Here is a 72,089-nt window from a genome sequence, read left to right as displayed (position 1 = left end):
TCGTGCAAATAACAAGTGATAAAATCCAACTCATCCAGTAACAAATTCGCACTGCCCAGAGCCGCCAAAAAAGTTATGCAGATACACGAACACAAGACTTGGAATTTCAAGTAAGGGATCATGTGTTCCTTAAGATCTCACCAACAAGAGGAGTTATCAAATTTGGAAAGTAAGAAAAGTTAAACCCACGCTATATCGGGCCATTTGAGATACTAGAAAGGATTGGTCCTATGGCATATCGACTTGCACTACCACCTGCACTGTCTAATGTCCACAATGTATTTCATGTTTCAATACTTTGGCGGTATCTCCGAGATCCAGAACATGTTGTCAATTATGAGAACCTAGAAGTGCAAGAAAATCTCTCTTACGAAGAACAACCAGTGCAGATTCTCGATCGTCATGATTAGGTTCTCAAAAACAAGACTATACCCCTTGTAAAAGTCTTGTGGCGAAATCATCGTATCAAAGAAGCTACGTGGGAAACGAAAAATCAAATGCAAGCCAAATACCCACACCTCTTCGAAAACTAAGATACGTCAAGTTTGAGGACAAACTTCTATTTAAAAGGGGAGAAATGTGACATCTTAAATATTTAATTAATATTACAACCAATCATGATAATAATAATAATAACAAATAGCAGGTGCGATAGTAAAATAAATAAATAATTTTATGTTGGTATATGATAAAGTATTATTTAATTTGGGATTAGTTTGTTTATATAATTATGTTAAAGAACTGGGCCAAAGTTGTCACACCCCCAACTCGCCCCTAAAAGTTTGGGCATGACCTATTCAGAAGCGGACATTTAACCTACTATACGGGGCCTGAACGGAAGCATTAAACATAAAAAAAAAAAAAAAAACAGAAAACAATCTCCATTGAGCTATCACTACCATGCCAGGATCGCAAACATCATAATAGGAAAATAATATACAGAAATATGCATCGGAGCATCAGTTATATATACATACGTATATACAGGCCCAGCCCTAGGATTGGGCGTATAACAAAAGTATTATTTACATTTCAATCGTAGTCGGCAATTAGAGTACAACCCAAAAGCCCAACCAATCTTCACTAAAATGCTCGGGCTTCCCTAAGTGCCTGGTTAACCTTAGGTTGACAAAAGGGACATGGTATCAGGGTTAGGTTTGGCCTCCCGGTTGATTATCTATAGAAACAGACAAAATATAGAATGAGCTACGCTCAGTGAATAATAGTATTTAAACAGTTCAATGCACAACTCAAATTATAATACATAACAACGCGCATGTAACTACAGAGTTCATATGGTCAATTTGATGCCGTATTACTTTTAGAACGGCCTTGGACCCAGATATACCAGAACGACCATCGGTCCAGAAATAACAGAACGGCCATCGGCCCAGAAATAACAGAACGGAATAGTTCTAGAGTGATCCAGATGTACACAAATTCCTTTAACGTTTACTTTCACACCAATTCCCAACCAATGTACATGTTAATGTAGTGACTTACAGAAGACAGAACGTTAATAGCAATAAGCATTAACGGTAAATAAATATACGTTGATTGCACTATTACTCACTGTGTTGTGGTGGAGCGTTAGTTCCTCCCGGAGTGTGCCCAGTCCACATACATAATTCACAAGTTAGTTCTTTTTCCTTATTAAACCATTTCCGGACTCGTTTTACTTTGAACGAATTTACAATTATCAAAAAGCCATCAAATACATATTTCGACAATATTAGAGGGTTAAGCACGTAAAATGGAGCAACCCGAGTTTTTCAGTTAGGGTTGCACGTGCGGCTGTGAGCCCCGCACATGTGGCAAAGGGTCCTGCACGTGCCTTTTAGACAGTAGCCAAACCCTCAAAATCCTCATTTCCCGCATGTGCGGCCATGACTCCCGCACGTGCGGCTGGGGTTCCCGCACGTGCGGTGATTTGCTCAAAAACTAACCGAAATTTCACACAAAATCTCACATTTTCGTAAGTTTTTATAGGGTTCCAAAGGGGTTCAACAAGTATGTTAATACAATTGCAACCATAAATCAACCTAGATATAAACTGAATTCTTGATCTAGAAACTTATAAACACAATTCAATTCATTAGGTTGTCAATTTCTCAACCATATAAACATTTATGCACACATGGTCATGTCCATATATTTTGTTTCAAGCATGACAAGAAGAAATGAATGAAATTCCTTTACATGGTTCAAATTAATCCAAACTACAACATGAAGAAAGACATTTATTCAATTCTTTGGGTGCCATAAGCACACACACCAACACAAGCCTTGATTTGCATAAATATTCAAGGAATTCCCTCATCTAAAAGCAAGAAAAAAGCCAATTAAAGTATTCTCCATACCTTGAACTTTACAATCTTTACAACCCTTTCACTTCCCCAATTCCTCCCTTGAAGGACTCTTCTCTCAATTTCTTCTCTCAGGATATTTTCTTAATTTGAAGCTTCTAAGTCAAAGTTGGGACATAAGTATATATATATATATAGGTGAGTAAAGACAAAACTTAAACAGTTTAATTATCCCAAATCAAATTTCTACAAAAATGCTTATTATTACCTAAAAATTATATTGATCTCAAATATACAGTCAATTTCAGATTATTAAGCCTCTAAGGCTCTTAATTTCTGATTCAAACGTTTTAATTACCACAGATGCTTTTCCTATCAAACAGATATAACCATGAAATTTTTCATTAAGCATATGTCAGAAGCACATACGAGGGTCGGGTCATTACACTCTCCCCCCCCTTAAAGAAGTTTGGTCCCTCAAACTTGTTTTACCTCAAGATGGAAACAGATGTGGATATTGGTGTCGTATAGCCTCTTCTTTTTCCCAAATAGCTTCGGTTCTGTAATGTTCTTGCCATTCCACTTTTACCATTGGAATTTCCCGATTGCATAACTGTTTCACTTACCGATCCAGAATTCGAATTGGTTTTTCTTCATATGCTAACTTATCATCCAAAACGATTTGATGGTAATCGATGATATGAGATGGATCCGAAAGATATCCTCGAAGCATGGAGACATGAAACACGTTATGCACCTAACTCATACTTCGCGGAAGGGCAACTCGGTAAGCTATCAGACCTACTCTTTCCAAAATTTGGAAGGGACCAACATATCGGGGTGTTAATTTACCCCTTCTTCCGAACCTTGGGTGTCCTTTCATTTAGGTGACTTTCACGAACACATGGCTACCCACTTCAAATGCCAAATCCCTTCGTCGGTTATCTGCATAACTCTTCTGCCTACTTTGGGCAGTTTTCAGTCTTTCCCGAATAACCTTAACCTTTTTGGTTGTTAACTGAACAATTTCAGGCCCTAGCAATGATCTATCCCCAACTTCGGCCCAACACACGAGGGAGCGGCACAGTCTTCCATATAGGGCCTCATAAGGTGCCATCTCAATACTTGAATGGTAGCTATTGTTGTATGCAAACTCTACCAACGGTAGATGGGTTTCCCAACTTTCGTGAAAATCCAGCACACACAGTCGGAGCATATCTTCTAGAGTTTGTATCGTTCTCTCGGATTGATCGTCGGTCTGAGGGTGAAAAGTTGTGCTGAACTTAAGTTCTGTACCCATTGCTTCCTGCAGACTTTGCCAAAATCTTGAAACAAACTTGGGATCCCTATCCAACACAATTAAAACCAGGACACCATGAAGCCTTACAATTTCATTCATATAAAGTACTGCGAGTTTATCTGCATTATAGTGAGTCTTCACTGGTAGAAAGTGAGCGGACTTAGTTAATCGGTCTACAATGACCCATATAGAATTCATACCCCGAGGAGTTCGTGGTAACCCCACAACAAAATCCATGGTCAAATGTTCCCACTTCCATTCCGGGATTGGAAAGGGTTGCAACAGTCCTGCTGGTCTCTGATGCTCCGCCTTTACTTGTTGACATTGCAAACACTTAGAAATGAATTTCACGATCTCCTTTTTCATACTTGGCCACCAAAAGTTTTGTTTCAAATCCCGGTACATTTTAGTACTTCCTGGATGCATTGAAAACCGTGAGGCATGTGCTTCTTCCATTAGTTTTCGCTTAAGTTCCAACACATTAGGGACACATACTCTGTTTTGAAATTTAAACACTGAATCCACTAGGCTAAACCCCGGTTTTGGTTTTGTCTCTAACTCATTACATATCTTCCTTAGTGTTTCATCTTCCATTTGATGTAGCTTAATCGCTTCAAGAAGGTCGGTTGGGCCATTACTGCTGCTATTACGACTCATTGTCCCTGTATCACAAGATCCACATTCATTTTATCCAATTCAATTACCAACTCTTTTCGCTCCGTAAAGAGGTTTGCCAAATTTCCCATATTTTTCCGACTAAGTGCATCTGCAACTGTGTTGGCTTTACCAGGATGGTAATGGATTTGCAAATCATAATCTTTAATAAGTTCCAACCACCGTCGCTGCCGCATATTCAATTCCTTCTGGGTGAAAATGTATTTGAGACTCTTATGGTCGGTGTAGACGTCACAAGTAGTGCCATACAGATAGTGTCGCCATATTTTCAAAGCAAAAACTACTGCGGCTAACTCAAGATTGTGTGTGGGACAATTCTTCTCATGGGGTTTAAGCTGTCGCGAGGCATAAGCGATAACTCTTCCATTTTGCATAAGTACACAACCAAGTTCTTTATGCGAAGCATCACTGTAGATTACCAACCCTTCGGTACCGGATGGTAAGGCCAGAACTGGTGCTGTAGTCAACTTCGTTTTCAACTCTTGAAAGGCAAACACCCGCTCTTCTGACCATTCAAATGCAACTCCCTTTCAAGTCAATTGTGTAAGCGGCACAACGATTTTGGAAAAATCTTGAACAAACCTCCTGTAATAACCGGCTAATCCCATAAAACTACATACCTCAGTCACATTGGTAGGAGTTGGCCGATTCACGATCACCTCAATTTTGTGTGGATCAACAGAGACTCATTCCTTTGTTATAACATGCCCTAAAAATGCCACCTTTTGGAGCCAGAATTCACATTTCTTCAGCTTTGCATACAATTTCTTTTCTCGGAGGGTTTGAAGAATTAAGCGAAGATGGTTCTTGTGAGCTTCTACATTCTCTGAGTAAATGAGGATGTCATTAATAAAGACCACCACAAACTCGTCCAGATAAGGCTTAAAGACACGGTTCATCAGATCCATAAATGCTGTTGGTGCGTTAGTGACTCCAAAGGGCATAACCAGAAATTCATAATGGCCGTATCGAGTCCGAAAAGCTGTCTTCTCAACATCATCAGCTTTAACCTTCAGTTGGTGGTATCCAGGCCGTAAATCAATTTTTGAGAAGACTTGTGCCCCTTGTAGCTGGTCAAACAAATCATCGATCCGTAGTTGGTCAATCTGATGTCGTATTACTTTCAAAACGGCCTTGGGCCCAGATATACTAGAAGAAATAATAGAATGGCCATTGGCCCAGAAATAACAGAACAGAATAGTTCCAGAGTGATCCAGATGTACACAAATTCCTTTAACGTTTACATTCACACCAATTCCCAACCAATGTACATGTTCATGTAGTGACTTACAGAAGACAGAACGTTAATTGCAATAAGCATTAACGGTAAATAAATATACGTTGATTGCACTATTACTCACTGTGTTGTGGTGGAGCGTTAGTTCCTCCCGGAGTGTGCCCTGTCTACATACATAATTCACAAGTGAGTTCTTTTTCCTTATTAAACCATTTCCGGACTCGTTTTACTTCGAACGAATTTATAATTATAAAAAAGGCATCCAATACATATTTCGACAACATCAGAGGGTAAGCACGTAAAACGGAGCAACCCGAGTTTTTCAGTTTGGGCCGCACGTGCGGCTGTGAGCCCCGCACGTGCGGCAAAAGGTCCCGCACGTGCGGCAAAAGGTCCCGCACGTGCGGTAGTGATGCCCCCACACGTGCCTTTTAGACAGTAGCCAAACCCTCAAAATCCTAATTTCCCGCACGTGCGGCCATGACTCCTGCACGTGTGGCTGGGGTTCCCGCACGTGCGGCCATGACCCCCGCACGTGCAGCGATTTGCTCAAAAACTGACCGAAATTTCACACAAAATCTCACATTTTGGTAAGTTTTTATAGGGTTCCAAAAGGGTTCAACAAGTATGTTAATACAATTGCAACCATAAATCAACCTAGATATAAACTGAATTCTTGATCTAGAAACTTATAAACACAATTCAATTCATGAGGTTGTCAATTTCTCACCCATATAAACATTTATGCACACATGGTCATGTCCATATATTTTGTTTCAAGCATGACAAGAAGAAATGAATGAAATTCCTTTACATGGTTCAAATTAATCCAAACTACAACATGAAGAAAGACATTTATTCAATTCTTTGGGTGCCATAAGCACACACACATACACACACCAATACAAGCCTTGATTTGCATAAATATTCAAGGAATTCCCTCATCCAAAAGCAAGAAAGAAGTCAATTGAAGTAATCTCCATACCTTGAACTTTACAATCTCTACAACCCTTTCACTTCCCCAATTCCTCCCTTGAAGGACTCTTTTCTCAATTTCTTCTCTCAGGATATTTTCTTAATTTGAAGCTTCTAAGTCAAAGTTGGGACATAAGTATATATATATATATAGGTGAGTAAAGACAAAACTTAAACAGTTTAATCATCCCAAATCAAATTTCTACAAAAATACTTATTATTACCTAAAAATTATACTGATCTCAAATATACAGTCAATTTCAAATTATTAAGCCTCTAAGGCTCTTAATTTCTGATTCAAACGTTTTAATTGCCACAAATGCTTTTCCTATCAAGCAGATATAATCATGAAATTTTTCATTAAGCATATGTCAGAAGCACATACGAGAGTCGGGTCATTACAAAAGTATAATTAACGCAAATATTAATTAGATAAGCATCAATCTATGGAGATTTATGATCAAAATCTAGGGGGATTTGGGCTATGGACACGTGTTGGCCTGATGACACTATTGCCCCTCTATAAATAGGGAGGGGTTGCACAAGATCAGTGCGAAATAAGAGAGGAAAAAAACACGCAAGATACTGGAGATAGGAAACTAATAGTAAGAAGGTTTGTGATAGTGGAAAGTAAAGGCTAAGGGTCAATATTAAGGTGAGTTATATTATACCTTGAGTCACCATAATATATTTTACGTATGTTTTGAATTATCATAAGTTCTTTTATACAATTTATGCTTTATAACTTATATTTATATTTCAATTATGTTAATTATTTTCTAAACTCCATTTGCATAAATTGAAACTCATGGATATGTTTGTTTAAGTTTTAGAAATTATTTGACAATGATGTTGTAAACAATTATTTTCTATAAGTATCACCACGAGAGTCCCATGCCTTGGGAGACTTAAATAACCATTGGCCTCTGTTTGGCCACTTTGTGATCCTCTGTTTGTCATGATAGCATTTTGTTACGACCCAAACCCGGTACCCGGAGGTTTGGCTTGCTACAAGATAATAACTGAAGTCATAACAAATCAATAGTGCAGCAAAGTAAAATAAAAGGGTACCCAAAACTTTATTCAATAATAACATAACATATACATTGGAGTTTTCTATTTAGTTTCATTGCCCGAGCCTAGATTATGATTATAAAGTGCCTTGTGCCTACTCCATGCGCTGGTCTTGACATATCACCTGAAAGTAGTAAACAACTATAAGAACATGCAGAATGAGAAATATTATACCGAGAGCATGAGGGTATAAAAATTACCATGGATAATTATTGGACTAAACAGAGTTTGATATTAAAATACAGAATATAAAATACGAAAATCATTTTGAATAACAAACATATAATACATAGATCATATAAGCAAAATAATCATAATCACGGTATATAACAGAACAGAACAGAGGTCACTAGAGCGACAATCAGAACAGAGGTCAATAGATCCATGACAAACAGAAGATCACAAAGTGGCCAAACAGAGGCCAATGGTTATTTAAGTCCTGTAAGGCATGGGACTTCCGTGGTGGTACTTACAGAAAATAATTGTTTACAATATCATTGTTAAATAATTTTTAAAATTTAAACAAACATATCCATGGGTTTTATATAAGCAATTAGAGTTTAGAAAATAATTAACGTAATTGAAATATAAATATAAGTTATAAAACATAAGTTATATAAAATAAATTATGGTAATTCAAACATACGTAAAATATATTATGGTGAATCAAGGTATAATATAACTCATCTTACTATTGAGTCTTACAATTTCCTTTCTATTTCCGTTGGTTTTTCAGCCCTTCCCATGCTTTCTTTTATGTTAATTCCCTTTTGATTACAAAAAATTAACTTCATTCTACTATTTTGATAAATGAAAATGCATCTATAGGGCTTTATTATTTTATTATTCAATGACTGGCCCTCAGTAAAAAAAAAAAAGCAAAAGAAAGAAAAGGAAAGAAAAAAAAAATAATGTATCAGTGTCAAATTCTTGTACAGGTTCCACTACCTGAGATTACGGGTTTTCCTTACATCTCGTCACCTGAAAGGGTAACAGCTATAAGCACATAGCAGAGTGAGAAATATTATACCAAGAGTATAGGGGATACAAAATAACCATGGATAGTTATTTAAGGTAAAACATTAATATAACTTAATTCGAATAACAAATTATTTAAATGACAGAAACTGAAATTCAGAAATTATGTGTGACACCCGAACGTTTTAAATTTAACATTACAATAAATAGAACTCAGAAATTAAAAAAAAATAAAATAATAATAAAAATAAAAATAATAAAAATAAATAAATGTATAATTTAGGAAATTGGAAATTTTATTGTTAAGGAAATACGTTGTGAAACACCACACATTAAATATTTTAATAAGTGGTAAATGAGGTTTTATAGTTGGGAAGTGAGGTTTTTAGATATGAACCTAACTTATAGTCATATGTAATTTTAGGAGTCATCGTGAATTACCAAAGAAGGTAATAACTTTTAAATTAGTAAAGTGGTCAAAATAAGTCAATGGTCAAAGTAAAAAAAAAATAAAATCAAACAAGTTAATAAATAGATAGATAAGGGCGGACCAGAGTGAATCAGGATGATCAACAAGACTTACACGCGTCAAATATACGGAACTCTCCGTAACTTGCTACCCACGAATTTCTTTCTTATAAATAAAGAAGATTGGCATGTCTAAGGCAACAAATAGAAAGCAGAAAAGAGGACAGCACGGGTGAGAATCTTGAGTGGTGGAAAGGAAGAATAAATGAATTAATTTAAGGTGAGTTATGTTATACCTTGAGCTAGTATAAAATGTTTTAAATATGTCTTGAGTTACCATAATATAGTTTACGTATGTTTTGACTCACCATAATTTATTTTATAAAAGTTATGTTTTATTGGTATATTAATAAAAGTTATGTTTTATAAAGGTTTCAGTTACGTGGATTATTTTCTGAACCCTATTTGTGAAAGTGAAACTCATGGATATGCTTGTGTATATTTTAAAGAATATTTGACTATAACCTTATAAACAATTATGTTTTGTAAGTACCACCACGGGAGTCCCACGCCTTGGGGGACTTAAACAACTATTGGCCCCTGTTTGACCACTTTGTGCTCCCTGTTTGTCATGGATCCATTGACCCCTGTAGTGATTGTCACTTGGTGACCCCTGTTCTGTTCCGTTATGTACCGTGGTTATAGTTAATTATTTCAGTTCCTGGCACTTAATTAATTTGTGTATTCAACTCAAATTATGTTAATGTTTTAGCTTAAATAAATATCCATGGCTATTTTATGCCCCTACATTCACAGTACAATATTTCTCACTCTGCTATGTGCTTATGGCTGTTACCCCTTTCAGGTGACGAGGTTTAGCGGGATTAAGATGGAAAATGAATCGCTGTGTTGTTTTGTTTTTAAGATTTCTATCTTTTTATTATCAGACTCTTGTAATATAATGAAATTTAAATGACTATATTTTGTTTCCTTTTAAATAAACAGTTGGTACCCAATTATTTTAATTATCCGCTTGTGTTGCGACTACATAAGTATCTGAATTATTTTATTTTTATCTTGTTACGACATCGAGCCTTTGGGTACCAGGTTTGGGTCGTGACAAAAGTGGTATCAGAGCAATGGTTTGTTATAAAATATATATATATATATATATATATATATAATATATATATATATATATAGTATAAGTTTTAAATCTTTTTATAATTTTCATTATTTGCAATTCACATTATAAAAATATATATATATATATATATATATTAAACTTGCATTATTTGGTAGTATGTGCAATGTCTAATGCAAATAAACCATGTTATATATATGTCTAGGCTAAGTTTTCTTGTGTTGTAGGAAATGGCGAACCTACTGGAGTTATTTTGGTACGAGCCCCCAGAAGCTCATCTCCTCCCAAACCAATTAGAGGGCTGGGGTGACTCAGAGAGCCTTGTCAGGCAAGCCCATCCAACACTTGACCATCTCATGGGAAGATCCATTTATTTACAGGCTGCCCCCGATGAGGATTTCCTTTTCTGGAGACTTAGCCAAGGTAGCACTCGTGAAAGGTACATAGGACCGACCCACATTGTTGGTCTTGCTCCGGACCTAGAACCGCCACATTTCCTAGTCGCACCTCTACCCGTAGGCTTTGCAGAGAGAAGGGGACCCGTATACCCTAGTAACCACCTTTGCACTACAACACCTCCCCCACAGCACATTGCCTATACCCCAGCTGTGGACTTTACCGGCAGTGCATCATACTTGGAGGTGCCGATATGGATTGCTGGACGGGAATTTTGGGGTTATGATCACGGTACTCCTGTTTACATAGTCCAGGTAGTATGGAGCTGCTTCGGAGTAGAGCTCAGTGGGTGGGAGTTTGAGTCCATCATGCAAAGTGAGTTTCCAGGGTTATTTCATGGGCCAGTGTTCCGAAGCCAGTTCTCCTGGTGGCCTAACGGTCCATTCTAGACATCTGACCAGAAGACCCTTTTTGTGAGCTGACCATGATTAGTCTGATCCTTATATTTTTTGTATCAGTAGGATTAGACATTAATTTGTGACCGCCAGACTAACGCCCTATGTATGGTAACAATGATGTATATATATGGTATTAATATGGTGATATTAATGTGATAGTAAAACTAATATGTTATATATGAATATGGTGATGTTAATGTGATAGTAAAACTAAAATGTTATATATGACGTTGTATCAAAATTATATCAATATGATGTCACGCTTATATCATTTTACCTTATAGTTATGGCCAACGAAGGAAATGAAACCTGATCATCAGTCAGCGGTACCATCCCAATGGAACAAATTATGGAAAGAGCAGTCACCAACTTTTTGCAGGCCTTGCAAACCAGCATAACCAATGGGACATTAGAAAGACGAGAAAAATCGACTACGATTAAACAATTTCAAGATCTGAAACCCACCACGTTTATTGGCAGTCCAAACCCATTAGTGGCAGGGGCTTGGGCCAGGGACATGGAGAAAATCTTTCGCGCACTACCTTGCACAGAAAAACAGAAGGTGACTTTTGCCACCTTCACCTTCAAAGATGATGCATAGGAATGGTGGCTTTTTACCCTGGAGAAGGAAGATATTGTGACTTGGGCGAGATTTTTAGAGGTATTCTATGAAAAATACTTTCCAGATTCACTATTATATCTTCGTACAGTGTCATTTCAATGCTTGCTTGGTAGTTGTTGTTATAGGGAAATTCCACTAAAGGGAGGTGCTCATCCCAGTTACCTTTGAGGTCCAACACACATACACGTAGCATGTCTTCTAAAGTCTGATTGCTCTTTCGGATTGTCCATCAGTTTGTGGGTGATAAGCAATGCTAAACTTCAGCGCTGTTCCCAAAGCTTCTTGTAATTTGTTCCAGAAGTGAGACAAAAATCGTGGGTCTCGGTCAGACACGACTGAGACTGGGATACTGTGCAAACGAATGATTTCCTTGATGTATAGAGTGGCGAACTTAGTAAGGGAGCACGTGATTTTGATTGGCAGAAAATGCGCCGACTTCGTTAAACGGTCTACTATAACCCATATTGCATCATTCTTTGAAACTGACTGAGACAAACCGACCACGAAGTCCATAGTGCCGTGTTCCCATTTCCACTTAGAAATAGGGAGTGGTTACAGCATCCCTGCAGGTTTCTGATGTTCTGCTTTAACACGCTAACAATGCAGGCATTTAGAGACATGGCTTGCTATGTTTCATTTTATTCCTGCCCACCAATAATGTTCCTTCAGATCATGATACATCTTTATATTGCCAGAGTGGATTGCAAACCTCGAGCTATGAGCTTCTATCAATATCTTGTTCTTGAGTTCCAGAATATCGGGTACGTAGATTCGATCCCAAAATTTTAGTATCCCATTGCTTATAGTGAAGTCAGGATCGGGGGTACTTCTTTGCTCCTTATACTTTTTCTTTAACAGTTTATCTTCACATTAGCGTAGTTTAATTTCTTCAATCAAAGTGGGTTCCACGGTTATATTGGCGAGTAGTCCATGAATCTTGCGAGAAACGAGAGCACATGCCAAACTTTTAGTCGTCTTTTGGCTCAGTGCCTCTGCCACCACGTTAGCTTTGCTTGGATGGTGATGGATCTCTACATCATAGTCTTTTATAAATTCTAGCCACCATCGTTGCCTCATATTCAGTTTCTTCTGTGTAAACAGATATTTAAGACTTTTGTGATCAATGTAAATCTCGTAGGTTGCGTCGTAGAGATAATGGCACCAGATCTTGAGAGAAAAATCACTGGAGGCAATTCTAGATCATGAGTTGGGCAGTTCTTCTCGTGAGTCTTTAGTTGTTATGAGGCATAAGCAATGACTTTTCCATTTTGCATAAGAACACAACCTAAACCATTATATGAGGCATCACTATAACTGACGAACCCATCTGTTCCCGCAAGGAGTGCTAGTATAGGAGCTGACACAAGTCTGCTTTTAAATCTTTGAAGCAACGCTCCTGTTTGTCAGTCCATTCAAGGGGTGTGTTCTTCTGAGTTAGCTGAGTCAAGGGTGATGCTATCTTTGAGAAATCTTACACGAAGCGTCGGTAATAGCCAGCTAGACCCAAGAAACTTCGTATTTCTGACACATTAGTAGGTCGTGGCCAGTCTACAATTGCTGCAACTTTTTGGAGGTCAACCGAGATGCCATCTTTGTTAATGACGTGACTGAGGAAGTGTACACTAGTGATCCAGAATTTACATTTTTTCAACTTGGCGTATAGTTTGTGATCACGTAGTGCTTGCAGAACTATTCGCACGTATCGCTTATGGTCCTCCAGTGACTTGGAGTATATGAGAATGTTGTCAATGAAGACAATAACATACTCGTCAAGATAGGGTTTGAACACTCGGTTCATGAGGTCCATGAAGGCCGCTGGAGCATTTGTGACGCCAAATGGCATGACGAGAAACTCATAATGCCCGTAATGGTTTCTGAAAGCAGTCTTTTCAATGCTTTTCGTTTTGACTTTTAGTTGATGGTAGCTAGAACACAAGTCAATTTTCAAGAATACCTAGGCGCCTTGGAGGTGATCAAACAAGTCATCAATTTATGGCAGAAGGTACCGATTCTTAATGGTGACCTTGTTTAGCTCCCAGTAATCAATGCGTAACCTCATCGGGCAATCATTTTTCTTCACGAACAATACTGGAGCTCTCCAGGGTGAGGTACTAGGTCGAATGAAGCCTTTGTCCAGTAGTTCCTAGAGTTAAGTCTTCAGTTCTTTCAATTTCATTATTAGCATGCGGTAAGGGGCTTTTGATATTGGTTGGGTACCAGGTTGAGTTTCAATGGTGAATTCGATTTCCTGGTCAACCGTAGTACCGGTTAGATCTTCAGGAAAGACATCCGAAAATTCTCGAACCACGGGAATTGCATCAACGGTGGGGGCCTCTTTTTGTGTATCGATCACATAACAAATATAACTACAACAACTCTTTCTTAGAAGTCGTTGGGCGATCATAGAGGATATAAAACAAGGAGTGGTGGAAATTTCGATTCTATTAAAGACAAGCGCAGGTTGGTTTGGTAACCTGAGGGACACCTTTTTGGCTTTACAAGCAATAGAAGCATGGTTGACAGCCAGACAATCCATCTCTACGATCACATCAAAGTTCCCAATGCGGAGGGGAATCAAGTCTACATATAAGGTTTTTTCTTTTAAGGATATAATACATGATCTGTACACATCAGTACTATAGGCAGAATTACCAGAAAGAAAAGACACAAACAATATACATCCCTTGGTCAAAAAGTATACCTGACACAACATTTTCGGTAACTTCTGGTTTTCCAAGTACCAAGGAAAAAGCCCTTGCTTGGCGTTTTTGGTCCTTTCTCTCTCTTTTAGGTCCTGTAGGTTTTCTGACTGGGCCAGAGGGGCTGGCTGTAGGATTGGTCAGCTTTGGACAATCCCTCAGCAAGTAGCCAACTTGACTGCATTTAAAGCACACTCCCTTGTCGCGATGGTATTGTCCCAATGAGCCCTTCCACACGTAGGGCAAGTTAGAATGGTGCTACCTCTGGAGTTAGTAAAACCTTGATTGCCTGAGCTGGTTGTGTTCGTATTCATCCTCTTGGGAGACGTAATACCGGATCTTCTATTGTCTTTTTTCAAAAATCGTTTCTTTTGGCTTGGTTCCCCGGAGCGTAAGGCTTTAATTTCTTTTTTTTACAATGTATGCTCGGTTTACCACTTCCACATAGGTTGGTAGTTTCAAAACCTCAAGCTTATATTTGATTTCAGCATCTAATCCTGCTTCGAATTTCCTTGCTTTTCGAGCTTCGGTGGGGATGACGTATGTCACAAACCGAGCGAGTTGGGTAAACTTGCTCCCGTATTCAGCCACCGTCATGGTTCCTTGCTTTAGATGTAGGAATTTCGGCGCCTTTTGTTCCCGCAATGAATCTGGGAAGTATTTTGCATAAAACACTTCCAAGAATCTTGCCCAAGTTATGATTTCTTATTTCTCCAGGGTGAGAAGCCACCATTCCTGCACATTATCTTTAAAAGTGAAAGTGGCAAAAGTTACCTTCTGTCTTTCGGTGCAGGGTAAAATGCGAAAAATCTTTTCCATGTCTGAAACCCAAGCGTTTGCTATCATTGGGTCTAGACCACCGGTAAATATGGTCGATTTTTTATCCTGGAATTGTTTTATTGTAATCGGGTCTTCTCGTCTCTCTGGTATCCCATTATTGATATTGGTCTATAAGGCTTGCAAAAAGCTAGTAACCACTCTTTCCATGATTATTTCCATCGATTCAGGGCCATTGATCGATGACTCGCTTTCATTACTATTACTGGCCATTCTACAAAGTAATAAACGAGGCATTATATTCATAACGCAGCATATACATATAAGCATATATAGCGCAATATATATAAAATACCAACTTTACTATTTTTACAATTAAGATTACATCCTTGTCCAAAAGTCAAAATATGTTAGTGTCTTATCCCTTTGGTCCACAAAGAAAACCACAAAAAAGAGATCATAACTCATCATGGTTAGTGTACAAAAGAATTTTCTTCTACAAAATTTGGAGTGGTGGGTGAAACAATCATAGGAAGTAGTGTTGCATAAAAAGCTCAAATTTTTATCCTAACTGTACCACATCAAAACAAATCCATGCAGCTTGGATGGTGTAAACGGGAATGGACTGTGTGTAGCCCCAAAATGCTCGACCGACGATCCATCCCGGTTGCTCAATGTATGATAAGTCATTACTAAAATCGACATTTTCAATATTAATAATTTCCAACGAGTTAGGGACATTGGTGAAGGACCGATAATGTAGTGCGGACGGTCATACCCTGAGGCAAGGTCGAAAACGCGAGTGGGTTCGAGATATTGTCTGCACATGTAAGCACAACTATTCCTCCACAATAAGTATGGTACGTCAGTAGGATCGGTTTATACGTATATTGGCTGACCCATCAATTGGGCAAGGCCTGGATGTAGTCTCCTAACTATATCCTCTAAGTCACCCCATCCTTCCGGTAAGGCGAAGGCAGGGTGCTCTGCTAAAATATCCTCCAAATTGATGACCCCAATATCCTCCCAAAATGCTTTATCAAGGTTAAATTCGGGCATTCTTACATCACCAGAATAAACGTGAGATTTTATATAAAAGGACTTAAATGAAACATTGCTCTGATACTACTTTTGTCACGGCCCAACCCCAGGGGCTTAGAGCTGAAATCGCAACTTACTAATTAATTCTAATCTTAACAAATTAAATGGCGCAAGTGGAGGTAGAGTAGAGGAAAGAAAATAATGGAACATAAAATTAACTTCATTCTATTATTTTGATAAAAGAAAATACATCTAAAGGGCTTTTATTATTTTATTATTCAGTAACTGACACCTTTGTCACGACCCAACCCCAGGGGTTTAGGGCTGAAATCGCAACTTACTAATTGATTCTAATCTTAACAAATTAAATGGCACAGGTGGAAGCAGAGTGGAGGAAACAAAATAATGGAATAGAAAATTAACTTCATTCTACTATTTTGATAAAAGAAAATATATGCATAGAGCTGTTATTATTTTATTATTCAGTAACTGGCCCTCAGTAAAAAAAAAAATTTAAAAAAATAAAAAAAGGAAGAAAAGGAAAGAAAAACAAAATAACAAATCAGTATCAAATTCTTGTGCAAGTTTCACTACATGAGGTTACGGGTCTTCCTTACATCTCGTCACCTAAAAAGGTAATAGCTATAAGCACACAGCAGAGTGAGAAATATTATGCAAGAGTATAGGAGACACAAAATAACCATGAATAGTTATTTAAGGTAAAACATTAATATAACTTAATTCGAATAAACAAATTATTTAAGTGACAGAAACTGAAATCCAGAAATTATGTAAATAAATAACTATAACCATGGTACAAAACAAAATAGAATATAGGTCACTGGAGTGACAGTCAGAATAGAGGTCAATGGATCCATGACAAACAGAGGATCACAAAGTGGTGAAACAGAAGCCAATGGTTATTTAAGTCCCCCAAGGCATGGGACTCCCATGGTCGTACTTATAGAAAATAATTGTTTATAAAATCATTGTCAAATGATTTCTAAAATTTAAACAAACATAGCCATGGGTTTCATATAAGCAATTGGAGTTTGGAAAATAATTAACGTAATTGAAATATAAATATAAGTTATAAAACATAACTTGCATAAAATAAATTATGATAATTCAAAACATACGTAAAATATATTATGATGGCTCAAGGTATAATATAACTTGCTCTCTTGCTCTTTTGGCCCTTCCTTTGCTCTCTTTTCTGCTGATTCCCTTTTCTTTGTTTTCTTTGTTTTTCGTTGGTATTGACCTCACAAGCCCCCCCTCTTTTTATATACACATGGCCTGGGTGATGACTCACCCAATACTAATGTCCCTAAATTGATGAGTCACCTCCCCCTAGTCTTAGACGATATAGATGGCTCACTTTCCTTCTCCTTAGCAAATTTACGTATCTTCTCAATTTATTTGCTGTTAACTTGCTTAACTTGGCCCCCAAGTAAATCTATACATTATATTTGTTTTTATATAATCTTTAATTCTAATTTGACGCAACTAGTATTATAATTTCATAATTGTGTTAATTTGGCCCCAAATAATTAATCACATATTTGATAACCTAATACCAAATTAGATTTATATTTTTATTTTATTATTATTTATTATTTTAAATTTGTTATTCCTGTGGTGTTAATTAAACATTTAGGGTGTCACATTTAAAATAATTCAACCATCAATTTTACCTTATTGAGAATTCCACAATTAAATTAGATAGTTAAATGTAAAATATTATACGTGGCGTGATCGTTATAATCTCTTCCCCTTAGAAAGTTTGGTTCTTCAAACTTAAGAGGCTTGTACTTGAAAATTAATCATATGGCCTTACATTTTTCTATTAACTTTCCTTATCATTCGCTTTTCTCATCATTTGATTGTCTCGTCATAGGAGTTTAGCTCATTTCCATTTAGTGGTTAATAACCTAAATTGTAATTCATCCTAATTCATATCAAAAGCTATTTTAGTAAAATATAGTAGACCTCAAAGTCATCCTCGTAATATTAAGCCACAAAATTTATTAACCCCAACATACTACTCTTATCAACCACATATACTTTTATTTAGTTATTCATATATCTTCTAATAATCTTTATATTTCCAATAATCCACATGTCTCCAAATAGACAAATGATATTCATGATCCTACTTAGCTTTAACAAATCAAAGTACTCTCTTATTGACATCTTATATGAGGTCTTCAAAATAGGTTGGGTATGCGATACAACTTCAATAATAAATTTAAATCCACAAATTTTCTGACCACAATAATTTGGTTATTTGTTCTTATGAAATTCATAAGTCATCAAGTCAAATTTTTGGGGAAAAAATTTCTCCATTGGTTCCACTAGAAAACTATTTAATCTCAGAAGTCAAAAACGACTCACTTAGGCGTATGATCATAACCAATCACGATAATAACAACAACAACAACAACAACAGCAACAACAACAACAACAACAACAACAATAATAATAATAATAATGGGTGTGATAGTAAAATAAATAATTAATTTTATGTTGGTATGCGATAAAGTGTAATTTAATTAGGGATTAGTTTGTTTATATAATTATGTTAAAGAACTGGGCCAGAGTATAATTACCGCAAATGTTAATTAGATAAGCATCAATCTATGGAGGTTTATGATCAAATCTAGGGGGATTTGGGCTGGGGATACGTGTTGGCCTGATCGCACTATTGCCTCCCTAAAAATAGGGAGGAGTTGCGCAAGATCAGTGTGAAACAAGAGAGGAAAAAACACGCAAGATATTGTAGGTATGAAACTATTAGTAAGAAGGTTTGTGATAGTGGAAAGTAAAGGCTAAGGGTCAATATTAAGGTGAGTTATATTGTACCTTAAGTCATCATAATATATTTTACATATGTTTTGGGTTATCATAATTTATTTTGCGTAGTCTATGTTTTATAAATTATATTATATTTTGATTACATTAATTGTTTTCTAAATTCTATTTGCTTAAATTGAGACCCATAGATATGTTTGTTTAACTTTTAGAAATTATTTGACAATGATTTTATAACTAATTATGTTTTGTAAGTACCACCATGAGAGTCTCATACCTTGGGGGACTTAATTAACCACTGGCGTCTGTTTGGCCACTTTGTGGTCCTCTGTTTGGCCACTTTGTAGTTCTCTGTTTGTCATGGATCCATTGATCTCTGTTCTGACTGTCACTCCAATGACCTTTGTTCTGTTTTGTTTTGTACTGTAGTTATGGTTATTTATTTACGTAATTTCAATATTTCAGTTTTTGCTATGTAAATAATTTTTTTTATTCAAATTACGTTATGTAAATATTTTAACTTAACTAACTATCCATGGTTATTTTGTGTTCCCTATACTCTTGGTATAATATTTCTCATTCTGCTCTGTACTTATAGCTGTTACCATTTTAGGTAATGAGATGTAAAGAAGACCCGTAATCTCGTGTAGTAGAACCCACACAAGAATTTGATGATGATCCGTTAGTTTTTTCTTTTTTTTCTTTTCTTCCTTTGTGTTTTACTGAGGGCCGATCACTGAATAATAAAATAATAAAAACTCCATAGATGTACTTTCTTTTATTAAAATAGTAGAATGAAGTAAATTTTCTGTTTAATTATTTTCTTACTTTTATTTTGCCTCCGCTTGCGCCATTTAATTTGTTAAGATTAGAATTATTTAGTAAGTTGCGATTCCAACCCTAATCCCTTGGGGTTGGGTTGTGACAAGGTGGTATTATGTTTATTTATTTAAGTAATTTCTGTATTTTAGTTTCTGCTATGTAAATAATTTGTTTATTCAAATTACGTTATGTAAATGTTTAGCTTAACTAACTATTAATGGTTATTTTGTGTTCGCTATATTCTTGGCATAATATTTTTTACCTTGTTGTATGCTTATAATTGTTACCCTTTTAGTTGATGAGATGTAAGGAAGATTCATAACCTCCACACAAGAATTTGATACTGATCCGTTATTTTGTTTTTTTCTTTTTTTTTTTCTTTTCTTCCTTTTGTGTTTTACTGAGGGCCGGTCACTGAATAATAAAACAATAAAAGCCCTATAGATGTATTTTCTTTTATTAAAATAGAAGAATGAAGTAAATTTTCTGTTTAATTATTTTCTTACTTCCATTTTGCCTCCGTTTATGCCATTTAATTTGTTACGATTAGAATTATTTAGTAAGTTGCGATTCCAATCCTGATCTCCTAGGATTGGGTTGTGACAAATCCAATCTCGGGGATCGATAAAGAAGCAAGGGTATAGAGGTACAGAGAACTCGACGATGGTTGGTGGTGTTTGTGGTGGTGGTTTGTTGTTCTTTCATTTCTCTTTTTGTTTTGTTTTGTTCTGTTCATTTCTACAGCTAGAGTGAGAAAGAGAAAGAGATGAAAAGTGGGAGAGAGATGTTGCTGTTGTTCATTGCAACAGATAGTGGCCTGTGCATCTCTTAGTTCAATATATATATATATATATATATATATTTTGTATTTCAACAAATCATTATCTTTTAACAAATAAAAATCAACTGATAGCAAAATTTCAACAGACTAGGTGATAAATTTCAATAGATAGTAAAATTTTAACAAATTAAATTCAACAAATATATATAGAGATAAAAAAAATTGTGTAAAAATTCAAGTGATAAATTTTAACATATAGCAAAATTATGAACAGATAAGGCGAAAAAATTGAACGTATATCCAAAAAATTTAAACAGATAAAAAATAATTTGAACAAACAGTAAAAAAAATCAACAGATAAATTATGAGGTAAAATTAGAAACAAAATGTCTTCTAAAATCAACAAAAAAAACTTTTCATCAAATTATTTCATAAAGAGTGGATCTCTCGTCAAAAAAAAAAAAAAAAAAATTCACCGATTCTAATGTTTTATGCCATACTTAGATTAGAATTTTTTCAATAAATTTTTTTTAATCAAATTTTAAAAATAAATTAAAAAATTTTTAAATATGAAGGAGCCAAATCTATACTATATATATAACCAAATGTAGTTATGTTGTCAAAAACCTCCAAATATTTATTCTTAAATTCTCATAATTTTAAAACACTCTCTTTCCTACGTGGCAACCTTATTTGATTGTCTTTCATGTTTTCTATTTTTCTTCATTTTTTATTTGTTTGATTAATTAAAATTAAAATTAATTTCATTACTTATGGATAAAGATTTGAATTTCAAAATCCCTCCATATGGATAAACATATAAAAACTGAAAATTAATTTTATAATCTACAGATAAAGATAAAAAAATAAACAATTAATTTAAAAAAATTAATTTCATAACTTATAGATAATTTAAAATTTCTTCCCATAAATAAACAAATAAAAGTTGATAAATAACTTATAAAAATTAATTTCATGCCCTATAAATAAAGATAAAGATTAAATAATTAATTTTTTTAATAAAAAAACAATTACTCTCTTTTTTTCCCCCTCATTTCGTACTTTAATTAATTTCATTATACATAAACATATAAAAATTCATAAATAATTTATGAAAATTTATTTCATGACGTATAGATAAAGATAAAAATTTTAAAAATTATTTAAAAAAATAATTTCATGACTTATAGATAAATAAATATATAAAAATTGATAAATAATTTATAAAGATTAAGTTCGTGGCCTACAGATAAAGATAAAGATTAAATAATTGATCTTCAAAAAATTAAAATAATAAAATTTAGATAAAGATATGATTTGTTAATCTATATATCTATCAAAAACATATATATCTAAATCTTTATTTTGATTTACTCATTTTTTTTTTCTCCTATCACATATTATCTTTTTTTATTTTAAATTTTTTATCTTATGAAATGCTCTTATCTATAACTTATTATCTCCTATTAAATTCTTAACATTCTCTTGATAATTTTTATTATTCGTTATTATCTAGCAAATGATAAAGATTGTAAAAAAAAAAAAAAAAAAATTATCGCTCTGAATGAGAATAGTATTAATAATGAAATAATAAAGACTACATGGGAGAATGTAGCACAAAAATTTCACAAAATTAATTTTCTTCACTATATTTACAAAAGGTAATAATTTGAGATTCCTTCTATTAGTGATTAAAAATAATTTGCATTAGATCATTGTTATGTTTTTTTTTTTTTTTTTATAAGGCTATCATTCGTTATAGTATTTCTTCAATCCCATCTCTAAATTCTCTCTTTGAAATCTTTGTTTTTTCAATAATTAAGTTTAGAATCAATTTCTTATCAAATTTGTTTTCTTGATCCTTATTTTATTGAAGGATCGAGACGAATAAAACTTTCATATAATATATGAAATTAGTGAATATAATACAAAGATGATAGGGAAGTACTACATATTTGTCAATATCTCTATGTTATTATTAGTTGATTTGCTAGATTATACTATCAATTTAGAGCCCATATGATTTAATTCAATGTTCATGACTCTATTTGTATTTGACCATTTTTTCGTTGAGTAGCCGATATAATTTTTTTTTTTTTTTTGGTATATAATGATTAAAGCTATCATTTGTTATATTTTTTCAAATACAATTCAAATAATTTTTTATCATTTTTTTTATAAATAAAATGGATTAAAACTATTCTCTTATATAATTTTTATAATACTATGATATTCTTATCTTGATTAATTTTTTTAAAATGATGTAGGAACTATGCAAGTATTATTCAAACTATGGAGAATGATTTATACTTTGATATAATATGAGTGTGTCATTGATAGAGGAAATCAAAGATAAAGAGTTGCTAATATAATCAATTAATGATTTGTTTGAGAAGTTCTTTTTATAAGCAATGCAACAAACTTAGATTAAAATTTTTTAAAAACTACTTATAAATTATAATTAAAAGTTGATATTTATTCATAATTTGATCCCACAATAATAATATGCACCACTGATTTAAAAGTTTAAGTAAATTTATGATAGCTTTTCTAAACTTATAGAATTTCTCTCTTTTAATGTTTTGTTTAGTTTGATACAAGTTATTTATGTTATCAAGTGATTGTGATACTATTATTCTCAACAATTTTTATAATTAATAATTTCTCATGCATATCAAATTTTATTGTAAAATTTTGTGATTTAATTATTGTTAACATCTACCTAGATGGTTTAATATTATGGCTTGTCGCTATTAAGATATAATTTAAAATTAAGATGATTTATTTATCACACAAAATATATATAGTTTATTTTTCCGTGCATCGCACGGATTACCGCTAGTATAAAATAAAAGATAGTAATTAAATATAAAAATTGCACAGCGTAATTTAGCGAGGAGAGTGTGCTATATACTACCATACATGAGGATGCTGATGATGATGTTGGAGCAACCTCAGCCGCTGCTGCTGCTAGCGGCGGTGCAGTTGTAAGGACTTTACAGTCTTTTCACATCCACACACCCACTACCATAGTCTTATCTCCTCCATCACCGCCTTCATATCCCCAGGCAAAACTATTTTCCTTTACTTTCAAAGTCAATCCAAATCCAAAAACAAAAACAAACAAAAATCACCATATGTGTCTTTCTCTCTCTGATATTGTTTTGTACTAATGATAAAGAAAGGAAAATGAGACAATGAGAGAGGAAGAGAGAGAGAGAAGTAGCGTGGGAAAGTAGTTTGGAGATAATAGAACAGGTATGGCACCAGCAGCTTTGGGGTTTCCTTTTACAACAGCTCAGTTGAAGGAGCTTGAGAGACAAGCCACGATCTATAAATTAATGATGGCTTCTCTTCCTGTCCCTCCTCATCTTCTTCTACCCATTACTCCTAATTCCTCCCACTGTATGATTCTTGTTTTTTTTATTTGATGTGGGTTTTGTTGTCTACTCACACAAACTCGATCAAGTTTCAGGAATTTTTGTTGTAATGTTGTTTTGTTGTGTTTTGGGCAGTGGATTTGCAATTCTGCAACAACCATAATACTAATAAGGATGGTGCAGAGCCAGGGAGGTGCAAGAGAACTGATGGGAAGAAATGGAGGTGTTCGAGAAATGTGGTGGGTCCTCAGCATAAGTACTGCGAGCGACACATGCACAAAAGCCGCACCTCCCGTTCAAGAAAGCCTGTGGAACTTCACCAGAACCACCACCACACCACCGCCAACGCCAAGACAACTCGTGTTCTTCACCACCAGACTCTTTCACCTCATGAGGTTCTCGGATCTACCATTCAACCTCCAATTCCTAACAGGTGGGTTCGCACACCAACTGTTTGTTTGTTTTTTTTGTTTGGTTGATTGATCGATTGTGATGGGTTATGTAAATTTCGAACTATATGCGAGTGCACCCCTACTGTTTGATTGATTGATTGATTGATTTGTGTGTTTGGGTATTGAAGGGGATTGGACTGGATGCTCGCAATGGATAGGTCGAAGCAGCAACAATGGCAGCAGCAATTGTTACAGCAGACAAATATAACCTCTGTTTTCAATCAAGATTGCATCGACGAGTCTCTGAATCTGATTCCCTTTGCCGATGAGTGCAATTTGTTTCTCAACCCTGATCTGGAGACTCCTAGGGGTTTCATTGATGCTTGGTCAAATGAAGATCCCAACAGTGCTAACAACAACAACGAGTCCTCTGTTTCTTTACGTGGGAACCTCTCGCCTTCTTCTCTCACTCTGTCGATGTCCACGGCGGCGGCGGGCGGCGGCGACGCCCTCACCGGCGAAATGGGTGGTCAGATCCAAATGGGTTTAGGCATTAGAGATTCAGATCACCATGAAGCCCAAGTTTCAAGCTGGCTGAGTTCTGTTTCTTGGGAGGGTTCCACACCTGGTGGACCGCTAGCCGAGGTCTTGAGACCGAGCAGCGCCGCCGTGAGAACTCCGGCGACTAGGGTCTCATCTCCATCGGCGGCGACACCGGAAATCATGCCTTTTCAATGGCTGAGCTGAATTTAGAGCAATTAGGATCTTGTTGAAAGTTGATTTTGTTTATGTTGGATGGTTCTTTAGTTTTTCTCAGGTGATCACATTTTGTTTCTTGTTTATCTTACTCTGAGTCCAAACTAAGCTTTTTACAGTTTCAATTATCAATACATTAATACAGACATTCCTATGAAAATGTTTAATACAGTGTGTTGTTGACCATGGGTTTAATTGGGAAGGTCCTGTTTTTTTCAAGCATGGTCGTCTTCTTGCTACTGATGGTAGAGTTGTTGCCAAAAAGCCAATTTTTATTTTTTGTTTTTAAAAATGCAACATAGACTGAAGATTTCGTAGAGTATGGATTTAATTGGGAGGTTCCTGTTTTTTTCAATTGTGGTCATCTTCTCGCTACTGATGGTAGAGTTGTTGCCAAAAAGTTATTTTTTATTTTTTATTTTTAAAATTCAACATAGACTCTGAAGATTTCATAGACTACGGATTTTATTGGGAAGTTCCTCTTTTTTTTCAATTGTGGTCATCTTCTTGCTACTGATGGTTGAGTTGTTGCCAAAAAGCCATTTTTTTATTTTTAAAATTGAAGATTTCATAGACTATGGATTCAATTGGGAAGGTCCTGTGTTTTTCAATTGTGATCATCTTCTTGCTACTGATGGTAGAGTTGTAGCCAAATATCCATTTTATTTTTTATTTTATAAATTCAACATAGACTGAAGATTTCATATACTGTATAGATTGTTCCAATGGGAAATGATAATGTGATGCTTCTTCAGAAATATTTACAGTTTTTATAGTAAAAAAATTTGTAGTTATTGATAATAATATTGTTTTTTTTTTTTTTTTTTGATTGAGATGGGGGTACTTATTGATAATAATTTCATTGTTTATAACCCTGTTTTTTAACAGACTAAGGCCATGCTTGAATAACATCCTAAGATAACTTGTGTATATCAAATTGAACTTGGATTTATGCTTCAAGACTTGATTAATAGGCAAATGATGAGATTTTCTCGCCTTTGTTGGGGGTCTTCATCGCCTTTGTCATGTCTATATATCCAACTCAACTTGGATTTATGCTTCACGACTTGATTAATGGACAAATGATTAGGTTTTCTTGCCTTTGTTGTGGGTCTTCCTTGTCATGGGCCCATAGATTCAACTCAATGTATGTATTTGGATTTTTTTTTACCCGATGTTTTTACTTTTGCATATTGGAATATATTGAATTATTTAGAATTAAGAAAATCTTTTGAGAACTTTTATAGCACAGGGCTTGAGAATCATACATAATTTTTAAACAAAAAAATTATTCTCCCGAATGATGTGGCAAAAACTATTTTTAATAAAATTATAAGTCACAACAAGAAGAAGAAATTAATACTTTAATTTGACCCACTTGGAACATGAGTTGAGATGGCCGAGTTGGTCTAAGGCGCCAGATTAAGGTTCTGGTCCGAAAGGGCGTGGGTTCAAATCCCACTCTCAACAATATGTTTTTTTGTTTTTGGTTCTTCTCTTCTCTTTTCATCAGTCATGGTTTTTCTGTTATTCGGTTGGGTTTCATCTTCCTTTGTGCTCTCATCTTTTATCAACTCCACATTGGCAGGAGTTTCATGGTTCTGTTCCTTGGGCAAGGCAGAGGATGGTTCCTGAAGTTGATTGTATCAGGAGCTTCTTTGATTTCTTCCACTTCCTCTGTATGAGTCTTTCCCACAGTCAGGCTTGGGCCAATCTCATGAATTTCTTCAACAACATGAACTTTGGACTCAGATATTGCTTCTGAAGTTTTGGATTCTTCAATTTGAACTTCATTTGAATCTGATTTTTCTGTAGTTGCACTCATGTCATGTCTGCATTCTTGTGTTCAATTGTTGGAAGCTTCGACAACATGCCAGTGGCTTCTACAAGCTTGATCTTGTCAACTTCTGTTTCATCTTCCTTTGTGCTGTCATCTTCTAACTCAATCTCTTTCCTAAACTCTAGAATCAGAGTAAATAGCAAATACCCTTTTCTCTCATTCGTTGTTCTCTCTCTAAAAAAACCCATTTTCGATTTTCCCCAACTAGTTTTTATATCCTTTTCTCTCTCTCCTCTGTTTTACTCTGTTCTCTGAAACACAAACCTTGTTCTTGGGTTAACCCCTTTCTTTCATTGCAGTCTTCAACTGGGTTGAACTTGAATTTGATTAGCATAATGGGTTCTTCAAAGAAGCATCAATTGGACGGAAGAGGCAAAGAATCAGACGGCAAGAAATGGGCAATTGCTGGAATTTTGATTCGTGGTTCGTTGAAATCCATGAAAACGAAGCAGAGGAGAGAGTGTGATGATGATAGCCACGAATTGACAACCCCAACGGCAAAAGAATTGAGGATACCGGAGACATTGCCTTGCCCGGCGGCACCGAGGAAGCACTAGGCTTCATTGACATGGCATTACAATGGTGGGAGTAGGAGGGAGTTCTTTACTCCTCCAGACATGGAATTAGTATTTATACACCATGTTGAGAGAGTAATTGAGTTGTTTGAGGACTTGGCTTGTTCTGTTGTTTTGCTTTTGTTTTGTTTTGTTTTTTGGGTTGCTCTGTTTTAGTAATTGTAGACTGTAGTAGTAGCCTAGAAAGGAAATGATTGAAGTGTACAAATATATGGGTATTTATGAAATGGCTGGCTAGTTGAGTATATATAGTCAAGTTTCTGAATTGCATTTTTTATTTTGTGTGTTTGAGTGTTGGGAGTCGAATGAAATTTGTTTCACATTTTATTCACCAGTTGTTTGAGGTTTTGAATGAATTAAAGATGGACAGAATGTTAAATGAGTGGCATGGCCAAAGATTGTTTATGTGCTTTAGTTTTCAAAAAGTGGAATTGGATCTTTTGTCTCATTTTTCTCTATCTCCGCCTCAAGTCTCTCTCTATCATTCGTATCAAACTTAGAGAAAAATAAATTTTATGAAAGAGAAGGTGAAGGTGTTTAAAATAGGAATGGCAACGGGGCGGGGCGGGGCGGGGCCGGGGATCACCCTCCCCGTCCCCGATCCCCGATGGTTAAATTTCCCCCGGCCCCGACCCCGATCCCCGACGGGGAACGTATCACCGCCCCCACCCCCGACCCCCGACGGGGATCGGGTTTCCCCGACCCCGAACATTCCCCGGCTAAAAAAAATAAAAAAATGAGATCAACGTCTTGACCAGCGGTGGAAACAAATCTGTAATCATACAACAGATCTATAATCATCCAAGTAAACAGATTCAAACAACAGATCTATAATCATCATCATCCATTAAATAGATTCATAATCATCATCATCCATTAAACAGATTCAAACAACAGATCTATAATCATCATCTAGTAAACAGATTCAAACAACAGATCTGTAGATCAGTGTCTGGACCAGCGGTGGTAGTGGTGTAGATCGGAGTTTGGACCAGCGGTGGTAGTGGTGTAGATCGGAGACTGGACCAGCGATCAGCGGCTGAAGACGAGAGCTGAGAGAGCAAACGAGATGTGAGAGAGAGTGGTGGTGGTGTCGCCGTGTCGGTGACTGAAAGTGAGAGAAAGGAGTCGGTGACTGTGTCGCCGTGTCGATGAGAGTGACGCCGTGTCGGTGAGAGTGAGAAGAACGAGAGAGACGAGACACTGAGAGAGACGAGAGAGTGAGAGACAGAATAAGAGTTGAGAGAGTGAGTCAGTGAGAGTGTTTCAAAAGTACAACTAATATTTATATAATACAACTAATAATATTTATATAATACAATGAGATACAGAGGCATGGATGAATCGGGGAAATTTCGGGGCGGGGCCGGGCCGAGGCCGGGGCCGACGAGCCTATCCCCGTCCCCGGCCCGAAATTGATCGGGGAGTGATTTTTTAATACCATCCCCGTCCCCGCGGGGATATTTTCGGGGAAAAACCACTTATTTCGGGGTCGGGGGATCGGGTCCCCGTCGGGCCGGGTTTAAATTGCCATCCCTAGTTTAAAACAAGAGCAATGCTATATACCACTAATTTACCATCACTAATCCCACCACTAGTGAGGTGGCAATTGAAAAAAAAAAAAAAAAAAAAAACAAGGCACAAAACACATGTGGCAGTGGGTGGGACCCACTGCCACATTATTAAAGCCACCACTAATTAGTGGTCTAAAGCATTTTTGTTCGTTAAAACAAATAAACAAGAAAGAGTGAGATACCTAAAAAAAGCTGGCCAGAAAATGTTATCTTAAAATCCTTTTCATGGCTACGATGCTCTACACACGGATGTTTCACAAATTGATTGACCCATCAAACACCCTTTTCTTTCAAGTTCCTCGTAATGCAGTTCCAGTGACATTAAAAAGGGACAAAAATACATATGGGGTTGTCCTATAAATTAGAATTCTATGTGGGGTTTTAAGGGTTGTTCATTTGTTTTGGGAGACAATTGATGATAAAGACACTTCGGAAAAAAAAATTAGTATTTTATGTGAAAAGAAGTTTAGTATTGTACTTTTTGTACTAGAGGGATTACAAAACACAAATTGACTCTAGGCAAATTCTAAAACCATGTATCTGGTTTGTGCAAGGGCTTCAGGTGTGTTTATCATTTACCAAACTCACATTTGCTTATCTGAAAAACTATTTATTCAAAAATTATGTATTGAGGTCATGGATTTAGCCCTTTAGTTTCTTAGGGATTAGTACTGTTTCAATAAAGCAATTTGTAGCAGCAACAATATAATAGTTTGAGTTTGTCAAATAGTGGTTAACCTAATATGTGTTTTATTTTTTAAAAGTTTTTAGTTTTTTTTTTTCTTTTTTTTTTTAACTGTTAGACCATCTCCAATGGATACTCAAACAATTTGATCAAAAACGAGTTCTTCTCGTGATCTAACGGTTGCATTAAATAGGTATCAAATTGAGAATTTTATTTTTCTTTTATCAAACTAAGGACAAATGTGTCTTTCATCAAATCACTGTTCATTGTCGTTGTCGAATGTTCTCCCGAATGTCCTCCTAGATGACCACCTTAAGGCAAAAATTTGTGAAAAAATTACATTGGCTGGTCGACTGCCTGGCCAATCACCTCAAGGCAAAAAAAAAATTACACTGGTTGGTCGACCGACCGAACATTCGCCCAGTCAACCGGTGTTCTGATGAAACTCCAAAATTCTCTGTTGATCACTTGATATCAAATGAAACTTTTACTCAGATTTAATAAAAAAAAAAATTTGATACACCGCTAGAGATGCCATAAAAACTTTTAGTTGGATTCCACTAGATAGTTTTCATTGGATTCTTTTCTTTTAGTGTACTTTTAAAGATAAGTTTCAATTCTTTTTCTTTTTGTTGTTAAGTATTACAAATTCAGGCTTAACTATTTGAAAATTATTTAGAATTATCATATAATAATTCAGATTTCTTCTATATATAAATCTTACTCTACACAAATTAAATCTTAACTTCTGGATAATTTCGGGACCGTAAGTATGAGTCCCCAAACTTATTCTTTGCTTCCTCTTGGGGGGCAACAAACGCTCTGCTCAAAATTTATTTTGCTCAATAATTTATGAAACTTTTTAATTGTATACTAAACAATCTCATGTGAGAGAATTCTATTTAATCATGTCTAATTATGTGATTAAATTATGTTTACTTATTAGTTCTCAATAAATTTTATAACTAAGTGGTCATGTTTGTTTGAACAGATTAGATTAGGTTGGATTAACATTCTCATGATTAATAGTCCTATGATTACAAATCCCTTTGGATTGTGTATTCTATCCTATGTTTAGATTGAGTTATGATTATAAGAAAGGGCTAATAGTCCAGACTTTGACTTAATCCTTCAATTTATATCACACTCTCTATGTGAAATTGAATAGTCCATCATATGTGGGATACCATATCCGGATAGATTGTTAGTCTGTACCTTAATTATTTAACAAAATATCAGATTAATAATTTTATTGGACTATTAATCCAACTTTAAGCTCATGTCCACCCAAACAAATATAGTCCGAATGTATAACTAAATAGAAAAACGGGAGACCTCATGCTATTAGAGTGATGAAAAAAGAGAGTATGAAATCATACGGAGTAATTGGATTCTGATTTTCTTAATCAACTATGTTAAAAACACTGTGTGAGTTTCACATAATAGATTACATATATGAGATAAGAAATGAGACCCAAATACTTGTGTGCTCTACCTTTTACCTCACGCCTTCTTCTCATTCTGTGAATTTTTTATTTTTTATTTTTTATTTTTTTTATGCATGTAAGATTTTTTTTTCATTATTAATCAAGGGAAATAAATAACTGGAATCCCATGTAAATGGTCAGAGAGAAAGAGGGGGTTTGGCTGTAGATATGTAACATGGGCTTGGGAGGAATCTTAAGTAGGAGATTCTAATTAGGAATAATGGACATTTTTTTTTATTTGAAATACTTTTTAACTTATTTTAAAAAGAATGTTAAAAGTTAATTTTTTCATTTTTTTTCTAAATGTACAAAAAAAATAGAAAAATGATGTGACTCAAAAAAAAAAAAAACAAATCAAAACACTAAATTTTAATCCAATTGCCAAAATAAGTTCATAAAAATTGTAAAAATTATTTTTTTCTTTCTTTCGGTCTCTGCCCAGGCTGACTCTGACCGGCCCAGCTTCGAAAATCCCTTTGGGGGTGTTTTGGAAAGATGATAAAAGCTATTTTTTGATTTTTTTTTTACTTTTTTGTAAGAGAGGGAAGTGATCTAAAAACTGAAAAGTGACTTTTAACCCATTTTCTAAAATAAGCCTGCCCGAGTTATTTTTGGCGGGAACAAATCCTCATTTCAGTTTTTTCTTTTCCCGTGCCAAAATTTTGCCCCCTAATATTTTTGGGAAAAAGCAAATTTTAATTTTGGAAGATTTATGTCATCAATTTATAAAATGAAAATAATCAGTACAGTAATTATTAAAAATTTTATTAATTATTAAAAATCAATACAATAAATAAGAAAAGTTATGAATTATTGTGGTATTAATTACAAACTATTTTATTATAATTAGGAAAGGGCGTACTAAAAAAAAAAGTCTTAATTCCAAACTATTGTAGTTCTATGTGATTATGGTTTGAAGGTTAAAAAGTTACAAACTATTTTAGATTATTTTGTTACAAATTATTGTGGAATAATTACAAAATAGTATCCGGTATGCAAGTCTACTGTAACCTTTCCTCTTAATGTTTCATCAAAAGAATGTACTTTTAATTATAATAAACATGATTTCCTATAGATTTGCATTAATATTTTAAAATTTATGAGTCACAACTGCTGGTGCTTTGGTTTTAAAAAAAAGAATAATGCTTGGGACCTCCTTTTGGGGATCACCCCCTCACCCCCCCTTTGCCACGTGGCGGGTGGTGATTGGAGGAGCAGGAAAAAAAAGAAAAAGAAAAAGAAAATGTAACCAATGAGAGAGAGAGGGGGTCAAAGGGGGTGGGAGGAAAAGGGGGATAAATCATTGTTGTAAAAAAAAAAAAAAAAAAACACAATATTCAATTTGTAAATCATAAAAAAAATGTTAGGACCTTAATGAGGCCCAAATGGAATGGATAATGGGTACTAGCATGTGGATTCAAGGCCCAATTTCAGTGTAAATTTTGAGTGCCCAATTATAGTTTGTTTTTTGGGTTTACTATGGGGTGTCCGGGCAGCTTAACCCGCAACTCGATTAATCCCCTCTCGATTATAGTTGCAAGCAGAAGATAACAACCCCCAATCTAAAAGAAAACATCAACCAACCTAAAGAGGTTGAAAATTTGCCAAACGGCTAGCAAACCACCAAGTAGGTTGAAAATCTGCACCTAGTGTGGTTCGGTTGACAAAATTGTCCCAAAACCACTCTGCACCGACCTGTGTACACCCCAAGTAGAGGAGAGAGGAAGGGGTGGGAGGCGACATCAATAGTAGTCCCTCATCGCTGACCACTAGGAGAGAGAAAGAAGAAGCAGATGAGATAAGCTCAGGTGAGGGAGGGTGTACCTATGTGGGTAATAAAACTTTAATAATGATAGTCAAAAGTCATGCAAATAAAAATTAAAACTAGAGCCAATGTTTGAATACAATGGTCTGGTCTGGGCCCATTGAAACACATTGTAGCTAGCCTAGCCTGCATACTGGAATTCTAAATTAGGTAATTCTTGAGTATATGTAACAATCTTACATGACTGCCACATCGTAATAAGAGTTTAATATTGCTGTTTCTCGAAGAAACTGACCATTAAAATGTTTCGTATAAGATATATCCTAGTGTTTCAAAATTTTGAGTCCTATAGTTGAGGTGATTTAACATAGCCAAACCTACCTAAACAAGCAAAAGATTTCGCCAGTGGTAGAAGTTGAATGTGAAATGTCAAAGTTGAAGAGGGTTATGGTCTGATGGATGGAAAGGAAGCATAAAGAATTAGTAACATTTAAGTATAATTTAAACAACAATACTGAAATTACAAGAATTTCACTTCTGAAAAACATGAGAATCCCCCCAAGGACTCATATCCCAAGTCCATAATAATAGGAGCTATGTTGAGACCACCTAAACTGGAGAGAATCCAGAAAACCCAAATATCCATATACACAGATATATACATACACATGTATATATAATTGTACAATTTTTTTAAAAGATTATTATGGTTGCCAAATAACCGAGGTGAGAAACAATGAGAAGTGAAAAACACATTAGAGAGCAAACATATATATTATGGCTCATCAAGATTATTAATAGAATTTGTTTCTTCTGCTGTTGTAGTAGAATTAGTACACATCCATATTTCATTTGATGAGCCATAACCACTGAAAGGTCACACAATACAATTGTGTTAAAACTGTTAATGTTTCAGTTCTATAGTTGTGGAGAAAGCGAGCTACGCCTCACCCATAACAAATCAATGCAGCAGATAGGAGCAAATAACACCAAATTATCTAACTCACCTATGTCTATAACAACCCTATAAAATCAACAGCTATGGCACTAACTTCACACAATCAGTTAAAGGAAAAGGCTTTTAGCTACATATTAGATGAAGATGTAGATGAAGATGTACAAACAAAGATACATGCACATTCCAACAGCATCATTATGAAAATTGCAGATGTAGATGTAAATGTAGATGTAGATGTAGATGAAGATGACCCAGGAGCTATATAACAAGTGCAGCATCATTGTGACAAAGAACTTATCAAAAACAAAAACAAAAAAGCATCATTGTGAGACAAAGAAGCAGCAGTGCTGCATTAACGAAAACAGAAATGTGCTTTATAAATCATAGCAAATAAGGAAATGTTTTTTTTATTTAAATGATGCCGTGTGTACATTATTGGAGAATCAAACATTGGTACAAACATTTTTTTTTTTTTTGGATAAGTAAGTCATATTATAACCAAAAAATAAAGCTATACAATGAAGTTCAATACACATCTTTTGTAGGGAGAACAAACATAAACAAAAGAACAAACCGCTCCCTCAAAAGGAACAAACTAAGCCTATAGACGACAAACACAACATACACAACAAAGGATTTAAAATTTCCCTCTAGCACTCTTCACGTAATGAAGTTTCGCTTTGAGTTTTCTTCTGTTATCCTCTTTTGTAGTCTCCCCATTAACGGGAACACTTGGAGATGGATTCCCTCTACTTTTTAGGCTCTTCGTTTGACACAACAACTCTTGATTTAATTCTCTATTCCCCAACCTATGAAGCATGGACACACCAAAATGGAAACCGTAGCGGTGTCGGATACAGGGACACGCTGGGGACACGTACGGGACACGGCATCTGGCGTGTCCCCTTAATTTAATTTATTTTTTTGCAGGGACACAGCGAAGACATGGCGGGGACACGCCATGGGACACGACGAGAAGAGTAAATGAGAGAGAAATGGTGTACAAACCTGGTCGGTGACTTCTCAGAGCCCTTCGACTTCGACTTTGACTATCCAGAGCCCCCTTCGACTTCGACAGACTTCGACGATCCCCAGCCCCCTTCGACTTCGATGATCCAGAGCCTTCAACTTCTTAGAGCTCTCTCTCTCTCGCCTTCGCCTTCCCAAAGCTCTCTCTCCCTCGCGATCGCTCTCACTTCCGTCTCCCTCTATCTCGCTTCGGTCTCCCTCTCTGTCGCTTCTGTTTTGACACCCATCCTTGGTCCTTATCTTCTAGATTCATATATAATATATATAAATATTATAATAGTTATATTATAACTATTATTATTATATATTATATAATAGTTATACTATTATTATTATTATATATTATATCATAGTTATTATATAACATAAATATAATTATAAGATAATATATACTTATATATATTAAAAAATAATAAAATAAAAAAATTAATTAGAACACATTATTTAAAGAATATAATAAATAAATAAATAAAATAATTAATGTGTATTAAAATAAAAATATTTATAAAAAAATAAAAAAAATTGCGGTGTCCCCTGCCGTGTCCGTGTCCGTGTCCTTATTTTTTAGAAATTGCCGTGTCCCGTGTCCGTGTCCGTGTCCGTATGTGTGTCCGTATCTGTGTCCGTGCTTCATAGTCCCCAACTCTCCCATATCACATGATTTAAGGACATCAAAAGCATTAGATGTTGATAGGGTGAAACGCTGCGTCTCTCCCTCTTTGTTTATCACTGTCGTTGAACCTTGCCCACTATCTCTCCCGTTTTTCTTCACCACTTCCCACTTAGTTGGAACTTGTATGTTAGTCTCCTTGACTTTCCACTCTTGTTTGGAAGATGGAGGGTTCAAGATCTTTGGCTTCTGAGGGTACAAATTAATGGTATGACCAAAAGTCTTACAAACATCACACCTTTGAGGTTTCCATGGAACCTCAACTTGAATCTCATATGGGGTTACCATAACCAAGATTTATTTTGAAAGACTCAGGGATCTCTTCATTTGATGGCACTTCAATACATATTCTCGCAAACGTAAATCTACTTCTCTTGAACGAAGGCTCATCCAAATAAAGAAGAGTTCCCATGATGCTAGCAATGTAACCCAAACCTTCTTCAGTCCAAAGCTCCAAAGGAACATTATATAACTTCAGCCACAACGACACACTCGAAAATTCACACTTTGTTAGTTTTAGTCCAGGTTGCCATTTTTTAACAACAATCAATCTAGCCCCAACATAACAGGGACCATCTTCCAAAATTTTGTCTATAGCCTCTTCACTTTTTACTTTAAAAATAAAAAACCCATTATTAATGGTGACAACATCTTCAAGCAAATTTCCCCAAAGTTTCTCTGTTCAAGTTTTCACATAATGGAAAGAGAATCTTTTATCAATGAAGTATCCAACCAAGGCATTTTCCCAATGAGAAAAGCCTTTTTTTGAGATCTCTATAGGGACATTGTACATGCTATCTGCTAGGTTCTCAATCTTATGGGCACCTATTTTATACTTCATTTTTGACACCTTATTAATCTCTTCTTTAAGTAAAGAGCTCCAAGCTTGTAGAGGCTTACCTGATATAGCAGTTGTACCACCATCAAGACATTCACCCTTGCCAGATTGTGTGTCTTCCATATGTAGTTCAACCGAACCCTCATTTCTACAAGCTTGCACATTTTCAACACTCTTCCGTTGCTTGGTGCCAATTACTTCTCTCCTTTGATCAGCACTGGGTGAGCAAAGTTTATTTGACATTATCATTTCATTTGCAGCCAGTGGGGAAACAATGGCCAATTTTGGCCACTGCTCAAGAACAGTTAGCACTCTAATTGGTGTGTTCCATGCATTAGGTGTTTGATGCTGCTTTGATGATTGCTCAGTTAAGGCTTGCATTTCCACATTCAATTGCAACCGTGGTGTACCAAGATTTCCACACAAACATAGATCAACACAATCACACTCGATTGAGCTATTCTTCGATTCCACATCCCTTAAACCCCTTTTGTTTTCATTCGGGGGCCCTTGTCATGGTCCCACAAAATCTCCAAATATGAGAAATTTGGGGGCTCCTCAAATGCATGTAGACCTGCGGGGGAGTACAGCAGGCATCTCATTGGTAGATATTTGAGCATCCACCTGATTATCAAACTCCTTTAAGGAGACCTTGGTTGATTTGCACTTAGTAGATTTACATTTTGATTTACTCTTTGCTAATTTGCTCTTAGCTAGTTTGCCCTTCTTCATTGATAGCTTGCTACCCTCTCTGTCTCTCTCTTTGTCCCTTTCTCTCTCTCTCTCTTTCTCCTTAATCATCTTATGACTTCTCAATAGCAGAGTTCACTGAGGCATTTTGTCGAACAGGTGGAGGGCAAGACCAGCAAACACTCTGGTTCGCTCTGGTTGCATAGGAAACTCTCCACCTTGTAAGTCAGCTTCAACAACGATTCCAAGAAAAAACAAGATGATGGAGACAACACAATCAGAGAATCAATCAATTCACTCTTCTTCTGATGAAAACAGCGTCCCAACACCAAATCCAAACGTAGTAGAAACAGTAGCAGCTAACAAGGAGGTATCATCATCATCCCTTGACAAACCACTTGAAGCATTGACATCTGTATTTGAAGAAACTGGGTTTGGCAGTGATGGTAGTTTCTCTCTCTATGGTGCGATTTGAAGAAGCTGGGTTTGGCTCTCCCTCAACTCCACGCTCAAGGTCGACAAACCTGTCCTAGTACTCTCTTCTGTCAGAAAACTATTACTTTCATCTTGTTTGGACCATGCTATGATCACTTTCTGTAAGAAAGGGACTGCTTACTTCATGTAGAAATTTAATGTATAAAGAGAAATGATTGTATTATTGATTCATATATTGAATGTTACAATGATTCCTATATATAGAAGAGTAGGTGGTAGTAGGTGGTAGATGGAGTAGGTAAAGTGGAGGTGGTAGTGGTGTAGTGGGTTAGGTTTAGTGGAGTAGGTGAGGTGGTAGTGGTGTAGTGGGTTAGGTTTAGTGGGTGAAATAGGTGATAGGTTTTAACAGCCCCCCGCAAACTCAAGGGGGATAGGAACTAACCAACTTGAGTTTGGAGAGAGTAACAAAACAAGAAAATACATTAATACATAAAATAAAAGAGGACAGGAGACACTGTATGGTCGTGTCATAACGTTGTAGAAGACACTGTATGGTGGTGTCATAACGTTGTAGAGGACACTGTATGGGGGTGTCATAACGTTGTAGAGGACACTGTATGGTGGTGTCAGGTAGAGGACACTGGATGGCGGTGTCAGACCGATGTAGAAGACAGTTTATGGGGTCATGTCGGACCGTTGTAGCAGACAATGTTGTGACAGTTTACGGAATCTTGCTGGACCCTTGTAGAAACTAACCGGAATCAATGTCGGGACAGTTTACAGAGTCTTGTCGGACCCATAAAGGAGCTAACCGGAATCAATGTCGGGACAGTTTACAGAGTCTTGTCGGACCCATGAAGGAGCTAACCGGAATCAATGTCGGGACAGTTGACAGAGTCTTGTCGGACCCTTAAAAAGTCGCACCCTCAAAAGGTGTGCCCAATCTATCAAAAGGCGTGCCATCAAAAGGCGTGCCATCAAAAGGCGTGCCCAATTCATAAAAAGGCGTGCCATCAAAAGGCGTGCCTATCAAAAGGAGCGCCCATGTTGTCGGCGAGCGCCGAGAGGCGCATGATGCGCGTGTCTGCCTCGGCTATTTAACCAAGGTTGAGGCGGAGGCTGTGCAAACCAGTCTGAAACCGCCGAAAATCCTTTGAAAAAAACTCTTCCATTTCTGAGAAAGAGATTCTGGAACACTCTGTTGCCATTCTGTAACCAACCCTTCTCTGAAACACTCAGCAACCCATAACATGGCCTCGTCTTCCCGTTCAGCTACCCAGAATATGGCCTCTTCGTCCCGTGGTCTGCTCACTCTCTTTCCCGACCTCAACGAGTCAACAAGAGAGATAACTGGTGCGGTGGCCAGTGAACCTCAACCAAGCGCCCCGGAGTTTGCTCCGTTGAACTTTCCGATGCGGTCTGTGGAGCAAAAAATGGCGGTGCAGTCGGATGTGGAGGCCAATCAGTATACGTTGAAGTCATGTGTGGAAACCATGACGGCGGTTACAAACTTGTCGCACCGGCTACAGAGTAGGACAAATGAGGTGCAGCAGTTAAACTCCCAGCTGGCTCTGCTCCAACGCATGTATAAGGATGCGCGAGCAGAGATAAGCGTGCTAAAGGCAGAAAACAAGGAGCTGAAGCGGAAGGCCACCGTGATGTTCCGATTTGGAGGGCCGCCATATGCTGCAGTGGAGGAGCAGGGGGGAGTGAACGTGCTCGGCGGTGTGGGAAACACGGAGGCAGCACCGGCAAGGGCCGTCCAGGACGGAGGCAAGAAGAAGAGACCGGCGGCAGAGTAGAGAAGAAAAAAGCCTGCCTGCGGATGTGGTTGTTTTTTTTTTTTTTTTTTTTTTTTTTTTTTTTTTTTGTGTGTAAAATTGTGATCGGGGTGGATCCCGGTCCCGGAGATGAATAAAATAGGGTTTGGTGTGCAAAGCTAGATGGTATGAATGGAATTTGAAAAAGATTAAAATTAATGTGAAAGAAAAATAAAGAAAGAAATAATAAAAATATATTTGAAATCAAAAATGAAAGATGGGGAAAATAAGGAAAGTGGTTTGGAGAAAATAAATAAAAATAAAGGAGTTTGAAATCAAACGGAGGAGAGATGATGATGTTTGTTTGTTTGTTTGTTTTTTTTTTTTTTTTTTAATAAAAAGAAATATATATATATATATATATAAAATAAAGAAAGTGGGGAACAAGGAGTGCACCAATTAAGCTTTAGAATAAAAAAAAGTTTGGGCGGTGGATGCAAAGTGAGGAGAGAGAGTGGGTGTAAAGTGTTTGGGGTTATAACAGTAGGGTCAAGATTCATTACATAGCCCCGGATATTTGAAGCTTGTGTATGACAAACCAGACGATGAAGGAATGTTGTTTTTCCACTGCCTGCCATTCCTACAACAATGATTATGACTGGTTTCTTTTTGAAATTGGTTGATAAAGTCCCTGCCTCCCCAGACTCAATCTTCATTTTTTCTATCGACTTAGCAATATCATCTTTTTCTTTACCAGAAGCGTTGGATGACTCCTCCGAATCCATTTGCATGGTTGATGATGCAGCTTCCACAGAATCAATGTCCATTTCTAAGCGAAGTTGTTGGTTGCGGTGTTCGGTCCTTCAATACCTGAGATGGAAGAGGGCGACGGAAGGCAGGGAGTCGGCAACGGAAGGCGGTGACGCGAGGAGGCGAAAGGCCGGCGACGCAATATGGTGGTAATGGGCTGTGGAGGCTACAGCAAGCAGAATTTGTGGGAAATGATTTCGTGGGAAAAAGGGTTTCAACGATTACTCTGATGATGAGAACGATGGCGTATCATCTGCGGTGTTTGGAAGAGAAGGATGTGGTATCATCTGTGGCGACTGTGCTTGCTGATCTTCGCAGCCGCCGGAAATTGATGACGAGGAAGATGACTTCGATTCGGAGAGGGAAACTATTGGTGAGTGGTGAAGAAGAGTAAAGGTATGTGTTTGTGATATGTGTTGAAAAACTCCCGCGGGCAGCGAAGGCAAGGTTGCCGGCCGGCTGCCCGCCGGAAAGAAAGGAGTATAGGCCTAAATCTTATAGCTCTGATACCATGTAGAAATTTAATGTATAAAGAGAAATGATTGTATTATTGATTCATATATTGAATGTTACAATGATTCCTATATATAGAAGAGTAGGTGGTAGTAGGTGGTAGATGGAGTAGGTAAAGTGGAGGTGGTAGTGGTGTAGTGGGTTAGGTTTAGTGGAGTAGGTGAAGTGGTAGTGGTATAGTGGGTTAGGTTTAGTGGGTGAAGTAGGTGATAGGTTTTAACACTTCACTTATGGTAGCAGCAACTTTCATTCACCCCTTTTGGTACAAACATTTTTATTGACAGAGCAGACGAAAGTGCTCATTCTATCTCACAACATAAATCGGAAACATTTACAATTGACCCATGAAAGAGTATTGGGATATGTACCTGTATTGATTGAATTGCAATCAAACAAACAACCACCTCAATGAACTTATTTTGAAGCCCACGACCTAGCAACATCCGAAAGCTTGCTTTCCTTAACCTGTACCTGCCTCAATTGTCGACAATTCAAAAGAAATACCTCAACAGCCTCAGCCTCAATCCCACAGCAATGCATTATATCGACAATCTCCAAATGCTTACAGCTTTTGAACATCAAAACTATGGCTGCATTTGTCAATCCTTTACAACCCCTCAACCTCAAAAAGAATTACATGATGCAAGCATTGATGCGAGCTCCTTATCGACTAACATTTCATTATAAGACAAGTCCAACTTCCTCAAATGTCTCAAATTCTGTCCTAAAGTGGTCAGCAACCCAGGTTCTATATTGACCACATCACAATTTATCAAACCCAATTCTTCTAGTCCAGCACTCATAGTTATCCCAATAGTCTTAAGCCCTTCACCAGTAACAAGACAACAACTTTGTAGCCGAAAACTTGATAAACCCCTGAAATTCTCCGCCATGGCCAATAAATGACTGTTTTCGAGGCCAAGGGGTAAGCGAAAATCGAATTTTAGCAAACTACACCGGGTTTGATTGATGAATTGAAGTAAACCCTCTCTGCTACCACCATCATATACCAATACCGACTTCAGAGATGTACAATTCTCAGCTAATTTCAACAAAACCTCATCAATTATAGTCCTACAAGGCCTCAATCCCACTTCTCTGATGCCCTGCAAGCACTTAACAAAATCCAAATCATCACCTATGACTTCGCAGCTCCGTAGCTGCAATTTCTTGAGCTTTTTACAGTTCCTCCATACCCAATCGAGTCCGTAATCACCGTACCGAGTCCCGGACAACCCTAGACTCTCTAATTGGAGTTCACAATCACTATGTTGAAACCTCGAGTTGAATTGATCCGAATCGAAATCTTCAGTGACAAAGCTGAAAACGATGGAGAGGTCTTTGATAGAGCAAAGGAGGAGGAGTTAGTGGAAAGAGAGGGGTCTGGAGAGGGAAAAAAGAGAGAAGAAGTGAGGTGAGGGCATGAGAGAGAGAGAGAGAGAGAGAGAGAGAGAAAGGGGAGACTGGGCCGGTTAAGAGGCAGAGGTGGCGGCGATTGGAGCAGGATGAGGCGGCGGAGAGAAGGAAGTTATCAGATAAAGTGGAGGTGTTGTCACCGTCTACGACAACGAGGGAGAGGAAGGAGAGGAAAGGGAAGTGGAAGAGGAAGGAGGAGAGAGGGGGAGGAGGAGAGGAGAGATGGAGAGAGCGGTGGGTTTTGGAAGAGCGGAGAGGTCTCTGTAATTGTTAGAAACCTCAGGGGAGGTAAGTGTAATTTACCCAAGTATTCAAAATTAAAAATTGAATGATGATTTTATAGAATAAGGGAGGGGGTGGGTGTTGGAGTGATACTGTTAACTACCCCTATTGTTTGTGTTACAGAGACAATTTATCACACAATTTTTTAATATTGTAAATGCACAAAATAGTTTGTTCAAAAAAAAAAAATTTGCATAAAAAAGTGAACTAGGGTTCATCTACTGGTTAGAGTATGGGACTCAGATATAATGGTGAAATTTAAATTTAGATTTAATAATTATTTTGTATATGTGAAATAAAAGGATTATATATAATTGGAAATTAGTTAAGGTGAATTTTGAAATACCCAATAGGCAAAAATAAATAAATAAGAAAAAAAAGTACATAACAAATGAAGCTATTAATGATCAATTTTTCATAAAATATGGTCCTTAAGAAGAAAAATGGGATCACATGTAATCACAATTAATTATTAACTATGTGATTTTGATTTTGATTTTTTTTTTTTTTCTTCTAAAAATGTGTGGTTTCACATCATTTAAAAGTCAGCATAATGGTGTTTTTAAGTTAGTAGTGACAGAGCATCTCTTTCTAAGTCTCCTACTCTAAACCTCCCTCTCTAAGCCTTCTGCTAGGTGTGTTGCCGGGGGTGGGGGTGGGGGTGGGGGTGGCGGTGTGGAGGGGTTCCGGCCGCTAGCCTCTTCTCTCCTCCTTCTACCCCCTTTTTCTCTTTTTCTTTGTCTTTTTGCTTAATAATATTGGAAACTTGTCATTCCAATCCTTTTCGGTGCCGCCACTACCACACCGCCACTAGATCTGTTACTTTCCTGCCTCCATGGATCCACTCTCACTAAATCTGCCTCATCTCTTTCAGATCTGCTACTGGCTACCGATGTTGGCGTCGCCTCTCTCTCTTTCTGATTTTCCAAATCTGATGTTTGGCTTGCGCCCAAACTTTCACTCTTGAACCTAAAACTTTAAGATCTGGTTTCAGATCTTCTCACAATCCGAAGACTAATGTTTACCACGTTCGTTTCACGCTAGGCGACCACCTCACCTCAATGTTCTATCTTGATCAGTGGAGGTGTGGTCTTCAGAGTTCAAGTTGAAGATTGCGGTGTAAAGGAGTTTTGGATGCGTTTGGCAACTTGGATCTGGTTATTTTTGGTTTGCCTTTTTATTTCTTTTAGTGTCTGTTGTAATAATCTTCTCTGTGTGGAGGTTGTGTCCGTCCTTTGTAAGGGTTTTTCTCATTCTCTCCTCTTATGGAAGTTTGTTGTCTCTTTATGAGATCTTTTGCTGCCGTTGTACGATATTGATCCGATTTTTTATCGGTTTTGCAAAGAATATTTTCTTCCTGATCTAAAAAAAAAAAAGTCAGCATAAAGATTTTTTTTTTTTTCTCATCATAAAATTGACTTGAAATTACGTTTGTTACTATTATAGAAACAGAACATATTGAAGTACTTTTTAACAAATAAAAAATTTTAATATACATTTTAGAGATAAAATCCACAAATTTAAACTAATCATATATTAAGTTTTATTCCATCAATATATATATACATATATATATATATATATATATCATGTTTTATTCACATACTTTTAAATTATATGAATAAATTCATTTTCTAAACAAAAAGCATTAATTTTGATAATTAAGATGGCAATTTCAACCCAACCCGATGGGCCTGATTAAAGCGGTTTTTTCCTGAAAAATACCCCGACGGGCCGGGGATGGTATTCAAAACTAAATCTCTAACAATTTTCTGGCCAGGGACGGTGATACGTTCCCTAGCCCCGTCCCCGTTTTCCCAAACTAAAATTACCATTATACCCTCTATATTTATAAACCAAACCCTCACGTACCCTCACAAACAAGCTTCTTTGTCTCTCTCTCCTGGTCTCTCTCTCTCTCTCTCCATGAAATCTGTTGCCATTTCATCATGTTTGAAAAGGGTTTGCTCACCAACTCCATGAACTCCCAGATCTTGCTCCACCAACAGAAAATTAGTGTTCTTCTTACTCTCTCTCTCTCCATCCCCATCGACCGACAGCGAGGGTTCGGAGTTTAACAACATTTGGCTAGAACAACTTAGATCTATGAGAACCTCTCTCTCGGCCTCTCTCTCTCTCTCTGTGATCTGATCTGAGAACAACTCAGATCTAAATTTTCTTGTTAAGGCTTTCTCAGATCTAAATTTTTTTTTGTTAGGGTTTTCTTAGATCTGATAGATACATATATATATATGTGTGTGTGTGTGTGTGTGTGTGTGTATAATGAACAACAACAATCTTATAAATTTTGTGGGATCAGATTCAAATATTTGTGGGATCATTTTAGTTATGATAAATTTTGGCGCTTGTATGTTTTGTAATTTGTTGATTGTAAAAGAAAGGTATGGCCTCCCATTACCTCTTTATTATTTCTCCTTTTCAGGGGGTCCATTGAACTCTCTCCTATTTCTTTCTTTGTGATTTGTACAGCTTTAAGAGCATCTTCAATGATAAATTGTCTTTCCAAAAATCCTTCAATCTAAATTTCATATAAAATTTGACAATTATCAAAATTTTAAAAACTCTCTCTACTCTCTCATGATGGGACTGAACTCACATAACATTTTATTTGATATTTTTGTAAGAAATAACATTTGCACCATTAGAACAAAATTGAAAAATTAGTCATATTTTGGCACCATGACATTGGGTCTATTTGGTGCAGTTTATTATAAGCTAAAAACTGATAATCAAAAAGCAAAAACCAAGAGCATCCCTCCCAACTTCTAGATAATTAATTTTTTTTTTTTCCAGCTTATTTAAACTATTTTTACCTAATAAGCTATAACTTAGAAGTTGCACTAAATAATCTAACACAAACTCCTAAATTAAAATAAGTTATAAGCAACTCATTTAAAGTACACAAATAACTCCATTGTATCAACCACTAAAAGTTCCTTCCTCTTTCAGTGGGGCTAGAATATGGGAACAATGAATTTTAGCATCTTCTTTCATCATCCATGACAAAAAGGTAAAAAAACAAATTAATTAATATTCTATTTGTAGCATGACTTAGGTCAGCAAAGCACCTGGTCCATATCAACCAACCTCTTTTTGTCACAATCTACTTTTTCAATACTGATAGGGAAAAGAGAAAATTCTACAACACACCCCCTCTTTTTAAAGGTACATACATAATGTATTATCACAATGATTATAAAATTATTTTGAAGTTCATAAATTTTCTCACTACAAAAAATTTGTAACCTTTTAATGTTCATAACATAAACACGAGGTAAAACTCAAGTGTAACTCAAGTAGTGTACCTCTAATTTTCTAGAGAAAGGTTTGACATTTGAACTTACGGAGAAGTTTCACACCCCCAATTGTACTAATTTAACTTACTCTTTACCTAGTGTCAAACAAAAAAAAAAAACAAAACTATAAAATTCGTAACATAACTACAATGATTCATAACTAAGAATTCTCTTGTATTACATCCCTTTGTAAACGTACCATAATTGTTAGTAACTAACACTACGAAAATTCGTAACTTTTCTTAAGATAGGAAAATTAGACACTAAGAAAAGACACTCCACACACACATTACCCATGCTATATAGGGGATAACATTTTAGTATAAAAGATCATAAATATTTAAAAATAGGTGGGGGGTGCAAGTTTTTAGTGTTCATTCATTTGTAAATCTCTGCCTCATTTCCCACTGACATGATATTTCCCCTATTATAGAAGAGGGGATTTACCTTACTGATAGAGACACAAAAAGATGGGGAATCCAAACTATGCTCCATAATTTCATCAACATCAACAAATATTCCATTATAGGTAAACACAAAATTTAAAAAAAAAAAAAAAAAAAAAAAAAACCTCATCCACGCTCAGCTAACAAGTCTAGTAATTGAACCACGAAAGATAATAATACTCTTGAAATATGCCAATCCAGCTCACTGACTGACATGCCTCCTACAATTCTCATAATATACATATCAATCGTTGCCCACTCTCTACAACCATTACTAATGATGGAAAATTAATTCAGATTGATGTGCCTCTATGACCTAATTTGCAATTTCATATCACTATAACCTCAATCTATGTTTTTTGACAAATTTCTGAGGTGAAACGTTACATAACTGAAAGGACCACTCGAATTGAGATGAAATAAAGACAAAGAAGAATACCTCTAACCTTCAGTTTCACTGATGCAGCAATGCGTATGTGCGATGACAGTCAGCAACGATGTAGTAAGATGTAAACACACAATACCCAACAAGGAATGTGAACCATGCATACATAAAGGTACGTGGCACTGTTCCATGCCCTAAGGGAATCCAACCAGTTCCAGAAGTCACCAACATTCACGCTGCCAAAACCCTCAAACAGTCCCTTTGATATGACATATGCATTGGGAGGAAACCCAATGAATGCCAACACCAGATTACAAGCTGCCCTGGTGATAGACCTCAGAGACCGAGCTTTGAGTTCAAACCTCAGTGGTGTGGCCATCAAACACATTGGCACAATCAACAGAGCTCCAATTTCTGCTGTGGCAAAATTAATGACTGACATTAGACAAAGACTCACAAAGGTAGCTGAAATTGTCACCGATTTCAATAGAGCCCATTCCTTTTTTTGAAGTTGAGATACACTGATAATTGAAAAGGAAGAGCCCAAGGTCATGCGCAAGGCAAGCAAGCAGAACACTGAAAGCAGAACCCAGATTAAAAGACTGTTTGTTGGTGTGCAATTGGGTATTTGACCAATGAAATAAGGAAGCAATGTAATGATGACACTCCATATGTGAACAATAAACACTGTTTTTGCTGCGTGAAGCCAATTCCACGATTTAAAAGTGATGGCAGGAACGTTAACAGAGGCTGAAGAAGAAGTGAGTGTGTCTTTTTCTGAACTGGAATCAACCTTATTGGCATCAGTATAAAGAGAAGCTGCAGCCAATGGAAGGGGGGCAACAAGCAGTGCAAAAGCAATCATGTACACTCCAACTGACACGAACTTACTCGGAGATGTTAAAAGGTATAAGAAAAATGACTGGTGAAACTTCTCAAGGAGGTTATTTACTGACCGTAACACTCCTTCAACTAACCTGCAATGACAAACCGAAAACTATAATCCACAAAGAAAGAGATTACTCATCAAATTGTATTAGTTGACTATTTAGAAGAAATGGAGACATTTTCCCCAAAGTTGCCCATACAGACTAATACCATTTTAGTGTTTATGAAACAAAATAATTCAAGCTCTAATAGTAAGGAAACAACAAACAAGAAAAGCAAGACTGCACAAGAAAGACCCTACCACAGCCTAAAGAAGGTATTCAAAATTAAAAAAAAATTACAAAGAAGCAGCTAAACAACTTGAAGATTGATGAGCAAAATATTAGAAAGATGCAGGCTCAATATATCATTATTGAACCAATTACAGGCATCTATGCATCATACACCCTCTACCCTTTTTATAACTATCGTACAAAAAATAGTACTCCTTTTAAAATATCCATTCAATTTTTTTCTTTTCTTTTTTTAAATAGCATAAGGGAGGGCCTAGCCATTGTCGTCCTCTTTCCAACACAAGGAGGGTTGGTCTTCCTAATACTAAAGTGTCAAGGCAGTCGATCCAAACCTAACTAATATATATATATATCCCAAAATAACCCATGCCCATATTGTTAAATTAAATAGTGTTAAGTTTGGATGCTTAATCGAGTCGCACAACTTGCAAGCTATACATGCTAAAACCTTTCCATGGATATTCGGCATAAGTTCATGAAGAAAAGTTCATGAACACATAAGATGTAACTTAGTACTGACCTGCCACCCCGCAGAAGAAACTCATTTTGCCTGCCCTTGTTTGAAGAAACTATGGGTGCAATCTCCAAAGTAATTGCATCAACTTGATAATCACGGAAAGCACCATGTGGACCAGTCGGAACACCTAATGCCTAACAGCAGAATAGATGAATTAATCGATTAACATAATCCTCAATAGGCAGTGAAAATATAGACCACCCATTTGTTCCCCTGTTTAAGCACTTGGGAACCTTAAAGGTAGAAAAGCTTCCTATATCAATCACTATAGATACCCTGAGAGGAAACATAGAGAGACTGATTACCTGGTGATATAATGAACTGGCAAGTGTAGCAGTGCCTTCAATATAATCTGCAACAGGCATACCAAATTTCCATTGAGGATTTAAGCTTCTAGCAACTTTTCCTAGAGACTCAAATGTTTCACCCAGAACCCTGAGCCACTTAGAATCAAGCAAAGACAAGAATTTCTCCACCTTTACACGTAATCCCTGCCCATGTACTGCCAAATAGTTCACAACATTGATGAGGTCAAGGTTTGGCATCTGCCCGTTGGACGCCTCAGCATAAATGCTGAGGGTGTCCTTCTCAACTTCTTCGTTTCCATTGGCAACCTTGATGACAAGGGCAGCAGCCATGGTCCCAGCACGTCTAAACACATCAGATACTTCTGCTCCTGTAACCAGACTCTTTTTCAACTCATATAACATAATGCTTTCATGACACGTTTCAGCATTTAGTTTTTCCAAACCACCAAATAAAGGTGTGTGATAATCTCTTAGCCAAGCAGCAACTGAAGCATATTCTCCATGCTGTGAATCCGCAGCAAGCCATATAATATCCTTGGCTAGCCAAGTAACTCGGGTAAGTAAAGAAAATACCGAGGATGCAATGCCTAATGATAAGGCCTCACCCAGTGAGACATTCACTGAATTGTAAGGTGTCACCAAGACAATAGCTTCCTTCCCATCACCACGTGGAGCTCTTATAATTCCAACGGTGTTGATGCCATATGACGAACAACTGCAGTTCTCTTGGATTATTCCAGAGTCAGGACCAGAAAAGAAGTGCAGAGGATGAAACTTATTTAATTGAGGGTGAAACTTATGATAACAAACTTCAGCACCTAAGTCCACCATATGCTGTGCTATCAGGCCTGAGATTCCTCTGCATTTTCAATATGGATAAGAAGAAACATTTAACTAAACTGAGCATAAATAAAAAATAACAAATAAATAAATAAATAAATAAAAACACACACACACACACACAAATCAGAAAATTTCCCAGATGCCCAGTTTGCTCTAGAATTATGAGCTTGAACTATAAACAAAGCAAGGAAAACGGAGTAAAGATAACAAAAACGGAACCAGAGGAATTGCAAATTCATGCTGGCACACTACTAAAACGTGAAATATTAGCCCAAAAAATTATATCTCATTCATATTAACATCTCTCTTAGATGTTGAACATAGTGTACAGTTTTGAAGTTCTGATTTATTCAATTGGTGGTATCTTGATGATGTTTCAAGATACAAGTATGACTATTTAGCTAAGAAGCACGGACACTTCTAAGAAGGTGACGTATCCGTATCGTGTCATGTCCGTGTCGGACACCGACACTCTTTAGACACTTCCCCGACACATGTCCGACACTCTTTAAAACGTACTCTATGTTTTAATTTTTTTTAAAGACCCGGTACTCTTTGGACACTCGGAGGATACACATATCTATCACTTAAACACATGCGTCTATCAATTAGACACAAGTGAAATTACTTATAAATTTGAACAAAACAACTTAACATACAATAATAAAAAAAAAACCATATAAATTTATAGGAATTAGAGTCATATTGCATTTTTTATTATCTTTGAATGTTATATTCATACATATACAATATAATAAATATATAAAATTATATATTTTATGCGTGTCCCTCACGTGTCGTGTCCTACATTTTTTGAAAATTGGCTTGTTGGCGTGTCTGTGTCATGTTGCGAATTCGTGTCCATGCTTCTTAGCTATTTAGGCCTCGTTTGGGAATCCTCATTTTTAGCCAAAAAGTCAAAAAGTTACTAAATTAGCCAAAAAGCCAACAACCCATACCAAAAAGTCAAAGATTTTCTTTTCTCTCTACTTTTTGCACATCTTTTCGTAAAAAGCCAAAAAGTCATCCCAAACATACTAGTTTTTTTTAGCTCATATTTTAGCCAAATAGCCAAAAAATTACTAAATTAGCATGTTCCCAAACGAGGCCTTAGTAAAGGCAAACATTTGTAAAGACATTGGTGATTTAAGATTTGAAGTTCTCAAGATACCAAAATGTATAGATGCCAACACCTTAATATAGTTTCAAATGGCAAGACCAATCCAACGCCTTCAGATGGAGTATTAAAGATGAGTGTTGTGTGCTGCCTTGCTGGTCATAAGGACATGATTGAAGCAGACATGAAATTAATTTTGAAAGTTGCCACAACTAATTGAAGCAGACATGAAATTAATTTATTCTCATTTTAGTAAGCAACTATCAATCAAGTCCTGCAGAAGCACAACCAGGGTCATTTTTTAAGCGCAAAGACAAAAAACATGGATATAGATTCTTGGCATTTTCCATGTGGATAAAGGGAACATGACATGATTAACAAAAAAACCTTGGGGAATATAGTCAAATGTAACAGTTTACAATCATTATGATTTCTAGACTTTTGAGTTCTATATCATGTTATTTGTCTTCCTACTCTTTAGAGGAAGTAAAACTTGATCTTTTAAAACTAATGAGCTTTTGTCACAAGATTTCAACCGTAAAAATGTTGCTGAAACAGAAAAAGTATTCACGTAATTATCCACTTTCCAGTCAAGAGAACATTTTACAGAGTATTATATACATAAGCACATCATAAAAGCATAACATGCACTCATGCAAACACAAATGCATATATGATTAATGATTCAGTAAGCAAATGTGGTGTCACATCACACAAATTTTACCTTACAAATTCAGAGAAGCAATGTAACTATACAAGACTATAACATAACCATTCATATTGGTCTTTGATACCAATGGCATGATCCAAATGCATACCAGATTGATATGAATATAACATGAATAATGTGTTTAAGCTATACATCAGATAAAAATATGCAATGCACTTATAACTCACAAAAAGTGAAAAATCATAAATCATACAGCAGAAAAAGAACATACATGCTGGTGCCCGTAGGTTTCAAATTGTTTATCTCCCTTACAAATTTATTTGCCTCTGAAACATCCTGAGAGGTAAGCATGGGGTGGGCAGAACCTGTGATATGTGAGTTTTAGCAGAAAATGTAAACGTAAAGTCAGTTGGCACATCAGATCAAATGATCTATGAAAGCAGACAGTGCTTGCTGCATGAGTTTAGTGAAGTAAATGAGAGCTATGAAAAGGCTTAAAAGTATCAATTTAAGATTTTTCACCACTTCAGACCCAAGTAAACAAAATTAACAGCAAGATTTGTTTATTTGAAAAACTAGTTTTGCTTTTAAAGCAAATATAACAACAAATTGTTTTGCTCACATATTTAAATTATTTAATTTTGATGTTCCATCTAAACACTACCTTAAGAATGATGGTGAAAACATGTGAGAAACTTTTAGTTCCACATCACTTGAATTCTTTTTTTCATGATTTCTTATCATTTCAATAAAATAATAATAATGTATATCACTTTTCAAGTAAGAGATATAAAGTTTAGGAAAATAGTTTTCTTCCTAATTTTCCTTTTCTCTTCATTTGCCCTTTACCAATATCAAGTTTCAAAAAATTGATTAATTTTCACCAATAGCTATTCATTTCTTTCTCATTTTACTAACTCAACCAAGCCAAAAAAAAAAAGGGCATTTAGCTTCTTCCCTTTCATTTTCTTTTTCCCTTTCCTGTTCGTTTTTCCTTTACCAATATCAGGTTTCAAAAAATTGATTAATTTTCACTAATTGCTATTCATTTCTTTCTCATTTTCCTAACTCAACCAAGCCACAAAAAAAAAAAGGGGCATTTATTTTCTTCGCCTTCATTTTCTTTTCCTTTTCATTTGCGTTCACAAATCCAAGGACCCAAATCAAATAAATAGTGTTAAAATCCACCTACTCTCCACCTACTTCACCCACTTAAACCTACTCCACTAAACCTAACCCACTACACCACTACCACCTCACCTACTCCACTAAACCTAACCCACTACACCACTACCACCTCCACTTCACCTACTCCTTACCTACTACACACTCACCCTCTTCTATATATAGGAATCATGAATCATTGTAATTGAAATCAATATAAACATCAATCAATAATACATTAATTTTTACATGGTATCAGAGCAAGGTTAAGAAGCTAGTAATTCTACTTCACCGGCGGGCGGCAGCCTCGCCTTGGCCGCCCGCCGGACCTCCACACATTCCTTCACTCCGCTGCCACAAATTCCACATCTCTCTCTCAATTTCTTTTACACTCTCCTGGCATCAAACCAAGGAGACCCACGGCTCTCTCTCCCTCTCTCTAGATTTAGTATATACAGAGAGCTATGGAGTCTAAGCCAAGCTTACTAAGGAACATTCTGGTTCGACTCTTTGTCTTCGGTGTTCTCATCATCGCCGTCCAATTCGCCTACGTCGTCACCATCAGAGGCGAATCCTGCGATCTCGGAAGCTTCTGCTTCTTTTCCTCGCCAGAAAATCTCAACCTCGTGATCGGCGTCCAAAATCGCAGGTCATCGGCGATCATTTCAAACGACGCCGCCCTGATTGCATCGTCAGCGACATGTTCCATCCCTGGACTGCCGACCTTGGTGCTCGCCACGGCATTCCCAGGTTCTTGTTCTATGTTACAGAGACATTTGCTTTGCCGGGTCTCCCCGATGATAACATCATATTTACCAAGAGAAAAATCCCATACTGGTTTAAGGAGAAAGGAACTAGTTATGGACAAATAATTGACGAGGTCATGTTACTTTCCAACCCATGTGCACTTTTGTTTTTATTCTACTTTTTGACATACCAACTCATGTGCACCTTTTTTTTTTTTCTCTTTTATTCTACTTTTTGACACATCATTCCACCACCTTCCTTTTTTTTTCTAAATCATATTTTTATCACCGCCCACTCCATGATACCTATTTATTATTATTATTATTATTCTTATTAAAAAAAAAAAAAATACCAAACACCATTGCAAACCATTTACAAATTTGCACAACCAATCATATTTTATTTATCTCAGGGAACAACCCCGATCACACTTTTACACAAAAAAAAAAAAAAAAAAAAAAAAAAAAAAACAACCAAACAAAAACAAAACTACCACACCCACAGTGGAATTTTTCTTCTCTACTCAGCCGCCGGTCTTTTCTTCTTGCCTCCGTCCTGGGTGGCCCTTGCCGGTGTTGCCTCCGTGCTTCCTAGTCCACCGAGCACGTTCACTCCCCCATACTCCTCCACTGCAGCATATGGCGGACCTCCAAAACGGAACATCACGGTGGCCTTCCGCTTCAGCTCCTTATTTTCCGCCTTTAGCACACTTATCTCTGCTCGCGCATCCTTATACATGCGTTGGAGCAGAGCCAGCTGGGAGTTTAACTGATGCACCTCATTTGCCCTACTTTGCAGCCGGTTCGACAAGTTTGTAACCGCAGTCATGGTTTCCACACATGACTTCAATGTATACTGATTGGCTTCCACATCCGACTGCACTGCCATTCTTTGCTCCACAGACCGCATCGGAAAGTTTAATGGAGCAAACTCCGGGGCGCTTGGTTGAGGTTCCAGTGCCACCGCACCAGTGATCTCTCTTGTTGACTCGTTGAGGTCGGGAAAAAGAGTGAGCAGACCACGGGACGAAGAGGCCATATTCTGGGTAGCTGAACGGGAAGACGAGGCCATGTTATGGGTTGCTGAGTGTTTCAGAGAAAGGTTGGTTACAGAATGGCAACAGAGTGTTCCAGAATCTCTTTCTCAGAAACGGAAGAGTTTTTTCAAAGGATTTTCGGCGGTTTCAGACTGGTTTGCACAGCCTCCGCCTCAACCTTGGTTAAATAGCCGAGGCCGACACGCCACTCTGTCGCTCACGTGCCTCGCCGCGTCTCCGGCTCACCTTTTGATGGCTCGACGCTTTCTGTCGGGCACGACTTTTGATGAAGTGGGCGCGCCTTTTGAGGGCGCAACTTTTGATGGCACGCCTTTTTATGGATTGGGCACGCATTTTGATGGCACGTTTTTTTATGGATTGGGCACGCCTTTTGATAGATTGGGCACACCTTTTGAGGATGCGACTTTTTAAGGGTCCGACAAGACTCTGTAAACTGTCCCGACACTGATTCCGGTTAGCTCCTTCAGGGGTCCGACAAGACTCTGTAAACTGTCCCGACATTGATTCCGGTTAGTTTCTACAAGGGTCCGACAAGACTCTGTAAACTGTCCCGACATTGATTCCGGTTAGTTTCTACACGGGTCCGACAAGACTCTGTAAACTATCCCGACATTGATTCCGGTTAGCTCCTTCATGGGTCCGACAAGACTCTGTAAACTGTCCCGACATTGATTCCGGTTAGTTTCTACAAGGGTCCAGCAAGACTCCGTAAACTGTCACCACAACTGTCACAACATTGTCTGCTACAACGGTCCGACATGACCCCATAAACTGTCTTCTACACCGTTATGACACCACCATACAGTGTCCTCTACATGGTTATGACACCCCCATACAGTGTCCTCTACAACGTTATGACACCACCATCCAGTGTCTTCACCAATGGTCTGACACGACCATACAGTGTCTCTTATCCTCTTTTATTTTTATGTATTTTCTTGTTTTGTTACTCTCTCCAAACTCAAGTTGGTTAGTTCCTATCCCCTTTGAGTTTGCGGGGGGCTGTTAAAATCCACCTACTCTCCACCTACTTCACCCACTTAAACCTACTCCACTAAACCTAACCCACTACACCACTACCACCTCACCTACTCCACTAAACCTAACCCACTACACCACTACCACCTCCACTTCACCTACTCCTTACCTACTACACACTCACCCTCTTCTATATATAGGAATCATGAATCATTGTAATTGAAATCAATATAAACATCAATCAATAATACATTAATTTTTACAAATAGCATAAAGAAACAACAACAAAATTCAGCATGAATCCAATACTAAAAAGAGTTATATTTCAACTACTTCTAAAAGCTACATTTTCCCCTCCATTTATCTTTGTAGAGAAAACTGAGTCTTAGAAGAATTCACTAGTTGAAAACACTACCACACTGCAATGTTGGATTTATCATATCACAAGTTTCAATTGTAAGAACTTTGGATGCATCTTACTGTAAGATTCCTGAAAGCTTTTCTGTATATTCAATTGTGTTTTAATACAATGTGTACATCTGATATATAGTAATTCTAGACCTAATCCTAAATAGGAAACAAGAAATAAACCTAAACTAATCCTAAATAGGAAACAATATTCACAAGAATAAACTTAAACTAATATTATTCTCACACTGCCGCTCAAACTCAAAGTGTTTGGGCAGAAAACACTGAAAGTTTGCCAAGAAGAAACTGAAACCAAGCGGTGGTGTGAGTCTTGGCAAAGAAGTCAGCAAGTTGCAGAGCTGAAGAGACAAAATAAAGCGAGATAGAGCCAGACTGCAAATGCTGACGAACAAAGTGACAATCAATTTCAATATGTTTGGTCCGCTCATGGAAGACAATGTTATGTGCAATTTGAATAATACTACGGTTGTCACAATAGAGGGAGGTCAGAGAAGAATGAGGGACACCCAAGTCAGAGAGAAGACAACGAAGGCAGACAACTTTAGCAGTAGCATAGCCATAGCACGATACTCAACTTCGGTAGTAGAACGAGAAATAACAGTTTGTTTTTTACTTTTCCAAGAGATCAAGAAATCGCTAAGAAACATATAGAAATCAGACGTGAACTTGCGATCAGTAATATCACCAGCCCAATCAGAATCAGCATAGGCCACCAAATCCAGAGAGGAAGTAGAGGATAATAGTAAACTCTGAAAGATAGTATCTCAAAGATAGCGAAGAATCCGAACTAAGGCAGCCCAATGTGTAGAGCGAGGAGCAGAGACAAACTGGCTAACCACGTGAACAGCATAGGCACGATTAGGACGAGTAACCGTCAGATAGACTAAGCAACTCACGAGCTCTCGATATAGAATAGGATCATCCAGAATAACACCATCAGTAGTGTTGAGCTTTACATTAAGCTCAATGGGGGTATCAGAAATCTACCGGCACGATGAATAACCTCATTGGCATACTTGGCCTGAGAGAAAAAATAGTCCTTAGGAGAAAAGCTACCTCAATATCAAGAAAACACCGCAGTGAGCCCAGATCCTTCATTTCAAAGGTGTGGAAAAGGTGTTACTTGACCTCAGATATAGCAGAAAAGTCAGAACCAGTGATGATCATATCATCCACATATAGTAATAGCACAACAAATCCAGCAGAGGTGTAAAGAAGAAATAAAGCAGAGTCCTGGGCACAAGGATGAAACCCAAGCTCAGTAATAGCAGTCTGAAAGCAATCATACCAAGCACGAGGAGACTACTTCAGACCATATAGAGTACGTCGAAGGTGACAAACCTGTCCAGAGGAATGGTGAAGGCCAGAAGGAGGACGTATGTAAACCTCCTTAATGAGATGGCCATTAAGAAAAGCATTCTTAACATCCATCTGATAAAGAGGCCAAGAACGAACAGCAGTGACAGAGATCAAAGTACGAACAATAGTCATCTTGGCAACAGGAGCAAAGGTCTCCTAATAATCAATACCATACTCCTGTGAGAAACCTTAGGCAATTAGACGAGCTTTGTAGCGCTCAAGAGAACCATCAGAATGAGTCTTGACTTTGTAGACCCATTTGTAACCAACCAGATTCTTACCAACAGGCAAAGGAACCAACTCCCAAGTACTAGTTTTCTGTAAAGCAGACAACTCATCCTCCATAACTTGAACCCAATGAGGATCCTAACAGGCCTCCTTATAAGATTGAGGTTCTGAAAAAGAGTGAATAACAGATAAAAAAGTACGATATGAAGCAGAAAAACATGTATTAGACCAACCCAACCTGTTTGAAGAATGACGCGCTCGAGTAGGATATTGGTAGGTAGTAGGATCAAAGTCGTCAGAAGCAAGAGGATCAGCGGTAGCGGCAGAGACAACCGGTGGAGGAGGAGCCTTGCAACGAGAATAAACTAACAACGGAGAAGGAGAAGAAACCGAAGGAGGAGAAGCAACCAGAGGTGAAGTAGGAGGAGAAGATGAAACAAGCTTAGGAGGAACTGTGGAGATTAGGAGGAACTGTGGAGATGTACTCATCAGACGAGACCTCAAAAGGAAACGAATCAATATGAACCAAATCGTCTTTGAAAACTGGGGCGGTGAGAGGAGGAAACTGAAAGTAAGGTAAACGTTCGAGAAAAAAAAACATGACGGGAGACATAAAGACAACGGGAAACAGGGTCGTAACATCGATAGCCTTTCTGAGTAGGAGTATAACCCAAAAAGACACAGAGGACAGACTGGGCACTAAGTTTGGTCCTATCTTTGTGGGAAAGAAGGACAAAACAAGCAGATCCAAATACACGAAGGAGGGAGTAGTTAGGAATTTGGAAGAACAAACCCTCATAAGGAGACTGACCAGAAAGAAGGGTAGTAGGCATGCGGTTGAGAAGAAAAACAGCAGTAAGAACTGCCTCCCCCCAGAATGGAGCCGGTACTGAGGCAAAAAGAAGAAGAGACCTAGCTATCTCAAGGAGATGACGGTGTTTACACTAGACTTGACCATTTTGGGCAGGTGTATCTGTACAGGAAATTTGGTGAATGGTACCCAAATTGGCTAAATACTCACTGAACTCATTTTTAAAATATTCGCCACCCAAGTCAGACCGTAACACTTTAATTGTAGACCCAAATTGAGTAGCAATTATAGACTGAAAGGTACGGTATATCTGATAGAAATCAGACTTATGAGTCATAATATAAACCCAAGTGTAACAGGTGCAGTCATCAACAAATGACACATAATATGCAGAACCCCCTTTGATGAGAACAGAAAAAGGCCCCAAACATCAATATGAACTAAAGAAAACGGCGTGTCAGATATAGAAGTACTTTTACGAAAAGGTAAAGCTGTCATTTTGGCAAGTTTACACCCTTGACATTCAGTAAGTTCACTAGAAGAAACTTTACCTAATATACCTGACTAAGCTAAAGACCGTAAGCGGTCAGTAGACAAATGCCCTAATCTAGAATGCTACAGATAGAAAGGATTGGATAGAGAATCTAACTGAAAAGAGAAAAAAATAGTTGGAGAAGTTGTCATAGGCAGATGCAAGCTCTCCACCACACGAAGGTCTCAAACTCTACGGTCAGTCCTAACCTGCTGCTTGGACATCCGATCCTACACAGAACTAGGAATGGCAACGGGCCGGGCCGGGCCAGGGCAGGGGATCACACTCCCCATCCCCGATCCCCGACGGCAAAAAAATCCCCGTCCCCTCCCTCAATCCCCGGCAGGGACGCCATCACCCCCCCCACCCCGGCCCCCGCCCCCGCCCTCTAACTGGGAGGGGATCGGGTTTCCCCGACCCCGAAAAATCCCTGACCTGTTTGTTTGTTTGTTTTTTTTTTTTTTTTAATTTTGTTCAACACAAAAAAAAAAAAAAAAAAAAAAATTAATCTGTTTCATCATCATATATATATATTAATTTGTTTCATCATCATAAATATATATTAATCTTTTTCATCATCCGAAAAAATTAATCTGTTTCATTACACACACACACACAGATATATATATATGTATGTATCTATCTATCTATCTATCATCATCAACAACAACTTTATTAAAAAAAAAAAAAGAACTGAAACTGAAATTATTCAACACACACACACACACACAAACACAAAAATATGTATCTATTATCATCAACAACAATCATCAAAAACTTAAAAATAAAAATAAAAAAATTTGAACTGGTTCATTACACACACGCACACATATATATGTATCCATCATCATCATCATCAACAACTAAAAAAAAAAAAAAGAAGAGAAGAGATCTGAAACTGAAATTGTTCAACACACACACACATACATATATGTATCTATCATCATCAACAACAATCATCAAAAACTTAAAAATAAAAACAAAAAAATCTGAAATAGTTCATTACACACACACACACATATATGTATCTATCATCATCATCATCAACAACTTAAAAAATAAATAAAAAGATTTGAAACTGAAATTGTTCAGATCTGTTCAGATCTATTGCCGTCGTCTAGGTCAAACACCGGAGCTGCGGCAAAGGTCGAACAGAAGCGGTGCTGCGACGGAGGAGGAAGTGATGTCGGCGGATCTGTTAAGATCTGTTCTGGATGATGATGATGATGATAAGAAGTGAGACACAGAGAGAGTGAAATCTGAGTAAGGGAGAGAGAGAGAGATGAGAGACGCAGTAGATGGAAAGGGGTAAAATATAGAGGGGTTTGGTTTATATATATATATATATATATATATCTAGAGGGGTAAAATAGTAATTTTACTTCGGGGAAAAACGGGGACGGGCCGGGTACGGGGCTGGAACACTTATCCCCGTCCCCGGCCCGAAACTGATCGGGGATTGATTTTTAAATACCATCCTCGCCCCGTTAGAGATATTTTTCGGGGAAAAACCGCTCAAATCGGGGTCGGGGGGCGGGTCCCCGTCGGGCCGGATTTAAATTGCCATCCCTACACAGAACAGATAGAAAAAGAAAAGATAATATCAAAACCGAAGGCATCAAGTTGACTGATTGATAATAAACTGACAGATAATTAAGGAACATAAAGGATAGATGGAATAAAGACAGCAGACATAACAGACGGTAAGACAGATCCAACAAATATAACAGGCATACTAGACCCATTAACAGCATTAACAGTAATAGGTAAGGAAGGGGGAATATAATTTTGAAGTAAGGAGAGATGAGGAGTCATATGATGAGAAACACCAGAGTCAAAAATCCAAACAGACGAGGAAATACCTGAAGAAGACCCAAGCAAGCCTAAATGAAGGGAGGAAACAACCAAAGCAGACGGGAAGGGTTGGGAGGTAAATAGTATATACTGAAGTTGACTAATCTAAGCCTTCAATTCAAAGAAGTCAAGTCCAGATCAGGAGTCGAAGCAAATGCAGTGGTACTGACGGAGGGATGAAAAAAAACTCAAAAGAAGGAGCTCAAGACTAGGTTTGAGACTGCTGAGAAGATGTGGCAGGCAGACATCCCTTCTTGGGACAGTGATACTCCCAATGACCCTTCTGATAACAGAAAGCACACTGATCTGAAGCTAGATAAATCATAATAATCTGAAAGCTGAGGGGTCAAGTGTAATAAACCCTATATAGAACAAAATAACCAAACTAGGGGTTGAAGGACCAAATATAATCCAAAATCACAGTGTAATAGACCTAAAATATAATAACCAGTGTTCTTGAAGCCGAAGGAAGCAGTCCGATGAAGAACCAAATCAGAGAGAACCAAACCGGAGAAGAGAAAGAAACTGATGCCAAGAGAACCTGAAGCCGAAGTCATGTCTGACGAAGGTCGTATCTGAAGGTCACAAACCAACGAGAGAAGTTGCGAACCAAATGGGTCGCGATTCCAGCCCAGAAGCCGAAGTCGTGTCTGACGGAGGTCGCATCTGAAGGTCACAAACCACCGTTAACAAATTTGGTACAATCGAGACTTCGGTGACTAAACTAGGGAGAGAACTCGAACGAAGGTTATGCAAGAGCCAAGAAAACTTTGGTCAATCAGAGAACTTCGATCAGAAAGCTTTGAACTTGGTGAACACGACCACACAGAGAGAGAGAGAGAGAGAGAGAACTTTGTAAATACCAATCACGATTCTGGTGCTCTACGACCTGTGACTCGAAGGGATAAAATTAGAGTGTTGATTTCCGAGAGACGATTATGATGAAAAAGAACACCTATGATTACGACTCAGTGAGATTCTGATGAAGAAGACAACACAGAGTCAATTTCTAGGGTTTCGGCTCAGAGACGGCTCTAATACCATGTAAGATTCTTGAAAGCTTTTCTATGTATTAAATTGTGTTTTAATACAATGTGTACATCTGATATATAGTAATTCTATACTTAATCCTAAACAGGAAACAAGAAATAAACCTAAACTAATCCTAAATAGGAAACAATATTCACAAGAATAAACCTAAACTAATATTATTCTCACACAATCCCACATCGGTTAATAGTGAGCCTCCTATGAGAATATTAGTTTCTCAAGCACCCTCCCACTGCAATCCAATTTTTAAGGGTGAGTTTTGCCCAAAAGATTCGTATCATTTGGTAAAGAGTCAACCACCACTTCAAGTACGGGATCGGACGCACCTATGTGAGTATAGGATTGGATGGGTTGCCACTTTGCGGTTGAAGCTGTAGAAGAGACAACCTATAGCCTAGATTAAAATACCTGCTAAGGTGTCAAATACTAATAATTGATTGAAGGCGTCAAAGGGGAAAGGGTTACCACCAATGTAGGATCCTAATAGCATCCAACTCAAAATAATTAGCATTAGGTGGAGGGGTCTCTAAACTACATTAATCTAGTGGTTTAAAAAAGCTACGTACGACAAGTGTCTCTTGGTCGCATGGCATCTAATTCAAAACAAATTGATATTAGCTAGAGGCATCCAATTTGAAACCAAAATTGATATTAACTGGATATCTAAACTATATTACCCAAGCTTGGGTGGTTCAGAGAAGCAAGAGGATTTGGGAAGGTGGGATTCGATTGCCAATCCATGGCCTCACAAAAATCAAGTTTAGCTGTGAAAAATGGCACAGGACTAAGAGTCCCACGAGACACTATGAATCCCCCTAAAAGGGTGGGATTAGCATTATCATGATGGGGGTGGTATTGCTAATCCTATCCCATGGCATTAGAGGTTGAAAGACTATTTCACTCCCACTTACTATTTACAAAAACAACAAACCCGCCTTCTACATAATGAGGCTTTTACATAACTTCACAAATTTAATCACAATCCATTAAAGCAAAACAAACATGAAAAAGCAACAATCCCAACAAACAAATGCAACTAAGTTTAGATCTCTAATCTAATACCACTGTACAAATAATCCCATCATTCAATCTCGCCATACTCATAATTCACACAATTAATTTTACATCTCTAACCCAATACTACACTAGTAATCACATCACTCAATCTCACCATACTCGTAATCCCATTCTAGCAACAACAATCCTAAGATGTGTTTCATTGTATTCATAAATCAATAAGTTAAAAAAATAAATGAATACCGACCAGGCACCAAGGCATTTTCGGAGATGTAGGTGTTTTTGGCGAGAACAGGCAACAGCAAGAGAGCCAAAACCCCAGCAGTACAGCAAACAACACTGAAAACCCATAACAAGTAATCAATTAGTCTACTACATACACAGATTATTATAGTATTATTGAATTCAAATTTCAAAGTTAAATCGATACCAAATGTTTTTACGAAGGGTTTACCTAACAAGGAGGCTGTGAGAAATGAGGAAGATCCCAATACGGACGATTGGTCGAGGCTTCGGCTTAAGAGGCTCGCTTTCCACCATGATTACCACCGATTCGATCCTAAACAAAACCAGAGATCGGCGATGAGCTGCTAGCTATTCGACTGTTTCTCCTTGAAACGACATCGTATCGTATGAAATTTCTAGCACACCATTTTCTACCCTTTTTTTCGATAATTTTTGTTTTGAACAATTTTTTTCGATAATTAGAGTTTGCTTGGGTGTGCTATATATATGTACTAGCATATGCCCGTATCTAAAGAAATTGTGTAAATAATTTTAAGATTAAAATGCAGTTATAATTTATATGTATTATGTTAAAATTTATAAAGTTTGTGTCATTTTTTGATAAAGATACTGAAAAAATATATTGAAATATTTTTCTTCTTAAAGAACTTATAACAATTTTGCTTGTATTACACGCTCTACAAAACTGAAATAAAATAACAACTCCCCCTAATCTTAATGCAAATTAATAAACAAACATATAAGATTTAAAGTTATATTGCATATCAAAATATAAAAGGCAGTAAAAAAAAGTGTAAACATTGAACAAAAAACAGAAATAAAGTTATATCGTCATACACCAAAATAGTAGGTTAAAATTTTACAAAAAATGGGTTAAAACTTTACAAAAGACGTAAACTTTACAAAAGATGTGTCACTAACATGTCATACACCAAAAATTATATTGTCATACACAAAAAATATATATGTTTTACAAAAGATGTGTTAATAACATGTCTTAAAATATGCGTTTGCCCAAACTTCCTCCTCATTACTTTCTAAAAAGTCTTTGTATCAACTTTTATGTATCCCCAATAAGGAATATGCACAACAATCTGGTACTTCGTGGAAACAAAAAAAATATAGATTAGTACATTTGTTGGAAATATACATGTCAAAATACTTTGAGATTGAAATTACCTTATTACATAAATGTTAAAATCCCAAGTCTTTCAAATTTTTCTTTTAATTAGGAACTCTAGATATTTAAAAAAATTAAATGAAAAAAAACAGTTCCTTTCTTTTTAGAATTACCCAACAAATATACTACGTTTGAATGGTACAATTTTTGTGTAAAGGTATATCGTAGTGATGTCTCTCTCTATATCTTACATACATGTGTGACCTACTAAATGAAATATTCTTTCATTAAAAGGGTGACTAAATCATGGTTGATTGCATCTATTTTTGAAAAATAAAATTGAGCATATAGAGTTCTTCAACTGAGCATTCCAATGATTAGTGATGCGCTTGATGGTTTAGTAAGTTGAATGGAAATGAATAATGCTTTTTTGTCAAAATAATCCTATGGGCGCCTAAGCCTAGGTTTTTATTTTGGAAAGAATATATAAATAAAATGGAGAATAGAAGCTCATATTACATCAAAAGATATCATCACATAACTACGATGAAGCAACCCGACTATGCCTCACTAAGGGCACAATGCAAGTAGCAATGCACACATGATTTTCAATATCAAGTTAATTTACAAAATTACCCACTACTACTATATCTAGCACTCAAGCCTCCAAGAAGAACCAAAAAAAAAATAATTGTGAAGGTCCTTAGGTTAGGGTATGAGAGAGAGTACTTGACTTCTTTCTAATAACGCAGCAAAATTGTCCAAATTTAAACAAATCTTGACCAAATTTTAAAATTTTAAGACAGACCAATTTTATGAATAGCGACGTAATCAGCTAAATGTTTTACACTTCAATTTACCCACCGAAGTCAGGACAACCAATCGTAATCCAAGCTTTAAGTTCTAACAACAACAAAAGTAGTCAGGACAACCAAACTGTGGTGGTTATGATTAGTAAATTACTTAACTTACTCTCTCTCTCTCTCTGTTCATCAAATTTGAGTGAAAATTTGATTAAAAGCTTGATCTGATATGAATACTCCAATCATTACTCTCTTCGCATCTTCAAATCTTTTCAAAAAAATTCCAAACTTATCCTAAAAACCATCTCCTATCCATACCATTTTTTATGAAAGAAAACCATCTCCTATCTATACTCTATTTTAAAATTTTATCAAAAAAGATTAAAAGTATTATTATTGGAGATTTGGTGAAATTTTTTATTCATCCTTGATTTAGTGAAAATTTTGGATCTATTATGTTTTTCCTGTGTATAATAGCCAAATAATTTTGAGACCAACTTTATGTGTAAGAACCAAATTTTTGCTTAATAGTTCAAATAATTGACAGTAATTCTTTGATGAAAAAATAATTTCTGCTTAATATTTTTTTTATTAAAAAAATTGGCAATAATTCTGATTAAAAATTGACAGAAATTTGGTGATGAGAGACATTTCCTCAATGTTTAATAGTTCTGAGAGAAATTTGGTTCACAATAATTCTGGTTAATGTTTAATCAAAATTGACAGAAATTTGGTTCGCATAATGTTTTTTTTAATTCTTTGATGAAATTTAGTTCAAATAATTTCTGCTGAATAGTCCAAATAATTGGCAATAATTGACAGACCAACTATTATACACAGTTGACAGTATACACAATGTGTATAACCTTTTTTTTTTTTTTAACGCCAAACCAATTTTTGCTTAATGTTTTTTTTGATTAAAAAAATTGACAATAATTCTGATTAAAAATTGACAAAAATTTGGTGATGAGAGACACATTTCCTCAATGTTTAATAGTTCTGATAGAAATTTGGTTCACAATAATTTTGCTTAATGTTTAATCAAAATTGACAGAAGGCACGATGCATATTCAAATTTGGTGAAATTTGAGACCAACTAATTTTGATACCAACCTTATGTGTAAGAACCAAATTTCTGCTTAATAGTTCAAATAATTTACAGTAATTCTTTGATGAAAAAATAATTTCTCCTTAATGTTGTTTTTGATTAAAAAAATTGGCAATAATTCTGATTAAAAATTGACAGAAATTTGGTGATGAGAGACATTTCCTCAATGTTTAATAGTTCTGAGAGAAATTTGATTCACAATAATTTTGGTTAATGTTTAATCAAAATTGACAGAAATTTGGTTCACATAATGTTTTTTTTAATTCTTTGATGAAATTTAGTTCAAATAATTTCTACTTAATAGCTCAAATAATTGGCAATAATTGACAGACCAACTATTATACACAGTTGACAGTAAACACAATGTATATAACCTTTTTTTTTTTTTGAAACACCAAACCAATTTCTGCTTAATGTTTTTTTTTTATTAAAAAAATTGACAATAATTTTCATAAAAAATTGATAGAAAATTGTTGATGAGAGACACATTTCCTCAATGTTTAATAGTTCTGAGAGAAATTTGGTTCACAATAATTCTGCTCAATGTTTAATCAAAATTGACAGAATGCACGATTTAAATAATTTTAAGATTAAAATGCAGTTATAAAAATATATTTAATTTTTTTTTTTAAAAGAACTTGTAACATTTTTGCTTGTATTACATGCTCTACAAAACTCAAATAAAATAACAACTCTCCCTAATGTTAATGCAAATTAAGAAATAAACATATAAGATTTATAATGTTCACCAATACTACAAATCAAAATATAAGAGCAAGTAAAAAAAAAATTGTAAACACTGACAGAAACTAAAGTTAATGTATGCTAAATCTATAATAAAAAGAAAAAAAAAATATTACTAAATCTATATACTAAAGCACATCAGTATAATGTAGGCATTCAACTCATCTTGGTAATGAAAAAAAGAAAAGAAGCTGAAATATGTGATATTCTGCCAAATTGCTACCAAAATGCTAGCCCATATTCTGTCTATGATACCAAGAACTCTTTTATTTACTCTCCATTTGATACTGTCAAGTGTATTAAGGGCCTGAAATGCAGAAAATTTTTTAGAGTAATTCCAATTTCAAGTGTAAACATAACAAATTGGTTAGACCAACTCCCTGAAGCTATTTGAAATTAAAATCATCCAAAAGCACACAACACCTCAAAACTAAATATTGTTAAAAAAATGTAAACAAATTAAAACCCATTTAAAAAATAAAACCCATCAAGTATTAATTCAAATCCAAAACCTTTTAAAAAATTAAATCCATTTAAGAAACATAATGTTAAGATTAAATTAGATAAATTACATTTTAATCCAGATGATAAATTACATTAAACTGGATAAATTATATTTTAAGATCAAGTATTATATATCTATCTATTATTGTAGATTAATCTATTATTGCAAAACATTTACAAATGATAATATTAAATTAAAAAAAATATCGTAAACTAAAAGCAAATTGAACAATTCAAATTTGAAAATCCATTTTGAAAATTCCCCAACAGGAACTATCTTCTAATTTGAAAACAAAAAAAGAAAAATTAAAGGAAGTGAAAAAATCATAAGTGTCACTAAATGTGTTATAATTACTGGATTCTTTGAGTTAGCAAGTATAACATTTTGTTGTCTCAAAATACAACACCAAATAGTTTGAATGTCAAAACTTACAATTAATGTAGTTAGCAAACACATGAAACTAAACACAGCCTAAACCCATTTCATTAAGCCCTGAAAACCATTTCATAGAAACCTATTTCAAAACCAAAATATAGAGCTGCAAACATATATATGTAGAAATACATAAATACCAAAATAAAGAGATTCGAAAACTTATTTCAAAATCAAAATCGAAATCATACAAACCCATTTCAAAATCAAAACCGAAAACATTCAAACCCAAACAGAGCTTAAAAATATTCTGCCTATCTGCTTTGTGGCAAAATATTTTGCCTATTTTGCCACAAACCAGTACACCACAAACAGAGCTTAAAAATATTCTAAAGAACGATATTAATTGCCACAAACAATGAAATTATCTGCCTATCTGCTTTAGAGGCCTCAATTGTACACTGGAAATCAAATTTTTTATAAGGGAAATGATACATTATCCTGAACCAACGCCTAAAAACCAACTTGGCAAAAAAATCTAAATTCAGAGTTTAAAAACAAAAACAATCCATAGTGATTTACCTATAATGAGGGATTCCACAATTAAATGTACCCCTAAATCCCCAATCCAAGCACCCAAATCAAACAAAACCACCAATATTTACCATCGAAAAAAATAAATCAAAATAAACCAATTTTGATAATTAAAAACAACCCAAAACCCAAACTGAGAAAATAATAGAAACCCTCAACCCAATCATTCAATCAACCAAAACCTAAGCGAACAAACATCGCATTCAAACAATCAAGACTCTCAATTGCACTCACAAGTAACAAACAAAAAGCAAGATCCAATCTTTAAACAATTGAGCAATAAAGAGCACACACTATAAAGTATCCGGAGGTCCGATAATGGTAACACTCCATTCGAATAAATTGTTTTCATCAACCAAACTGAATAAATATTTAAACATAAATTGTTTTCACAATATAAATTGTTTTCATTCGAATAAATATTTTGTCTATTTTGCCAAAATATTCTGCCTATCATTCAAACCCAAACTAAACTTACTGGTTTGTGGCAAAATATTATGCCTATCATTCAAACCCAAACAGAGCTCAAAATTAAAACTGAAACCATGTCGTTAGTATTTATGGTGGATTGATCAGCCAAAATTCTACAGAATTCATATGCAGAATTCTTGCCGAAATCGTATACAGAATTCATATGCAGATGGCAAAATATGAAGATTTTACTCAATAGCAAAGCAATATATTAGTTGGCTCAATATCAAAAAATTCACCCGTATATATCAGTTGGCTCAATATCAAAGCAAAAGCCAAACGTTACCAAAGCAAGAACAAAAGAAAAAACAATAAGAACCAAAGTAATAAACTAACTGAGCAGCCGAGTAGGATGTCGAGCAGCCGAAGTGAATAGTCGAGCAGCCAAAGTGATGTCGCAGTCAGAGTGAACAACGGTGAGAGTGGTCAGAGTGATCCACAGAAGCTCTGATGAAGGCAAAAGCTGAGAGAGGAAAAAAAAAATTAAAGAAGAAGAGCAATTGGTTAAAGTCATGTTTTCAACACTAAATAATAAAGCCACGTTTTCAGCACTAAAATTCAAGAAGAGGAGCAAAAAAAATTCAAGAAGAATACTAAAGTCATGTTTTTAATTAAGATAAAAATGAGAGAATACTAAAGTCATGTTTTCAACACTAAATAATAATACTGAATTGGTTAAAGTCACTGTTTTCAATAACTCTATTGAACCCAGAATTTCTTTAGATTGTTCTGATTTGCAGAATTTCAATAACTATAGATTTGTCTGAACCCAACAGTTAAGAATTTCTTTTGATTTGCAGAATTTCTTTTCCATACATCTATATCATCCAAATAACTCAATATATATATATATATATATATCATTCAAATAACTCAATATATAAATATATATATCATTCAAAGAACTCAATATATATCATTCAAATCTGCACACCCGTGTAATCCAAATCTGCACACACCCAATACAAAATCCAAACCGTAAGATAAACCCAATACAATAAGATAAACTCAAAAATAGAAAAATAGAGCAAGGAATTCAGCAAGGTAGATACTGAGGGAAGAGCCAGTGCAGAGTAGGAATGGGAAGGTCAATAGAGGGTATGGGAAGACAGATCGTAGACAGAGGGTATGGGGGAGACAGAGGGTATGAGGGAGACACAGGAAAAATGTATATCAAAATGTGTTGGGCGGGAAATGTGAGCCATCCAAAGCAAATCTAAATCATTGATATACACTTAGGATTCATCTAAGCCATCCAAATGAAATGTGTGTTTCATACATTTTAGACATTTTCAAAAACCTTTGTGACTTATTATATAGATTTATTGTGTAAATTACATTTTGTCCACTTTATGTTTGGTCACTTTCTTACTTTAACCCTTAAAGTGTACTTTTTTTCCACTTTGGCCCTTCATGTTTTAAGTTTTTCCCAATTTATACCTAAAATTATTTTTTGTTCAAAATATTAAACAGAAAATGACACATTAATAGTCATGTGGTATAAAAATATTATATTATATATGACTCACATCTTTAACAAAACTTAAACTTTAATATAATAATATATTTAAAGCCACGGTATAAATAATATTATGATCAAAATATAATTATAATTTATAGGGTCTGCAGCACCTGATAAAAAATCAAGTCAACACTCTTACCGTTAGTTTGTAAAAAACACCTAATATACTGGTGAGTGTCATAGTATCCCAAACCACAAATATCTGATTGAAATAACATAATATAGACAACATAAATACCATAACTTGACAAATAGTAGTCTTTAGAAATTTTTTACATCTTAAGATACGAAAATCAAATATCGAAAAATAATTTTCCAATCAATCTGAAGAAAACATTGACACCTCTCTACATTACGGAGGAAGCCCCAATATTAAATTTTCTACAACAAAAAATAGACAACCTATATAACAAAACACACAAATCATCATCCTAAAACAGTGAATTTTGCAATCAACTGTAAATTGAAAAACTAACTGCATCATATCATCAAGAAGAAATCAACTCTATGTCATAGCATCCCAACAATATAACAATATATTTTACATAAAACCGATTATGAAAAATCACTTAAATGGTGAAATTTAATTTTGTTAAAAAAATAATTCCTGCAACTCATCTGGTTTGTCAAATTAATGTGAAAACCATTAATTACATCAACTATAGACAACTACAGGATAGAAATTGTTGCTTTACAAAATAGCCAAATTAAAAAGATTTTGAAGTCATCCAATAGCCATCAAGTATTGCTAATATCAATACATGAAAGAAAATGTATAATAAGAAGAGTAAATTAGAGGTTGTTTGGGATGACCTAAATAAGTGCACTTTTTGTCTTTTTACGAAAAGATGTGTAGAAAAGTAGAGAGGTGATGTGATGGATGAGAGGGAGAATTATGAGCTAGGTATGGGCCGAGTTAGAGGCCGAGAAAATTGGAGGCCCAATGGTGCGTTGGGCCGCGATAACTTTGGATTTGCCCAGAGTTGGGGCTGCTTAGAGATAGACTGAGCCACTTGGATCTGCGTAGGTGATAACCGCGCAACTTGCGTTGCTCGGTCAAAGGCGCGCACCGTTAGCCCGGCCGAGAAGCTTGTGCCAGAAGCCCGGCTGGATGGCCTTTGGTTGACCGGTACAACCAATCTTAAGGTCGGCTCCGCTGGAATGCTACCGAGCATGGCTGGAAAGGATCTCAGTTCTTGGAGCAATTAGGCATGGAACACAACATGGCCGTCGACAACCGAGAAGATTCAGCCCGGTTGCCGAGCTCCCAGTAGAGTGGGCTTAGGTGATGTTCAGTAAGATTTATGCTGACAGATGGGATAGCAGAACCACGTGTCGAGAGATCACTGGGAGTAAATTTGGGGCACAGAAGGTATATAAGTAAGTCTGTGCCCCCCATGCTGAGGGGATGAACATTTGGTAAGAGAAATACTTACACTCCACTCACTCCTCATTCTCTCTATCCTCAGGTGTGTGCTAACTTGATTGTTGGAGGGGTTTTCCAGCCACACACCGCCGGGTAGCTCACCGATGTTGTGCATGCAGGTGATCAGATAGAAACGAAGCTCAGAAGCAAGGAGTGCGGGTTCGCCTGGATATTTTCTCTCCACACAATTGGCGCCGTCTGTGGGAATTCGACAGACAAAACCTTGTCTTCCAGGCTCATCTGATCGCCGTCCATGGCGAATATCGAGGAGATTCCGCTGTCCGCCGTCGACAGAGTTACCCCGGAGTTGGGCAAACGGAGAGAAGGACATCCCACCATCATTCCTCCGATGGCGGACCTGGAGATTTCTCCAGGATGACATTCAAGAGATGCGCGGGATAAGCACGGAAGAAGTTATGGTCATTCACGGAGTCCAGACGGTCATCAGCAGCGGAGAGAATCACATGCCAGACGTCTGGAACACAAGTTAAGGGACTAGGACGCCATCATCCCGCGAATGGCGGCGGAGATGGAGGAGCTGAAGCGGCATGTCAAAGGAAAGGGTGTAGCTGGAGAGGGAGACCACAGTGAGCGTACCCAACCCCGCCGTTCAGGCAGTCAGAGTCATCGGCGCACTCCTTCCATTTCTATCACCAGAAGTTACAAGGTTACAGATTCCGACGTGCACGAAGAGAAGTCTAGCGCGCAAGACAGCACCTATCGACCCTCACGCCCGACGACGACGT

At 36.4% G+C, this 72,089-nt stretch overlaps 3 protein-coding genes, 1 non-coding gene and 1 pseudogene across 6 annotated transcripts; 2 read left to right on the top strand and 3 right to left on the bottom strand.

Moving 5' to 3' along the window:
- Window positions 1-4,259: 4,259 nt before the first annotated feature.
- On the bottom strand, window positions 4,260-14,929 carry LOC145797544 (uncharacterized). The gene is made up of 6 exons (XM_082884927.1): window positions 14,768-14,929; window positions 14,335-14,560; window positions 13,851-14,213; window positions 11,321-11,442; window positions 5,004-5,567; window positions 4,260-4,808 (listed from the first exon to the last, which is right to left on the bottom strand). The coding sequence occupies exons 1-6, from the start codon at window positions 14,927-14,929 to the stop codon at window positions 4,260-4,262; spliced, it is 1,986 nt and encodes a 661-aa protein (XP_082741053.1).
- An 8,577-nt stretch (window positions 14,930-23,506) lies between these two features.
- On the top strand, window positions 23,507-25,255 carry GRF7 (growth-regulating factor 7). The gene is made up of 3 exons (XM_028199208.2): window positions 23,507-23,972; window positions 24,083-24,380; window positions 24,528-25,255. Exons 1-3 carry the CDS (start codon window positions 23,828-23,830, stop codon window positions 25,084-25,086), a joined length of 1,002 nt encoding a protein of 333 aa, XP_028055009.2. The 5' UTR covers window positions 23,507-23,827; the 3' UTR covers window positions 25,087-25,255.
- A 1,229-nt stretch (window positions 25,256-26,484) lies between these two features.
- On the top strand, window positions 26,485-26,565 carry TRNAL-AAG (transfer RNA leucine (anticodon AAG)). The gene has a single exon. It is a non-coding gene; the product is annotated as a tRNA-Leu (tRNA).
- A 14,458-nt stretch (window positions 26,566-41,023) lies between these two features.
- On the bottom strand, window positions 41,024-46,234 carry LOC114259233 (uncharacterized; annotated as a pseudogene).
- A 107-nt stretch (window positions 46,235-46,341) lies between these two features.
- Window positions 46,342-63,135, bottom strand: LOC114259209 (GPI transamidase component family protein / Gaa1-like family protein). Of its 3 annotated transcripts, XM_028199210.2 has the most exons (6): window positions 62,887-63,135; window positions 62,680-62,771; window positions 51,478-51,571; window positions 48,574-49,435; window positions 48,272-48,402; window positions 46,342-47,547 (listed from the first exon to the last, which is right to left on the bottom strand). In XM_028199210.2, exons 1-6 carry the CDS (start codon window positions 62,970-62,972, stop codon window positions 46,674-46,676), a joined length of 2,139 nt encoding a protein of 712 aa, XP_028055011.2. In that variant the 5' UTR covers window positions 62,973-63,135; the 3' UTR covers window positions 46,342-46,673. The 3 variants fall into 3 exon arrangements, with proteins under 3 accessions (XP_028055011.2, XP_082740819.1, XP_082740820.1); XM_082884693.1 differs by lacking the exon at window positions 51,478-51,571 and having other exon boundaries at window positions 62,887-63,088; XM_082884694.1 differs by lacking the exons at window positions 51,478-51,571; window positions 62,680-62,771; window positions 62,887-63,135 and adding an exon at window positions 50,613-50,810.
- Between the last annotated feature and the right edge of the window lie 8,954 nt (window positions 63,136-72,089).

Source organism: Camellia sinensis, chromosome 8 (genome assembly GCF_055761805.1).
Source record: "Camellia sinensis isolate YWXY chromosome 8, ASM5576180v1, whole genome shotgun sequence".
NCBI classification, from domain to species: Eukaryota; Viridiplantae; Streptophyta; class Magnoliopsida; order Ericales; family Theaceae; genus Camellia; species Camellia sinensis.
This window is presented reverse-complemented; position numbering and strand designations above follow the sequence as displayed.

Bases quoted from the DNA above. Each gene is read 5' to 3' on its own strand.
- LOC145797544 (XM_082884927.1), bottom strand. From the start codon at position 14,929: ATGACGGTGGCTGAATACGGGAGCAAGTTTACCCAACTCGCTCGGTTT. The intron at 14,214-14,334 runs GTATACTTTTTG...CCTTATATGTAG, and splicing joins TACCGAAAATGTTGTGTCAG to ACTTGATTCCCCTCCGCATT. The intron at 5,568-11,320 runs GTTTCATTTCCT...GTCTTCTGTAAG, and splicing joins TACCGCTGACTGATGATCAG to TCACTACATGAACATGTACA.
- GRF7 (XM_028199208.2), top strand. From the start codon at position 23,828: ATGGCACCAGCAGCTTTGGGGTTTCCTTTTACAACAGCTCAGTTGAAG. The intron at 23,973-24,082 runs GTATGATTCTTG...TGTTTTGGGCAG, and splicing joins TACTCCTAATTCCTCCCACT to TGGATTTGCAATTCTGCAAC. The intron at 24,381-24,527 runs GTGGGTTCGCAC...TGGGTATTGAAG, and splicing joins CAACCTCCAATTCCTAACAG to GGGATTGGACTGGATGCTCG.
- LOC114259209 (XM_028199210.2), bottom strand. From the start codon at position 62,972: ATGGTGGAAAGCGAGCCTCTTAAGCCGAAGCCTCGACCAATCGTCCGT. The intron at 49,436-51,477 runs GTATGTTCTTTT...TTGAAAATGCAG, and splicing joins AAACCTACGGGCACCAGCAT to AGGAATCTCAGGCCTGATAG. The intron at 48,403-48,573 runs GTAATCAGTCTC...TTCTGCTGTTAG, and splicing joins CCAGTTCATTATATCACCAG to GCATTAGGTGTTCCGACTGG.